This window comes from Hemibagrus wyckioides, linkage group LG24 (assembly GCF_019097595.1).
Source record: "Hemibagrus wyckioides isolate EC202008001 linkage group LG24, SWU_Hwy_1.0, whole genome shotgun sequence".
NCBI classification, from domain to species: Eukaryota; Metazoa; Chordata; class Actinopteri; order Siluriformes; family Bagridae; genus Hemibagrus; species Hemibagrus wyckioides.
In genome coordinates, this window is record NC_080733.1 from 13,294,606 (window position 1) to 13,366,694 (window position 72,089).

Genomic DNA, 72,089 nt, shown 5'->3' on the forward strand with positions numbered 1-72,089 from the left:
TATTTCCATATGACCCAAGTGTAAATTGAATTATGTGCAAAATTATATGCACCCGCTATATAGCAATAGCATAACAGCATCCGCATGCACTAAACACACTCTGAGCCAGATACATATGTATATACAGTATATGGTAGAAAAGTGTGATAATATTAACTTTTATTAATATAACACTTGGCCAAGGACACTTTGAGAAGAAAGAAAACACAGTGACATCAGCGAGTACAACTCCAATCCAAACCGAGTGGAGTGATCATTAAACCTGAAGCCGCTTCTCAGATTAATCTTATTGCTAAATGAGGATGTATCTCCATCTCTGGCTAAGCAGGATTTTCTCGCAAGCTTTATATAGCCCTTCATCTACCTTCCCTTTGCTCTCTCTCCAACTCTCTCATACTGTCATAAACACTCTTTCCTCTTTCACCTCGCTTAATCCCCATTTCCTGTCCATTTTTCAGATTCTCTCTCTTCCATTTGCCATTTTTCTCGTGGTTTATCCTCTCTCTCTCTCTCTCTCTCTCTATCTTTCCATCTTTCCCTCACTCTCTCTCTCTCTCTCTCTCCCCTCAGCAGTCCTTGAATTGAATGCACAAATTACATCCCTCCACCTTTCACTCCACTAAATCTTTCCTTTTTTCCACTTTGCTGAGCCTGAATATTTTATTCCTCCCATCAAATATGCATCCCATTAATTAAGTTAAATTACTCTTGACTGCCAAATATCCTCTGCCGATGACTGTCAACACAAAATGCATGGCTTTGAACTTCTAATGACATGGCCTCACTCGCAGCTGAGTTACAGCCTTCAGAAAAGCGTCCACGGGCAAACGATCAACCCCCTTACTCTCTGCCAAGCTGCAAATTAAGTGCCGGTTTCTTTTTCCTCTGGCTTTTTTAACAAGCTCACAATGGATGACATGCATGCTCTTGACAAGCAAGAACTTCCATTTTAATTATATACCTTTTCCTCATCTTTTAATTGCTGTTGTTAATCAGTCATTAACTTCTGCCGCCCCCCTCCCGAGCACGAATCAACCCGCAGCACATCTCAGCTCCATAAATTCCATCGCTCCACTGCTTGTGCGCGCTCTAACGTGTAATTTCATTTATTTTTAAAACTGTCATTTTTCCAAACAGAGGTATTTGTTATTTGTTCTAAGGGGGGTTGACAGTAAGGGGATTTTAATCATAACTTGCATTAAATTATCCGTCTCCGGATCTGTCAGGGGGATAAATTCAAGACGACACTAAGACGCTGCTATTGAGTAATTGTGTTCTGCGCAACACTAATATTACCGCTGACTGATTCCAAACAATGGTGATTGAGCTATAGGGCTATTTGCTTTTCACCCTCCCTGGATAATTCCAACCTGTCCTAGAAGCCAAAGGATCTCCATACAAGTACAGATACAGCGCTGACAATGGGCCTATTTGTCTCTCCTCCTCCCGAAAGGAAACAGATGTTCTGGAGAAGCTGACTAGGAGCAACATGAGCCAAAGCACTGCTTTGAACAAGCCCATGGCTTAGTGGGAGGGCTGCACTGATATGATATGACAGACAGGGATGGGGCCCGTTGACAACAAAAAGAAAAGGTCTCAGCCCGCACTGTCTCCATGATGGTTCTTTTTACGGGCTCAGAATAACCTAATACTCCACCCATGCACCACAAAAAGAATGAGTCAAAAGAGAAATCTTCAATTTCGCCCACATTATGGGTTAAAACAGGATAAATATGTACCAAAGGCCAAAATATTTATAAGGGATTCTCAATTCCAAAACAAAAGCCCCACAATCGAGCATCACTAGTTAACTAGCTGTGGTGCCACTGGCGTTCCACTGAATTTACATTCATAAATACGTGTGTGCAGAATTGTAATCGAAAACACATGCACAGTGTCCTTTACAACAAACTATGTACGTGTTTCAAATAAATGCTTAATAAAACGTTAATAAAACCGAATTACAGCACATAGAACCTTTTGCACAACTAGACTTTGTTGTGTAGTTGTTATTTTTACATTAATATGTGAATCCATTTAACATCTATTCGTTATTGATTATGAGATATAAGCAAAGGTCACATATTCACAACACAAGGTCACAACAGGACAATTCATCACCCAATTCTTTGGAAAATCACCAGAATTTAAGTACACAGTCTCAATTCTTCAGTTTCCTTTATTTCCGTCGATTGCGACATTGAAAGCACGTTAAATCTTTTGAGAAATGCAATGTTGAAAATAAATATTTACAGTGTGCAGTGTCGCAGCTGTTTTAAAAGTTTCCTCAGTAAAGTAACAGGCGTATTGCTGTATCAAGCAGTTTACTGGTGTTAAATAATATTGTTACTGAGTAAAAGGACGGATAAAACTTCATTAAACTTTCACGAAAGCCAGTAAAAATCACAGGAGCCATATTTCATTTTGGATCCATTGTCATCAGTGGGATGTAACTGAAAAACCTGCACAGGGAGAAACCTCCAGCTGAAACGTCATCATTCTGACACAGTCACCAAGCTCCACTCTATGTATTATATCATTCATTAATTCATTGCAGTACAGTCCTCCAACACAACCTGCGCTTAAACTGGACCGTAAGGTGTAACTGTGTTAATGTGTTAATGTGTTAGTATACAGAAGTAAAGCAGTTTTTCCAAGCCGCCTATAGCACGATATTTTTTTAACACACTTCAAACATGTAATTATAATCAGCCAGTTTGCTGACTTGCTGTGACAACAGTACTTTAGTCATGCTGATATGAAAGCGCTGTGTCGCCTAACTAAGTACACACACACACAGCGATGTTGTGTGTGTGTGTGTGTGTGTGCACTGTGTTATGTTACACAACATGGACCTCTCATATCAGAATTATATATAGACACTAAGATAATTGTAATGAAGTTTCTGAAAATACTTAGTGAATAGAATGGAATATCTACTGGCTATATCTATATTTGGGTCTCAGCGATGACAGTAATTAAGATTACTAGTTTGTAGATAGAGAGACACACAGACAAAAGGATAGATAGATAGATAGATAGATAGATAGATAGATAGATAGATAGATAGATAGATAGATAGATAGATAGATAGATAGATAGATAGATAGATAGATAGATAGATAGATAGATAGATAGATAGTCATTACCAATGCATAAGAACACACTTGACTTACAAAGATGACTGATGAAGATTCCTAACATGCTCATTTATAGACAAAGAAAAAACAGACAGACAGACAGACAGACAGATAGATAGATAGATAGATAGATAGATAGATAGATAGATAGATAGATAGATAGATAGATAGATAGATAGATAGATAGATAGATAGATTCCTAACATGCTCATTTAATAGACAAAGACAAACAGAGAGACAAACAGAAGGACAGATAGATAGACAAACAGAATGATAGATAGATAGATAGATAGATAGATAGATAGATAGATAGATAGATAGATAGATAGATAGATGGATGGATGGATGGATGGATGGATGGATGGATGGATAGATAGATAGATAGATAGATAGATAGATAGATAGATAGATAGATAGATAGATAGATAGATAGATAGATAGATAGATTCCTAACATGCTCATTTAATAGACAAACAGAGAGACAAACAGAAGGATAGATAGATATATATAGAAAAGCCTCAAGTTTGTAGGTATGTCTTAATAAACCCCTTATGTATTAAACATTTTATACCAGATAGATATATAGATGGGCGTATGGATGGACAGACAGACAGACAGACAGACAGATAGACAGATAGATAGATAGATAGATAGATAGATAGATAGATAGATAGATAGATAGATAGATAGATAGATAGATAGATAGATAGAATTGGTGCAGGCACTTACAGTCTACAGCACTCTATATCACCTAAATGCATGTATTAAGTGTAATAAAAGGTTATTCCTGGAGCTATTTTACTTTTAGTAACAGTAGTGAACACTTTCTGTGTGCTGCTCTCTGACTGTACATGAAATTTACATGACATAATGTGTTTTAACCAGTGTTTAGCTCCACATTACTATGCTAAATAGATCTCCTAGCTAACTCTTTCTCATTCACCAGAGTCTCCTTTAAATAACCTGAAATCTACCTTCCACAGCTTTAAATGTGTAAATCAAGGACTTGATATGACGAAAATAAAAATAAAAAATAAAAAAACCGTGCTGTAATTTGTATAAGATTTCAACAGTATTTTTTAACAGATAAATACACTGGAAAAGCAAGCGAGCGTGAGTAGTGTTGTGAAACACAAGTGTGTTGTCTAGACAAAATATAACCTCATCTATTTTGTTAAATGAATTATGCAAAGCGGGATCCCAGCTTCTCGTTGGTTAAAAGTAAATATTTAATATTCATCCTTGCACTCTGAAATTATAGAACACTTGTCTGTGAAAATTGCCCATTTTGGCCAATTTGGTTTGTGCCCCTGAAGACTTTGATTTGGATGTATTGAGCTTTTAAGTCCACGGCGCTTTGTAAGACTCTACTTGTTGTACTCTAACCACAAATAAATGGCTTTCACAATTAGAGGTTTAAATAATGTAGTGGCTCATGCTCGGTCTTATGCAGGATTCGAAAGAGCTTTCTAATGCACATAATGATTAAGTGTAATTCAAATACCAACTGTGTTGTTCAAAATCTGACAGGCAATAATTTGCTCTATTATATTGTGCCATTTAATTGCCCACTACCGACATCCTTTGACATGTCATGAGGCAATGATTTACAATTACTCTAGCAGTGAAGCTCGGCAAATGACAATATAATCATCTACATATCCCCTCTCATCTGCTGCAGCTAGTAAGGCAAGTAAAAATAGTTAGCGTCGTAGTTTTAACAGGATTCTATTTGAGGATTATAAAAAATTACAGCAGAGGATGATGTTTAACAATAGAGTCGAGTTAAGAGGGCTGCTGTGGGATGAGGAGGGAGTCGCGATGATTTTGACTCGCTGTCAGGAAAAAAGCCTCACACACATACACACATGTACACACACACACACATACACAGTAGCTGATAGTGAAGTATTACTGATGTCAGGCTTTAATCTTAATGGGGGGAAAAGCAAAGTGAATAATCTAAAAACAGCCTTGAGTCATGCATCCTTGGACATTAAAAGCATACACTTTTTCAAACTTGATCTAACTTTATCGCATCAACGTGAAACAAGCACAATAGCTGAACTCAAAACGCCCAGCAGACCCATGCAGTATTTATCGTCTGCATGCAGAAGTCAGAAAAAAATGACCGATAAAAAAGAAAGCCATCAACTACATCCAGCAGAGGCGAAGGAGGGGGGAAAAAAACCACTGAATAAAGTTAAAGTATCCTGCCCTAATTTGAGCTGGGAAAGCTAGAAAACAAGTTTGTTCCATATTAAACCAATGTTTCACGGCGTTTAAGGAGCTCATGCATAATTTAGTGGGTACAAAAACGAGCACAACATGGTGGGGGGGTTGGCGGGGGTCCTTAGAGGGAAGCCAAGGCTGCTGAGTGCACTGCCTGCTTTAAAATGATGGAGGAGAAGAGGGGATTCTCATTAAGTGGCTTCACTCCACCCCGAGCAGCAGACACCAGAGAGAAAGCGCCCACAAAATCACCGCCTCATGTTTCCCCATTAAATATGAAGAATTGCGCAATATGTGCAGAGAGGCAGTTTGCCGGGGTCAGCCGTCGCACCATTTCTGCTGTATCTGCAGGTCATGTTATGATGACCGACTTTACCCGCGTTCAATCAAGGGCCCTCTGTTTTAGGAGACAGAGAGGGGAAATTATAACAACACAAGGCAGGGGGACTTTTAATGAGGAAAAATTAGGTTTAGGGAGGCAGCGTAGCGCTCAAGGAAGCAAGCGGCTTCTTTGCATGGTGGGTAAAGTTGTCAAATGTGGCAGGAAGGAGAAGTCTTGACGGCTAGTTCACCTCTTGACAGTTGGTATTGAGTTACAAATCAGCACAAAGCAAGGCGTCAAATAGAAAACACTGCGAAGGGATGAAAGCATGCTAGGAAATTAATCAATGAATTTATGCACAAAGACAAAAAGCAGGGTTTGTGTCGTTGATTATTTCTGAATAAATGCATACTCTGTTCCTTAGCCATTAGTACTGTAAATGATTACACTTTTCATTCATTAAAGAACATACATTTTTTATCCATCTGTAGGTACATTTTATGTTGTAGAATGACAATTCCTGTCTATAATCCGTCTTTCCTTCTTCTGCCTTTCCTTCTTCTGCCTTCCTGTCTATAATCCGTCTTCCACAAAAAAAAAGCATAAAGATCTGCATAAAGATATTACTGCTTACCCAATACAAGTCCCTCTGTGTTACCATTTCCTACATTAAAGGCAACTTTAGCACATAAATATAAACCTTGTAGCCAGTACTCTCCCAGCTGCTGTTAGACTGATCAGAATCAAAAATTCAACCTCACTGTGGTAGAAATGCTCACAAGCTAACATGGACTAATGTTCGGATCCATAAAACCCTTCAGCAGCGCTCGACATGGCTTTCCTTTGATCTCACTTGTCTCCAGATTCGCTGCCTTCTGTCTGACCCCAGTAAAAACGCTGACCTTCACCCTCGTCTTCCATTACGTGAAGGCCTTCTGGGTGTAGGCTTTCAAACAGCACGAGTTAGCCCGGTCATTAAGGAGATGTAGATGGGTGTCAGTGTCCATGCTGCGTTCCCTGTCTTACGAGCAATAGAGGAAATATGGTCAGTCTAACTGGTTCCTGACTGTCATTTGCATTTAATAATCAAATGTCACAGAGTCAAATGGTCTCAGAAAGTGGATGAGGTACTGCAGACAAAGTTTCACTCCAATTCTTTGTTCATTTTGAGCTAGACCTATTCAAATGTGCCATGTCTAGAATTCCGTGAAGGTTAAACGCTTATTAATCACATATGTGAAAAAGCAGAGTTAAAATCTAACATGCAAATCATGTTGTTTTTCAACTGATCACCCTTGATTCGTAACAACTATTCAACCTACAGCATTAATGCACTAGTAAAGCAGACAAATACTGAAAAATGGTGCATCTCACACTTTAATTCAGTCATCGACTAATTGTAAGTGGACATCACAGACAGTCACCCTCACTCTCTCTCCTTCCCCAGACAGTGAGAGTAGTGCGGCTCTAAAAGGTCAAAATGGCCGACATTAATCAGATTGCCAGATCCACGGCCCTCCCCTCCATCATTAGTGCGCTAATCATGGAGGGTTTGGTCGTGAAGAGGTTTATTCCTAATTATTGTCATTAATAAATCAGACGAGTCAGGCCTGTCGGGATGAAAGAGAGGGCGTCCCGGCCCGCCATCCATCAGAGCGCCCGAAAGCGGCGACTTCAGCCATTAGCAGGCCTCAGAGACACACCCAGGCAAGGCCTTGACAGCTCCCACACACATACACACACGCTGTGACTTTATCAACAAGGAGAAGACACCAGAGCGAGAGGGAAAGAATGAAAAAGAGATGAGAGTGAAGGTGGTTGGTTGATTGGTCATTTGACAGTCATATGTTATGTGTGTGTGTGTGTGTGTGTGTGCATAGTGGGAAGGACTTTTCATGCAAAGCATCCCATTTTTCAACCATATTTAGGTCAAAAGGAAAATGCTGTAATTCATTAATATGTACAGACAATATGTATAATTCTTTATTGCCTTATTTATTTGTTTCAAGAATAAACATAACAATGTATGCAAAAAATAACAATTAAAAAGATGATCAACTTCAGGTTATGTGTGCAATCATCTAAGGAATTATGTATGTAGTGGAAATATGGGATGTTTCAGGGCACCACACACACAAACACACACACACACAAACACACACACACACACACACACACAGAGCGACATGTTCAAAGGGATAATTTAGAGTCGTGAATCCACCTACTACTATGTTTTTGGGAGGAGGAATCAAACCTCCTCCTCCTCGACACCAGAACCCAGCTGGTTTGTGTCTCAGAGGAAGCTCTATCTAGAACCCTGTAACAGAGGCTTTCTCTTTTAGAAACAGTTTCAAGTAGAACCATAACAACCCATTAGAAGCCACACATTACGCTTGAGGAACGAGCCTTAATATAAGGGTCATGTGCAAGGTCAAGCATCATCAAGCTTTGATGATGCCTTCATGCAGAAAAAGAAATCTGAGCATAGAACTGGCACAGAAATGTGTTAACCAACTGAAAACTGGTAACTACCAAATGAATGCAGTGCAGAGTGTAAAACCAGTCACAGGTAGAGTGGGAGACAAGCTGCAATCTGGGAGGTTCAGGGTTTTGCTCAGAAAGAAGAAATATACAAGGGAAACTCAAATACATAAATATATTCCTAGAATCTAGAACCATGAATGTTTCATGTTCTGTCTCCTTAATGTTTAATCTGTTTAATTCAAGAGCCCTTGACTATTTAAGAAGGCCCTTGAAAGTGTGTTAATAAGGCCATCACGAGTCTCCAGACACGCTTCAGTGCACCTCGTACCTACTGCACCTACAAGTCCCTGGAGCTGTACTGAAGTGATGAACACCGTTCTTCCAAAAGATATTCATTTAGTCCATGTTTTGATGGTGAAGGAGATCTACAAACTCTCCCACAGGTGCTTATTTAGGGTGAGATCTGGAGTCTCTGAAGGCCAATGTGGGCAGCGTCATCCTGGAATAAACAACACCTATCGGTCAGAAGATAGGACATATACAGTACAGTGTTTATATTTACAGCATTTTAGAGTGAATGCATGTGTGTGGGGTTTATTCACTGTCAGAATGGAAACACATCAAATCCTAATGTGCTAATGAGTGGAGTGGACGTGGATGTGGAGTCGGTTCATTTAAAAGACCAAACACACACACACACACACACACACACAGCTCAGTCAGCATTCCAAATCTGAAGCCAGCGAGCGTCTGTGCATGTGTTTCTCTTGCCACAGGGAGTGAGAGATGGAGAGAGATGTGACATCTCACTGCTATCACATCTCATCAAATTAAGGGAGTCCATTCCACTTAAATGAGTTCTGTGAATCTGAAATTGACCATTAATGCAGTGTCATGTTAAATTAATACTGTCATCCAAATTGCTGGTATGAATCTTTCACATTTGAAACGAGAGCGAGAATGACTTATTCATTCCCTACTCTCTCCTCTGATGTCATCCCCATTAAACATAACCAAGTGAGCTGTCTCCATCTAATTGTATTAGAGCATTAAAGAGGAACTCCACTCCAAAAAAAATAAAATAATAATAATAAAATCCACCATTCGGTTTGCTGATCCATCGGCCCATCTCTGCAGATCTCCTCGCATGAGAGATGTGGATGGTGGAGTGATGTCAGAGGGTTTAGTGAAAATCAGGACGTTGTCATGTTATAGTATGACGTGTGAATGAGAGTCACAGCCTCTGCGTGAAGCATAAAGGATCGCTAATTCGATAACAAACAAATACATCAGAACGGATGCAGGTTATTCAGGCATGTCTACATGTTTTTGATTATTTGAAGTGAAGTCTGTAGATTCGAATTCATTTTAAGATCCAAAATGAGGATTTTTATTTTGATAAGCTGTCATAAGACATCAAAATCAGACCGACATTCCTGTTAAACAACATCGCCTTTAATAGAGAATTTTACACAGCAGTGACAAATTTGCAGTCATTTCCAGTTACATCTCTCTCTCTCTCTCTCTCCCTCTCTCTCTTTTTTAAGAAGAAAAGCTGATCAATTACTCTCAGAAGCACTTTATCTTTGATTAATCTGTGAGCATGTACTGCTAATTAAACTCATCTGGAAGAAAGCCAGTCCCAGTAAAATCCACTAGAGGTCAACTGCTTTCCCGCAGGTGAATCTTAGAGAGTTTTATCTGTGTTTTTTTTGTTTTTTTTAATTCATCTGTTGTTTTAATATGAGTTATTGATAGGAAACTATCTACATTAACCAATTAGCTGTGATTTAGAACCAAATAAGAGTGGTACAGCGCAGGTTTTTAGGCTGAAATATGATTTGGGCTAATTTTGCGTCAAGGGTTTGTTACAACTGTGGGTGAAATGTTGCTCCTTTGTGCCAGCAGCTTAAAATACAAGTGAGTCTTTTATTTATTTATTTTATTTTATTTTATTATTTTTTTCTTAGTACATTTATTGGAAAAAAAATCTTGTTTACCTGTAATATTCTGGGCTTGTAGAGATTTTGGTGCGTGTGACATGCCATCACGGTGAAAGTAAGGATTCAATACAGTGCTTCTGGTGTTTATTGCATGCAGAACATGAAACATAGAAACTGACAAGAACAAGGTCACATCCCTTCAACCCCCTCTGTTCTGACTCAAAGAAGAAGAAAAAAAATAACACAATAGAAAGGAGGAAAAATATGATGTGTGAAAGGCCAGAAATATGTAATGGGACAAATTATGATCATTTATACTTCCATTTTACATCCAATATACAATAATTACATATGGGAATTAAGGAAAAAGTCTAACCAATGAAAGGTAACCAATATTGTGTGATTTTTTTTGTATTTCTTTGTATAACATAATATGAAAATCATTTTGAACTTAGAAAAGAAGAGTCGTGTTTTGTAAATGCTAAGATAAAACAGTAACACAAGCCTTATTCTCTATCTGAAGCATTGTTTTTATCGCAATCATTAAGAGAAAAGCAGTGACTACAATCAGCAGGTGTTTGTCTCCATCTAGTGGCCAAAGTTGTATTGGCGCAAAATGCCTCAGCAAACCTGTTTATGGTTTTAGTGTTAAATTCAAGCTACTTTCAAGCATCCTATACATGGAAGTCTGTTTGTTACAAATATTTATTCATCCTTGCGATATAAAAAGGAAATGAAAGTATCATAATTGAATAATAATGCAAAGACACAGGGAAAAAAATTTACTTGCTGTGTGAATAAAAAATAAAAAATTAAAAAAATAAAAAAATCACCTGCAGATGGTAAAGTGTTACAATTTAGTGTTAAAATATACAAAACATAAAGAATAATTAAAGGAAAGAACAGTTTTCATTCATTAATGCATATAAACACCATATAAGCATCCTTAAGGGAAAATCATATACATTTCATGTGTTTGCATGAGTAATAAGGGAAGGCGGAATATCAGCATGTTATGGTGGAAAATTGTTTGGGCGAATTTAAATAAACGTGGCATTTTGGAAAAAATAATTATACATCACAAAATGTGTGCGTGATCACGCGTGAATTTGAACATGAAAAAGGCTGTGAAATACAACACGTAAATATGTGAGTGAATGAATGAATGAATGAATGAATGAATGAATGAGTGAATGAATAGATAAATGAATTAATTAATAAATAAATAAAGGCAATGCATGTATGAGAATAAAACCACAAACTCTGTGTGTGAAAAGTGAACATAATTGTGTGAGCAAATCAAATCTGTTAAATAAAGCCATACGTATTAGGTGTGAAATTAAAAAAAAATAAAAAATAAAAAAAAAATTTTAAAAAAAAGTTCAATAAATAAATAATGAAAACAGTTGTGTGGAAGAAAAAACATCATGTACATGCCCTACTTTTGAACAAAAAAATACATGAAAGAAAATTCAATTCAATTAAAAAAATATTCCAAAAAAAAAAAGAAGAAAATTAATGTTAGCAAATAACATTAAAAGCATACACCACATTAATAACATATATAAATAAAAATGCATATCCTGCATGTGAAAACAATTTGAAAAATTAACACCTGAAATAAATGATTTGTGAGGATATCACATGTGAAAAGTCCACTATATGTGAAAAATACACTGAGCATTACATGCAAAGTGTGTAAAAAGTCACGTGTGTGCATTTACAATGATTTCTCCGTAAGGGCTACTCTATAAATTCACCTCCTGGACTGATGTTTAGTCTGAAAAACAAGCAAAATCCAGCAGAGGCTATGAGTTTTTCCGTCTCTTTCGCCAGTCGAATCGAATCTGGTTTAAAGCTCAAAGCAACACGTGGTAAACACAGGCCCACTTTCAGGCCTCCACCGCTACGGGCCATGCTGTCTCACAAAACCCATGTGCACTTCATCATGCTAAATTTATGAAGAGAAAGGAGGAGAAAAAAAACCTTTACTGTTCTAGAGAGACGTAACAAATCTTAAGGGCAGAGACAGGCTGTCTGCTCTTATTTACACGGCTGCCGTCACTGAAAGTTAGCGCCACCAGACAAGTTTGTCCGTTCTGATCCGTCCGGCTAGCCGGACCGCACTCACGCTCTTCCCCAGGCTATGAGAAAGGGATTGTGGGATGGACGTGACCTCCCGCATGGAGAGGACAGACCCACCGGTGAGCTGTCAGTCCACCTGTAGGCACCATGCAGCTCACCAGCACACACTGAATTACCAAGACAGGAAATGATTTCATTTATTTATTTCATTATTTGTATGTGTAACTTTACGTGTGAAGTTTTTCAACATGATTTTTTAGCCACTTCAGGTTATTTTTCACACGTTTTTCACAATTTTTCACATGTACTGCTTGCGTTTCTATTTTCTCCCATATTTAATATTATTTCACGATTCGTTTTTTTTTTTTTCAACATCTGATTTTCTCCTATAATTTGTTCATGTGTTTTAATTTTTCGTGTGTTCAGGTCTTTTTATTATTTCTTTAATCTCCTATTTTCTCCCACCCTTTCATTATGTTTTGGTGTTTTTTAAATTTTCACGTGTGAATGAGTTTTTATTTTTTCATGTCATTATTTCTTACATATTTTGTTTCTGTTCAAGCGTTTTTAATTTTCACTTATGCAGGCGTTTTAATCTAGTCACGTGGTATTCTCACATTTTTTACATTCACATATTTTTATTTCTTCCCCTCTGATTTTCTCCCATTATTTATTTGTTCATTTTTTTGCACATTTTATGAAATTTTTTGTCTTAATTCTTCATGTAATTATTTCTTACCAGATGTTCATTTGAGATGTAGTGAACATGTGTTATTTTTCCTAAATAATATTTTTCTATTATTTCTATAATTTTTTATAAATAATTATTATTCTATTATTTTTATCATTTTTATAAATAATTATTTTTATCTAAATTTCTCATATAATTATGTTCACATTACTTTTTTACATCTAGCACATTTATGTTTATACAGTATGTGATTATCTCAACGATTCACGTATCTCCAAACTTTATTTTTCATCATCTGATTTTTGACTTCTTCTTCCACATGTCATTTTCTTTTAGATTATTTATTTTCTCTTAATTATTTATTTTCACATGTTCATTTTTCCATGTCTGATGTGAATCATTTATCTTGCATGTTTAAGTAGGACACGATTTCGTAGTTTTAGTTGTGATTATGCCAGAAATCATTGTGATTTGTACATATTTAGCACCACATTTGATCACATTATTTACATTTACATGCATTTATCAGCAATTTCATGTCCAGAACATGTTAAAATGTATAAACATCACATAGTTTCCGTGTTTGGTATAATCCCATTCGAAAAACACGAATCACGAACAAGTAAGGTTTTGGATTTGTCCATGAAAAAAAAAAAAGCTATGAAGTGTAATAAAAGAAAAGCTCTTGTTTCTTTTCTTCAGCTGCAGCAGCATGCACATGTGAGACAGTTGTAGAAGCCTGTGTGGGTTAGGCAGTGTAAGAGTAATGTCATGTGGAATTGGACATCACAGTGATTTTAAATATTGCAGTGTAGCCTAAAGCTAGTCTCTAGCTATTCCTGGCCTTTCATTCTGCATTGTGTTGCTTTGAGTCTCAGTAGTTTAATCCAAGGCCATGTTTCTCAGAGTTCTCAAGGAACTGAGGCAAGCTTTTTATTTTATATTTACATTTATATGCATAAGCACATTCTCTCTCTCTCTCTCTCTCTCACACACACACACTCACTAATTCACTCTCTATCACTCACTCACTTACCTACCCACTCTCCCTCACTCTCTTACCCTTTCTCTTTCGCTCACTCACTCACTCTTACTCTCTCTGCCTCTCACTCATTCTCTTACAATCACTCAATCTTTTACTCACTCACTCATTCTCTTACCTCACACTCACTTACTCACTCACTCATTGTCTTAGTCACTCACTCTTTCTCTTACACTCACTCTTTCACTCACTCACTAATTCTTTCACTTAATCACTCATTCACTCACTCATTCTTTCTCTTACACTTATTTCACTCAATCACTCACTCATTCTCCTACTCACACTCACTCTCTCACAATCACTCACTCTTTTACTCACTAATTCTTCCACTTAATCACTCATTCACTCACTCATTCTTTCACTCAATCACTCACTCATTCTCTTACTCACACTCGCTCATTCTTTCACTTTATCACTCATTCTCTTACTCACAATCACTCATTCTTTCACTCACTCTCACTCGCTCATCCATTCCCTCAGATTTTTTATTTTCTGTTAGAAGAGGGAAGTAAGAGGTTAAAAGGAACTTTACTCGAAAGAGAGACACATTTACTGTTATTATTCTTTGATACTGAGCATATATCTGTTTCACGGATCAGTCACAAAACCAGATATTGGGATAAACTCCAATAATTACAGCCAGGCTTTAAATAAGTGATGCAGACACGAATATCTAGCTTTTACTGTTGAAGGTATTTTTTTTTATTGTTTGAAGGATGTGACATTCTACAATCCATCAAGATTTAAAGAAAAATGTCATTAGTTATATTTCCCTTTTCTGATCAAAGAGGATTCTGATGAGACCGTTTGCCAGAACCAACCATTTTTACACCTCCAGAGAAATAACACGTTGGTTTACTGATTACATAAGAACCATGTGTACTTGCTACATGTGAGCCCATGTGTCTAATGTCAGGTGTTATTTAACTGAAGCTGCAGCTTGATCCGTCATTTGATCACATGATACAACCTAAACCACTGACTCCTCCTGAGATGAATGCATACAATCAAATTCTCCAGGGATAATATTGTAGACTGCTATTTGTGTTCATCACTGAAAATAAAAGCTGCTTCCAGTTACTTGTTTTTGATACACTTCTGGGGCACTGGGATGTTGGTATTAAACACGATATTCAATTACAAAATATTTTCAATGAAATAAGATGCACAATTTTCATTCCCTTATCAAGCCATCAAGCCAGGTTATGATGATGCACATGAATCCTGTTAACTGAGCTGAGATACTTCATGGAAATAAGCACCCAACATTTTAGTACCTTGGATGTAGTTGGACCTGTAAAAATAAATAAATAAATAAAAATATGTATCTAGACACTGCACAGTATTACTGATCATATACTCTGGTCGAGTAATGAGTGTATGTGAGTGAAAAATACCTGTTCAGTTTCTCGTTTTGGGAATGAGCTCCATCGTCTGAGGAGCCGACAGGAAGCAGCATGACATTGCGTCCTGTAGCTTCCTGGAAGGTCAGAGTCACGGGGATACTTCCTCCCTCACGGGTCAGATCGGGTTCAACGCCGAACACTAGGAAAAAACAGAGAATGAGTCAAATACACTAAAGACAGCTTTATGCAATATAATGCATAATATAATGCAGCCCAAAAGTGGAAAATACTGCACAAACAGTACAAAGACAGAGTCTGAAGTCAGTACTATCATTCAGAGTCTGAAATCAGTACTATCCATCAGTCAGAGTCTGATATCAGCGCTATTTATCAGTCAGAAGCTGATATCAGCGCTATTTATCAGAGTCTGAAATCAGTACTATCCATCAGTCAGAGTCTGATATCAGCGCTATTTATCAGTCAGAGGCTGATATCAGTACTATCCATTAGACAGAGTCTGATAACAGCACTATTTATCAGTCAGAAGCTGATATCAGTTGATATCAGTACTATCCATCAGTCAGAGTCTGATAACAGTACTATACGTCAGTCAGAGTCTGATATCAGTACTATACGTCAGAGTCCGATATCAGTACTATCCATCAGTCAAGTTTGATATCAGTATCTATCCATCAGAGTCTTATATGAGCACTATCCGTCAGTCAGAGTCTGATATCAGTACTATCCATTAGTCAGAGTCTGATATCAGTACTATCCATTAGTCAGAGTCTGATATCAGTGCTATCCTTCTGTGAGAGTCTGATATCAGCACTATCCATCAGTCAAGTCCTATATTAGTACTATCCATTAGTCAGAGTCTGATATCAGTACTATCCGTCAGTCAGAGTCTGATATCAGCACTATCCATCAGTCAGAGTCTGATATCAGCACTATCCATCAGTCAGAGTCTGACATCAGTGCTATCCATCTATAAAATTCTGATATCAGTACTATCCACAGTCAGAGTCTGATATTAGTACTATCAGTAAGAGCTGAGTGGAAAAGTAAGTGATAAAGTGCACTACATGAAAGATGTAGTGGATGTAGATGTGGGTTGTGCTAGTGGCTGCGATAGTGCTTATTAGTGTCATTAGTGTAAATTAGTCTATATTACATATTCTCTATTTCTGTATAAAATACAGAGCATCATCACTGACAGGATGACAAAGTTCCTTACCCGTCTTCATGGCTCTTCTACCAGCCATGTAGTGAGGATGGTTAAAATCAGACACCCAGGCCTTGGCTCCATGGCCCATGTACACCTTTATTTTGTTGGGGCTCTCCAGCTCCGCAAACTTCTTATTGATGTGGGAGGCAACCTACGAATCAAGCATACCATGGTCTGAGATTAATCAGTGTATGAAACACAAGAAGAAGAAAAGAAGAGTCTTTCTTCTTCTCAGCCTGGAAGAGCAAATTGTCAAGGTGTGATTTTGTTACAAAAACTCCTTGAGCAATAGAGCTAAAAAGACAATGGCAAGAAATTTACACAAACGTGCTCCCTGAAGCTGATTATTTTCAATTAACAGAATGTCCTCAAGTGTTTTATTTCTCTTATATACCACTAATTAGCCAAAAACTACAATCTTTCTATTTATCAATGAATGTCACATCATACTTTTTATACACTTAGCAGTATCCGTGAAACAAGTACAAATCGCTCGCTCACATTCATAATGATTGTGTTTTTAGCGTGTCTGTACAGGAAGTACATTCAGTGACGCAGATGTTTATCTATAAAAGCAGCTGCAGGACTACATGTTCTATATACTTCAAATTGTTATGATACCATTCAACCATTGAATGTGAAACAATCTTCACATGCTGAGGATTCATCCAGAATGGTTTGGTAACTCCTGCTAGCTTCTTATATGCGAGATAGATTTTGGAGCTAGTAAGCATGAGTAGTCAACTGATTTAACCAGAACGAGAAGTAAAGGGAGAAGTAAAGGTCAGACAAATTCCTTATTCTAGCTGCCAAACTGAAAACAGTCAAGTGAGCTTCCCGCAATATTCTCTGTTCTGTCTGTAAAAACCCTTTACACAATTTATACAACATATAACTTTCACTTTTGTTAATTATTTGTACTCTTTTTTAAAACTGTATTTATGGTTTATGCATTTACATTTAGCCTTTTTTGGTAACCGACTAGGCTGCTAAAGCACTTGCTGAAACCATTGTAGCACCACTTGTCAAATGTAATAATTGTAGATGTAAAAATTAAGCACCTCCAGCCCCAATTCTACCCAAGTTTGTCCATTAACATTTTCTAAATACAAAGCTATAAACATGAGCTATGGGAATAAAAAGCTTTCACACCTGTTCCTCCACCACTTTGGGGTCCATGTCAGGTACCAGGCGGATGGAGAACTTGCCAATGACTTTGCGTGGAATGACTGTCTTAGCTCCAGCTGCAGAGAAAGCGCCCTCGATGCCATGGAGTGAAAGAGACGGGTACCTCCAGCGGTGCATCAACACTTGCTCCTACACAAGAAAGATAATCCAGAATATTAATCTGAAATTAAATACACCAATGTACTTATCGACAAAAGAACTACTGTCTTGCAAATAATAATAATAAATAAAAAATAAGCACCAAAAAGTAGCACAGTCTAATACTAAACTCAAAATATCAAGATCTTATTAAATGTAAAATTTAATGGCTGCCATTAGCAAATGTATTAGAATATTTACAAATTAGCAGACAATACACTCGCTGGTTGAACCTTTAGTTTACTGCTGGTTGCTGTGGTTTTATTAGTAGCACAAGCTACCTAGGGAATGTCCATGAAAGCAATGATCTGATCACAACCTGGATGTTTTTCCAGAGGAAGTGGTAGATCAGTGGTTAAGACAATGGGTTACTGTTTGAATGGTTGCAAGTTCAAATCCCTAACCCTAAACTGCTTAGACGTATAAAGAAGAAAAATGCAAGTTGCATTTGCCGAAGTATGGAAATAGAACAGCTATTAGCATCAGCACAGTTTCAGGAGGTGAGTAACAAATAAAATGCAGAACCAAAAACGATGAGCAAGGGAAGAAATTACAGCACTCTCAAAATACCACATCATTCTCAAGTTGAACTTGACCCAAATTTCCTGTCACTACATATTGATAATGTTTTTTAACATGTTGTTAACACAAACCACAAAAAAAGAAAACTGTAGACCTTGCACACACTGTATGTGAAAGAGTCAACAAACTACAGAGACAGAGACTGAACCGTGTACCTTAGTGCTGTGCAGCAGACGTTGTGCTCCCACATCTTTGGTGTAATCTTCCAGGTCAAACTCGATCTTCTCATAAAGCTTTTTCTCGTCTTCTGTGAGCTCAGCAACACTGTCATACATCCCCGGCACGAGGATCTTCCCTTTCTTATCCACCAAAGTGCCTGAAACCCAAACACAGCCACAAAAAAAAACTCTTAAACTGTACAACAGCCATGAAAGTATCCAAATACTGCAACACAAAGTGATGAAATTTTAAACGGATGAGGTTATGGCTTCATATTAAATTTCATGGATGCGGTTTGGAGTAAAATATCGTCACATTTTCACCATTTAATGACAAAGATCAAGTTCAGCTTGTTAGTGATTAATGAGAGCAGAGGGATCCTGTTGGACATTATGATACAATTACAGATTAAAATATTTTATTATAGCAATAAGATACATATGTGTAGCGTAAGTGACTTAAAAGCAAAGCAACATTCATTACGAGTCTGTTGGAAAGTGTTGTCTGTTTCATACTTGATGCATGACTGTTTGTGTGCAGAAGCAGCAGCAACTCAAGCAGCACTGGTCACATGCTTACCAGCATATCTTATGCATGCTTGGAAGACGTCAAAGCCAAAACATTCCAGTGTTAAAGACAATGATGAGCATTGTTCCTGTTAGAACATGCCTGCCAGAACACACTGATTAATAATACACAAAATCTAGGTTAATGTGACTCACTGACATGCTGCATAAATCTACAGTTTGGGTTAGAAAGAAATCAGCTCCAGCCTCATACCATACTGTGCATTTTCCATAGTTAAGGTCTGATCATGAGACAAATACCAAATGATATATTCCAGATTGTATTTGTTTTAAACTGTGTGATGAACATGGGTGTATTTTTAGTATCCGTCATTGTGATACCACACAGGATACCGTGATTATAAGATACTCTTCTGAATACTACTTCTGCAATATTAGATATGATGTTAGGAACTGAATTCTCTCTGTCTTTTGCACCCGTTCCTGCATATCGTGACTGCTCAAACTCACCCATGAGAGCAATCAGATCAGTCATGGCTTCATGGACGGAGCCTCCAAACACACCAGAATGCAGATCCTTATCGCAGCATTCCACCTATTTAACAAATACACTGCAATGAGATACGAATCTCTGCAGTCTCCTTCATATGGGTAGAGCCAACCTAAATAAAACTTTTCATATCCATCTGGCAGTCTGAATATAAAACTCGTTAAACAAACCACATAAAACACACTCTTCCTCACCTCTAAAAAGAAGTAGCAGATTCCTCTCAGGCCGTATGTAATGCAGGGCTTGGTCTTGCCCAGCCAATAGTTGTCAGAAATGCAAACATAGTCCACATCCTTAAAGAATGAGTCTTTGCGTGAGAACACCAAATCATCCAAACCCTCAGAGCCAGACTCTTCCATCCCCTCGAAGCAGAACTTGATGTTGATGGGCAGCTCCTGCAGCAAAAAACAACAAAATCTAGTCTTTAATTTTTCTGGGACATTACTGTAACGTTACTTTTAAATTATTTCAATTATTCTAATTTGATTTTTTGTTTATTACACATTTCGCTATTCTGTATTATTTTAATCTTTGTTATTATTATTGTTATTATTAAAAGTTATATTTTTGTACTGTTTTATTTTTATTTCTGAATATTTTTTATATTCTTTTAATTTTTGTAATTGTATTTTATTTTCCACACTTATCTTACAACATTTTTTATTTAGCTTGTTATTTTTCTTCTGTCTGTCACTGCAAATTCAAATTTTATTTTATTTATTAACTATAAACATTATAGTGATTAGTTACACTATAACTATGCAACATGCAGTGAAATGCTTTTTTTAATCTGTCCAGGTCATAAAAATAGATTCAATCACAAAGGTGTTGTGGAGCCTAACAGCTCCTGTTGATCCTCAATTCAGGTTACTGCCTGTGTAAGGTTTCTCTACTTATGGGTTTCCTCGGGGTTCTTGGGTTTCTTAGCAATTCCCACAAAAACATGGCAGCAAGTGGATAGGCTAAGGTAAATTATTACTAGTGTCTGCAGGCTGCTCTGCGATGGTCTACCAGCAGCCCATGCAGGGTGTATTCCTGCTTCTTGCCTAGATTTCTTTGGATATGCGTTGAATTCTCTGTGACCCTGACCAGCATAAAGCGGTCAATGTGTGTGTTTGCCCATCTTTATTATTCTGACAAAGACGTGTATCTGCAAATACTTGTTTATTTACAAATTCTTGCTGTCAAAAGGGCTGGCATCCATCATGCTACTGTGAGTAAATTCCGAATTTCACATCAAATTTCACCTAATTACCTTACACACAGTATCAGCATGATGGGGACATGCGCAAAAGATGAACTTTGGTGGATTAGATCAGAAAATGGGTCAAACACTGACCCCCAGACTGAATACAATTACTGGGCAAAACCATAAAAATGCTGATATTATTTATTAGATACACATCTGACTGCCATAAGAGCCAAGTATGGGGAAAATGTGTTTCTAGTGAAGAGCTTACAAGTGAACACACAAAGCCAGTACTTCTATTATAATAAAGCCAATTACTTCGAACAAAGTTCATGCTGCACACTATGGAGTCTGATAAATGGGTGATCTTTAATATTTGAACTGAATAGCCAGCGACACAGTGAACCTCAGTCCAGGGTAACTGGTTTATTATAGGTTAGAAGATTTTGAAAGACTTCTTTTATTGTCTTTGGTATGGAACAAAGTGCTAAAGGCTCGCCTAGACACTCAAATAAAATGCAGTGCCAACAAGCAGCAACATAAATACACTTGGGCAAGAATAAACAATCTGATATTTTACGTAATTATTTTTTGAGAGGTTTTTAATCTAGAAAAAAAAGTAGATTTTCATTTTAATTCATAATTTAAATGCATCTCATTCAAACTAGTATAAAATAAAAGCACATATTTACACTCCACACTAAGGTATTAAGACATAAAATATTTGTTAATTGTGATATTAAATGTCAGTACCTGTCCTATCTTCTGAAACGCTTCAATGACGTTGAACCAGCCGAGCACAGGGCCCTTGTCATCTGTAGATCCACGGCCATAAAGTTTACCTGCAAGAAATAAAGTACAGAAGAATAAAACTATTAGCAAGTGCAAACATTAATATTTTTAATATAATTTTGTCGACATTTAATGCTTCGCACAAACATTTTTGCTAATTAAAAAAAAACATAAATGGTTAAAAAACTAGTTTATATCTCAGGGCTATTGAATTCTGGATTCTGATTGGTCTAAAGGTGTTGATTCATTTTCTATAAAAATAACTATGACGATTGTTCTGGCTGCATGACATCAGACGTTCATATTAATGACCTTGCTGGAATATATAATTGTTTCACAAGGTGCTGTATGGCAGATGTTCCACATAGACAGATATTTTAAAAATAAAAATAAAAAAAGGCATGTGTAATTGTTGATATATTCATTTTATTTAATTTTTTTGGTGAAAAGGCAAAAAAAGAAAAGAAAAGAAAGAAAGACTATATGACATTCCACAACATTAGATGTTAAAAGGTAACCTGTGTCCTTCTTTTACTGAATAAACTATATAATTCCTGACAAATCACTGTGGTATAAGAGGGATGAAATCTTTGCTGTTATATGGAAACTTCAGTGTAATAAAAGTAGCTTTGCATCACACCACCCTGTTGTTGAGTATTTTCCAGTTACAGCAGGTGCGCTCATGTTTTGTTTCTTACACACATAAAACAAACAGCAAATCTAACAACTGGTCAAACCTCCCCCACAGGGTTTAAACCTATTGAGCAACTTTAGAACCGTCACTGTCACGAGATAGACGTTTCCTCTCTACAGTCACAAGAGCAAAAGGGAAACCACTGTGATGGATTTATTATCCAGTCAGCAGAAGGCAGACCCGTCACAAGACTACAGACTTTCTGATTAGAAGGAAAAATAAAATATCTAGTCAGGGTCAGTTGTTGGATTTTGCATCATCAGCTTTACGTTAGATCAGGGATGTCCGCAAAGGGTTGATGTAAGTGCTGGGTTTCTTATTCCAATCAAGCAGGAGCCGCACCTGATTCCACCTGTTTAATCAGTCCATTCTGTCTTTCAGTAGACTCAGGCGTGGCTTCTACTTGGTTGGAATGAAGACTGGCACCCACACCAGCCCGAAAAAATTTAAAGAAGTTATTTATAGAGTAATTATGCTGAAGTTTACGGTTTATCCATGTTAGCCAATGTGTCAGTCAAGGGAAACTTAAAGTAAAGCGTTACACTAACTTAAATTTTAATGCACACGTTAAAACATTTAGTCTAGACTGAAAATTCAGTTCAGCATACCGTCTCTCTCCACCAAAGTGAAGGGCTCAGAGTCCCATCCATCCTCAAGATGCGCAGGCTGGACATCCAAGTGTCCATAGATGCACACTGTCTTCTTGCCAGGGTCTGAGCCTAGCCTGCCCAGAATTATAGGAGGAAGAGGAATCTCTTCACCACTTGGCAGCTAGACCAAACCCAAACATAGGACCATGAGTGTGATAAAAACAACAGAACCTTAGTTTAAGCAAGATTTACATTTTTTCCAGAAAGTACACAAACACATTCCAAACAACAAAAAAAAATCTATACTGTTTGGGTCACAGATTGCAAAAGTATTGAGTCATTCGTTTAGGGTTGTTTTTCATCTCTGCGGTGTACCATGATCTCTCTGAGGTTTAATAGTTGGCCAAACATGCCAGAAACCCCACCTTCTGTTTTCCAACGTCAACCAACTCCGTCGTGCCTCCCAGCCTCTCTATGTCTTTGGCTGCCATCTCCATCATTTTCTTGATCTCTCCACGCTTCTCAGGCCAGGCTGAGACACTCTGCACAGCAACCCAATCAGCCAGGTGCTGTGGTACACAAAACCAGTTGTAGTTAAAGATGTAGATTTAGCATGTCTCAAATAAATGGGAATTATTTGCCTTAAATATTTGTTTTAACATTACTCGCAGTCTTTAAGAACACTATTGTAGCCTTTGACCTTTATCTATTTTCCCTGCATATAAATATGAGGTTGCACTTGCTAAATCTCTGTACAGTGGTTACTGGATGATGCAATAAATGGGAAAGTGTAATAAGGTCTAACCAGTGCATCTGTGGAATTTTTCATTAGACCATCACTTGATGGTCTAATGAAACCATAATACACATCTGTAGGTAACAGAAAGGGCACTATTTCAGATATTTAAAGTTCATCATCTCAAAAAAGTGTGTTGCTGACTGTATTAAATGAAACAGGAAGGTAACCGGAGCATTTGGTACAAATATATGTTCATTTTACATTCAATCATTGTTAGTAAAGTACTGATGACACCAGCAGAATATCGTGTTGTGGAATGTAATATTGGAAAAATAAAAAAATGGATATGAGAATAATTCACGTTAAAAGCTACAAGAAATACAAAAAGTCTGATTAAAATGGAACAATGAAGCATACATGGAACCATGGATGAATGAGTCCATACAGCTTTATCTAAAAGTAAAAGCTAGAGTAAAAAGGATGGTTTTAAATTGAGCAAACATTGTCGTGCATCCGAATTTTCATCTGTGCTTTGGTTCCGCTGTAGATATTTTACCTCTTCATTTCGTGACCTTAATAACAGGAGTACTAAACTAGATTCAGTTTCTTAACGATAATAGCTGGTGCTTTATGATGCATGACTCTCCATGTATCACTACTATACAGTAATCAGTAGACTTTGGGAACTATTGTAGACTGGCTTATATATATTTATTATTTACCTTAACGTATTCGTCCTGGTGCTCGTCCACATATTTGAAGAGGGCTGGAAGGTAAGACATGGTACTGTAATGCTCTAGTCCTGTTGCCTGAGGTTGAAGTGCCAAGTCTTTCTCCTTTAAAGCACAAAGACTTTGTATTACAGAGACGGACTTTATAACTGCTGATAACTCCACTTCGTTATCAAAGCTGGTTACAAGATAACAAAATCCAGGGACAACGATCAGCCAAAGAGCTGATCTAATTATTATTTACACCAGTAAGACATCACAGCAATCAAAACTTGACCATTGTAACCCACAGTATATATACTGTTACAAAGAATTGATGCTGCAGTTCAATAAAATAGCGCGTGTGATGTTAATCCAAATAGAAAATGAACACGTAGTCATTTTACAAATAAATAATACTTCAATTAACAATCAATTAGATCAAATTATTGCATTTATAAACAGTTGTATTACCTGGATTAATCAAGCCTTCTATGTACTTTACTCTGTAGAAATGAGTGTGCTATTTTTTTAGCGCGTGCATTTCCGCTTTATCCGAGTTCCAAAGCCAGCCAATCATATCTCTCGCCTTTCGGGTTAGGGTTGAAATTGACACTTTCACAGACCAATTAGATTTCGTCTCTAGACCAGAAGTGCCTACGCAATACAATAAATAAAAAAAAAAAAAATATTTTTTTGTGAAGGAAATAATTAAAGATTAATTTTATGTTATGAATTTCTTAATAGTTTTATTAATTAATTATAGTTATAAATGATAAGCAAGCTTTACAAGACTAAAAAAAGAGAGAGAATCAAGGTGCAGAAAATTATTTCTGTAAATTATGCAAAATAAATGATATGAATTTACAGATAATCAGATCTGTCTTGCTGATTTGAATCATTTGGTTTGGTATAATGAAAAGTAATATTTTACTTTGCTGATTTGATAAACATTTGAATAAAAATCTATTCCATTACGTTTTTTTGTCAAAACTTTACTGTTACTATACTGGCACTGTACACACATGCATTCTCATTTCCTGTATTTTCGTGCACTGAAGAGGATTGTTTGGGGGGAAGGGGTGGGGGGATTTCCTGAGATTTGGTCTAAACAGGGAGATGTGGTGTGGTGTATATTAAAAACAAAACCTTAAATAATCTCAGTACTTTCTGCTAAGGCCAGAGTACTTCAGAAATATTCACATATTTATTATTAAATATTCATATATTGTATATTATAACTGTATTATTAACCACTATTTATTTAAAGATTAATTCCAGCAAACAATTTTCCAAGTAACAGCTTACAAAGACATTTAACACAACTTTGAGCTTCTAACTTTCTGGCAACAGTTTGGGAAAGGCTGATAGATAAACCAATCAGGCATAACATTATTACCACCTACCTAATATTGTGTTGGTCCCCCCTTTGCTGTCAAAACAGCCATGACCTCTTGAGGCATGGACTCCACTAGATCTCTGAAGGTGTGTGGTGGTATCTGGCACCAAGATGTTAGCAGCAGATCCTTTAAGTCCTGTAAGTTGTGAATACAGGGAATCTGGGGAATTTGGAGGTCAAGTCAACACATCAAACTCATTGTTGTGCTTATCAAACCATCCCTGAACCATTTTTGCTTTGTGGCACGGCACATTATCCTGCTGAAAGAGGCCACGGCCATCAGGGAATACTGTTTCCATGAAAGGGTGTACATGGTCTGCAACAATGGTTAGGTAGTTGGTACGTGTCAAAGTAACATCCATATGGATGGCAGGACACAAGGTTTCCCAACAGAACATTGCCCAAAGCATGACCCTGCCTCTGCCGGCTTGCCTTCTTCCCATAGTGCACCCTCATGCCATGTGTTCCCAAAGTAACTGACACACACCCGGCCATCCACATGATGTAAAAGAATGTGTGTGAAAAAGTGATTCATCAGACCAGGCTACCTTCTGATGCTCACATGCCCAATGTTGGAGCTTTTGGTGGTGCACAGGGGTCAGCATGGGCACCCTGACTGGGCTGCGGCAACAAACTGTGATGTACTGTGTATTCTGACACCTTTCTATCATAACCAGCCTTATTGATTGGACTACACGGGCCAACCTTTGCTCCCCACGTGTGTCAATGAGCCTTGGCCGCCCATGACCCTGTCGCCGATTTAACACTGTTACTTCCTTGGACCACTTTTGATAGATACTGACCACTGCAGACCAGGAACACCCCACAAGAGCTGCAGTTTTGGAGATGCTCTGATTCAGTCGTCTAGCCATCACAATTTGGCCCTCGTCAAGCTCAAATCGTTACGCTTGCCCATTTGCTTCTAACTGCTTCTAACACATCAACTTTGAGGACAAAACGTTCAGTTGCTCCCTAATATATCCCACCCACTAACAGGTGCCATGATGAGGAGATAATCAGTGTTATTCACTTCACCTGTCAGTGCTCATAATGTTATGCCTGATCAGTGTGTATAAGAGAGAGTGAGTGAGAGTGACAAACAGAAAAACGAGTGCCTCATTTTGAGCGTGTCTTTAAATAGGATAGTCAAAACACCTGCACACCTGTCAGTCATTTCAGATTCACACATTGATTGGATCCTCTGCTGGGGTGAAGAAAAAGACGATGGGCAATAATTTTGCATTCCGTTGTTAAAACGCGAGGTTTCTACTCAAAATATGTGAAGCTGGCAGGCTGGAAACGGACTTTTTGTACTTTTTGTCTCATGTAGTGCCCTTTTATACTGAGTGTTAAAAGAAAACTCCTCCTACTGACAGAAGAGGCGGTGCATCACGCATATAACGGCACGTGCGGATAGAAATGAAACCAACACAGAGGGATTATTATTTTATTTTGTTTTATTTTTTGTACAGATTCCTTGTACAAGAAATTGTTGGTTATTGTAAACTGCAGAAATGACAGAAATAAGTGATTCTGTGAGTGAGAGACGAGCAGAGCTGCTGAGTCTCTCTGTCACTGGACAGTGGACAACACTGGAAGAAATATTAAATGGTTTAGAAAAGGGAGAGCCTGAAATCTCCCAGGTGGATGAGGTGAGTGTATTTTTTGAGTTGTTTTTGCACTGCAAAACGTCTCTGGAGTTATTCAAACTCTGTTTAGGTCAATTGTAATATCGTAAAACTAAAAAATGGACGAATGCTGCATTGATTTTTAATTGATCTAAATGTGATCTTTCCTTCATAGAAACAAATATTGCATGTTTTTCCACATATTAATTATTGATCATAATTAGTCTATTTATTATTATTCATTATTTTATTGTTTATCACATACAATTAAGATGTGTATTGCATTTCACCTGAAACAAAGAAAAATGTATATTTCCCACAGTTTAGCCCTTTATACATACTTGTATGCAATGCAAGATAAAACTAAATGTGATTCCCAAAATAGAGATGGGGTCGTGTGAGCAGAAACAAAGACAGACAGACAGACAGAGTTTTTGTCCATCGCAAAAATTCCACCTCTAAACAGACACTAGACTGAGGAAAGTTCACCAAGCATCTCTGTATATAATATATTGAACGTGTAAAAGAACAAGAATTTTCTCTTTCTTTATTGCTGAAAGGACACAGGCTTAAGCCTTCTGATGGTTGCTGTACGTGAGAACCGTCTCTCTATAGTAGAGAAATTGCTGCAGCTGGAAGTGAATACTGAAGAAAAGACTAGGGTAAGACCACTGAGCTTCTGTTTCTGCATATACTTTAATGTTGCACCCTATAACACATTTGCAAATATTTAGAAAATACTGAAGGCATTTAATGAAAATTGACTAGTAAGGATTTTTAAGGGACAATTTGTTCACATACCCATGTGAAATTGTAAATACCTGACCATTTTTATAGCTTAGTAGTTAATATTCCTGGTCATATTTTGCAGAATTTATCAGTAATTGTCATTAAAAATGGAAAAATCCATTTGCCAGCACCTAAACTGATTTTTGATTTGCACTCACAGATTGAAAATACATAATATTAATGTGTAATGTCATGCCGTGTCTAATGTCCACCTCTTCATACTCTCAAATGTAATCAAGCTAAAACAATGAGCCTACGTTCTGATTTCTTTTTGACACAGCTGATAATGATGTCCTGTAGGTAGGATGCGGTAGAGTGGAAGAGAAGGAAAGGCTGAGGGTGTAGGAGTGCAGAGATGCTCTAGCAAAGCTGTTATGTTGACAGCTAGGTGTGCCAGCAGTTGACGTAGACAAAGGGTGTCCAATCTTATCCACAAAAAACCGATATGGGTGCAGGTTTTCATACCAATGAAGCAGGAGCCACCTGTTTAATCAGTTGATCTTGACTTTCAGTAGACTCAGGTGTAGCTTCTGCTTGGTTGGTTTGAAACGCTGCATCCACACAGGCCCTTTGTGGATAAGATTGGATACCTTTTAATGTGGATGTTTTGTTGGGATGACTGTGCTCATGCGAGAAGGAAGTACCAGTGGCAGAAGCTGTAAAAAGGAGACATGATATATTTGAAATGTGAAGTGTAGTTAATACAGAGTGTACTAGAGTAATACAAGTAAGCACAAGATTATTAATACATACACACAGATTGCATGCTTAAAGGAGCTGTAGATGTCCGTGGGCGCACAAGCACTCATACATACACACAAACATGGCTAAGTAGGTGAAAATAAACTTAGAAAATATACAGATACATCAGTAAACTGGGCAAACATCATGAATAAAAGACAAAAGTAGTACTTAAACAGGATAAAATTATCCAAAATAAGAGAATAGCTCAAGCTGGATCTGCTCAGCAGTCTGAGGAGAGAATGCTGGGGAAAGTCCCTAGGACGTTTTTTATTTATTAAAAGAAAATGAGAAAGCTGAAGGCCTAAAAAGCTAATGGGAAATTCGAAAACAATGGATAATTGGATAAGACAATGGATAAGTTTTCAACAGGAAATTTAGAAAAAAATATGGGAGGAGCACCAGTGGTATAGTAAGGGGATTTTTGGGAATTAGATCAGATCATTCCAGGACGTCTGTTTTCTTTGCAATAAACTCTATTTTGCTTTTCTCATCCACGGGTCCTGTGTGTGTTATTTTTGCTGTTTTGTGTTTAATGATTTGAATTGATTAAGTGACTGTACACCCAGTGTCACAGAAAATGCAGCACAGAACAACAATGAACTTATATTCAATATGAGGAGGAACTTAACTGCTATATATATATATAATATATACCCTTTCTGTTCCAACATGACTTCACACCAGTGAAGTCCATAAAGATGAGTTTGGTGTGGAGGAACTTGACTGGCCTGCACAGGGTTCTGACCTCAAACTGATAGAACACATTTGGGACGAATTGGAGCAAAGACTGCAAGCCAGACCTTTCCGTTCAACATCAGTGCTGACCTTACAAATGCACTTCTAGAGGAAGCTCTTGTGGGGTGTTCCCGGTCTGCAGTGGTCAGTATCTATCAAAAGTGGTGAACTGGAGACAGGGTCATGGGGGGTGGCCAAGTGTCTTACTGATGCATGTGGGGAGTGAAGGCTGGTCCGCTCTATTGCATTTTTGCACAATACATATTGTCAGGCTGCTATACATACACACATATACCTGGTTTTAACAGTTTCTCAAAGTTGCACATCATTCCATTTTATTTCATTTCATTGCACGTTCTTTTTCGGCCCTATGTGTCCTGTCTTGTGGTGTTTTTTTTTTTTTTTTGTACTTACTGTTTTTGCACTGTCTTGTCTTTGCTCTGTTGCATATGTTGCACTTTATGTGGCTAAGACAAACTGTTGTCCTAGCTCTGTATTGTTGTTTGTAATTTATATGTTGTATGTTTATGTAGCACCAGGGTCATGGAGAAGTTTCATTTCACTATGTACTGCATTAGCTATATGTGGCTGAAATGACAATGAAAGCTTCTTGACTTTACTTGACTGGCCCGTTTGATCCGATCCAACAGATGAGCTACTGATGCTCAAATTGCTGAAGAAGTTAATGCTGCTTCTGATAGAAAGGTGTCAATACACTGTGCATTATGGGTCGGGGCTGTTTTGGCAGCAAAAGAGGGACCAACACAATATTAGACAGGTGGTCATAATGTTATGCCTGATTGGTGTATTAAAAAAAACAATTCTAATATCTAAATGCATTTTAAATGTATCTTATTAAAGATAAAGTCTTAATGGTGTTCATTAAGCTATTGAAGCTTTAGGGTTTGTATGTACTTTAAAGTATTTATTATTAAATTATTATTATTATTTGTATTTTTATATCTACTTGAAGACATGGCACTTTTAAAGTTTGGTATTAAAAGGTTATTTTTCATGGCAGTTTCGCGGCATTTAAATAGCAATATTTCCTCTGAAGACGAGCTGTATGAATGCTATTATACACCAGGCAACATGTTCTCCTCTAAGCCAGTGAAAAAAGCTATCTTTAAACAAGGAATTTTTTTGTCTGATTTATTTCAAAGAAGGAAGTTAAGGATGCCTGGTGGAGTGTTTAGAAAACATTTGTAAGTTTTAACTGTCACTGGATTGATTGAAAAACACCAGAGGTGGACAGTAAAGAAGTACATTTACTTGAGTACTGTACTTAAGTACACTTTTTGAGTATCTGTACTTTACGTGAGTATTTTTTCTGGATACTTTTTACTTTAACTTCACTACATTTGAAAGACAAATACTCTACTTCTTACTCCACTACATTTCTGTCCAGGTCATTGAGTAGAAAGTAGTTACATTAATCATAGGATTTTTTTCATTCTTGTAGCGTCACGTGTTGTAAAGTTCAGTGGTTTTCCATAATTTTTTTAACTCAATTGATCAATTGCTGACAAAATGGACAAAGATATGCTTTGTATATTATACACCACCAATGCATTGGTAATGATGTTAGTTAACACACAAAAACGTACGCTGTGTCCAAATCCTCATACGATGTGTCCTAAATAGTATTCAAAAATAGAATTAGTATGCCCCAAATCGTAGTATACTAAAAAAGAGTATTCCAAAAATTCCTGGATGGTCTACTACTTCCGGTAGAAATTCAAAGTGCAGAACAATGCACACTCTAACGGGTAATATTGCCCACAGCGCATTGCCCACAGGAGGAAGGATCCTGGACAATGGTGTAAATGCATATTAAAACGGTGTAAATGAATTGTGGAAATATATATAACTCTTTGTTAAAGCAGTGTTGCTGTTGGGTGGTTGTACAGCTACAGTTGTGTAGCTGGGTTTTAAAGCAGATTAGATTTTTTTTTTTTTTTTCCTGACCAGTCTTCATTTACAGACCATTAGATTGAAATGTGCATGAGTGGATACACAGATGTGTACAGGTACATCTCAAAACTTAGAATATAATGAAAAAGGTCAATATTTTTTGTCACTCAGTTCAGAAAGTTAAACCCATATATTATATAGATTCATTACACATAGAGTGAAATATTTCAAGCCTTTATTTCTTGAAATTGTGATGATTATGGCTTACAGATAAGGAAAACTCCAAAATTCTGTGTCTCAGAGATGTAGAATATTGTGAAAAAGTTCAATATTGGAAAGTCATGGTGTCACACCCTAATCAGCTAATTACCTCAAAAGACCTGCAAAGGTTTCCTGAGCTTTTAAATGTTCTCTCAGTCTGGGTCAGTAGGCTACACATTCATGGGGAAGACTGCTGACTTGACAGTTGTCCAGAAGACAGTCATTGACACCCTCCACAAGGAGGGTAAGCCACAAAAGGTAATTGCTAAAGAAGCTGGTTGTTCACAGAGTGCTGTATCCAAGCATATTCATAGAAAGTTGAGTGGAAGGAAAAAGTGTGGTAGGAGAAAGTGCACCAGCAAAAGGGATAACCGCAGCCTTGAGAGGATTGTCAGGCAAAATCCATTCAAGAATTTGGGGGAGCTTCAGACGAATCCTAGACATGGCCTACAAATGGCATTCCTTGTGTCAAGCCACTCCTGAACCAGAGACAACATCAGAAGCGTCTTACCTGGGCTGTGGAGAAAAAGAACTGGACTGTTGCTCAGTGGTCCAAAGTCATCTTTTCAGATGAAAGTGAGTTTTGCATTTCATTTGGAACTCAAGGTCCCAGAGTCTGGAGTAAGAGTGGAGAGGCACAGAATCCATGTTACTTGAAGTCCAGTATGAAGTTTCCACAGTCAGTGATGATTTGGGCTGCCATGTCATCTGCTGGTGTTGGTCCAATGTGTTTTCTGAAGTCCACAGTCAACGCAGCCATCTACCAGGAAATCTTAGAGCACTTCATGCTTCCTTCTGCTGACAAGCTTTATGGAGATGCTGATTTCATTTTCCAGCAGGACTTGGCACCTGCCCACACTGCTAAAGGTACCATAAGCTGGTTTAATGACCATGGTGTTACTGTGCTTGATTGGCCAGCAAACTTGCCTGACCTGAACCCCATAGAGAATCTATGGGGTATTGTCAAGAGGAAGATGAGAGACACCAGACCCAACAATGCAGATGACCTGAAGGCCGCTATCAAAGCGACCTGGGCTTCTATTTCACCTGAGCAGTGCCACAGGCTGATTGCCTCCATGCCACGCCGCATTGATGCAGTAATTCATGCAAAAGGCCCAACCAAGTATTGAGTGCATAGAAGCGAACATACATACTTTTCAGAAGTCTGACATTTCTCTTTGAAATATCCTTTTTTATTGATCTTATGTAATATTCTAATTTTCTGAGATACAGAATTTTGGGTTTTCCTTATCTGTAAGCCATAATCATCATAATTTCAAGAAATAAGGTTGCTAGGTTGCTACAAAAGGTACTGTAAGTATTGCATACAACAATGCAACAATAATAAAACAATGCGTTGACATTTACTTTTGATACTTAAGTACTTTTAAAAACAAGAATTTCTGTACTTTTATTTAAGTAAAAATCTGTCTTTATAACTTTTACTTGTAATGGAGTAATGTTTGACCAGTAGTATTTGTACTTTCACTCAAGTAAGGAAGTTGTGTACTTTGTCCACCTCTGAAAAACACTTATTCAGAATTAGAATATTTATGAAAAATGCAACAGACAACACACATTTTCTTTCTTGCAAATAGATTGCTAATTTGAGTACTTCATAATAAAGTATGGCTTTGTTGGCAGTTGAAGAGTCATTTACTGTCTGTTGATGAGCTGTTAGAACATCTAGTGAAGTTTGCTCTACCACCTAGACACCAGAACACATGATGATTGCTTGCATGCCTTCCTTGTATCCAGAGAGATGGTGATTTCAATCAAGCAGTGCTTGAAGATGAGCAGAAATGAGGTGCAGAGTGAAGGGTAATATAAGTGCTTTAAGGTAAATGGGTCCTGGTCTAATTATGGCATTGTTTCTGATCAATCTTCTAAAAGGTTAGGTTTGAGAATTCAAAATCACTGTACTATAACATGAAATAAAGTCTAGGGATTTTCTTCATTTGCTTTCTTGCAACATATTCAAATTCTATTTCTATAAAATGTACTAGCAATTAGTGAGAGCAAAGCCCATCAGGCCCATCACTTTGAGTGGGGTCAATCTGCAACCCTGATTAGACGCCACTGGAAGAACAAAATTGTAAGTGAATGCAGATGAAAATTTAACATAAAACAGGGACTGTGTAAAAAGCAGAGTAGTTTCAAAGAAAATGGGCGATTTTCACTTATTGACATGTGGGATAAATCAGGTTTGGGTTTGACTCCCAGCTGCTGAATGCTTTAACTTGATCCTACTGTATTCAGTCTCCAACTCTGCCAGGGCATTTTAAAGATCCAATGATGGCTAAAATAACCCTCTTGGAATTTGAATCTACTGTAATTTACACCCTTTTCTGGTGTTGTGATGAAATGCAGTGCCCATGCCCTGTCTGGGACACTCTAAAGCAGACAAGTATGCCATTTAAGAGAGATTAGAATTTCAAACAGAATGCCATGTGTAGCCATGCCAGCAAGTTCTGTGGCTTTCCTGGCATACTGTAGCCCATGAGATGAGAAAAGCAGAGTGGATTCTTTTTCTGTTAAAATGTAGACATATTACCTTTTCATTTGGCATTATTCCTCAAATTGTAGAGAGAGTGAGCCAGAACTTCTGGCATTATTCTTACAATTGCAGAGAGATAATAATGACTGGGGTCCTGACTGTAAATGACTGTTAGGACATGTATAAATGAAGGGTCTTGCTGTGTATTTATGGGTTTTCAACTAAGAATTAGAGCAGCAATTCCAAAGCACAAGCCCGTTTTGTGGAATGTAATGTAATTGGTGGTGTGCAACTGGTTTTCACACCAGTTTTACCAAACAAACCACTCTAGAGACTCATAGCAGCAGCAAACAAAGAAACACACAGAGGCAGAGGTCAATAGTAGAGTTCCTGTTATTTACAGTGTGTAAGGAAGTAGCAGATGGGAGTAAAGATGAAATGTGTAATTTTTGGACACATTTTCTGAAAAGGGTGGTGGTGGTGGTGGGGGGTCTTCTCTGGAAGTAACAGTGTTGTGATTGGAAAAGGGCTGAGCAGAATGACATGCCCAGGTCAACAAGCAGAAGGGGGAATCAGAAATTCTTTGGAACTGGGCTTGAGTGTAACAATACCTCTAAGTTAGCACCTAGTGTTAAGTGAGCACCAGCAGTGCTTTATTCTTCCACTCTGCTGCAAGGCCGTGTGCTCTGTGGTCCACAACACCAGTGCTGAAAGGGCGTTGCCTATTCAGCACCAAGGCAGCAGTAGTGTGAGGAGCATGCTGAGGTTTCGGCATGTGGAACAGTAGCTGCCTGCCATCGCGCTACATTTACTGTTACTACCATGTTTAATATATTAGATATAACTAAAGGATACAGTGAAGGAACTGTTCTCCAGGATAGCTCACTTATCCTTCGTTGGTAGTTGATTTCACATTTCAGTCCAGCAGTTCATCCATCACATTTTTATGTAGCTACTGTAGACATCTTTTGAGAGAAAATGCATTTAGTTTCTTGCCCTGCTTGGTGAAAATCAAACTGAGGCAGAGGGGTTATGGTAGCAGTCTGTTATGCATCTGCTTTTTAACACAGAATTTCTGCTACATTTTGATTAGTAATAATAGTAATGGTTAATTAGTTCATTATTAATGGGCTGACACCCATTTGCATTGTATGGTATGTAGGGAAAACATTTTAAAATCAATAGGCCAGGGTCTGAGAATTTTTACTGTCTGCTTTTCTTCCTCATTCTCATGATAGACATTTTAAGGCTCCCAAAGCTTTTTCTCTCAAAGTAACCTTTGAGAGAAACAATTAGGGTTGAAATGGCAAATTGTAGGAAGTGCTATGTACTGAACATGAAAATATTTGGAAGTCTGATTAAGTTGGAAAATTACAGGAAATCCCATACACTATAACTTCCGAGATTCAATCAGTTTTGCACCTACATTTTGCCAATCCTGCAAGCACAGCAGAACTACTATAAATGTTTTTTTTTCCCATTGTAAGCCAGTTACCATTGTAAGCAAATGCTAAGGCATAGAAAAGCTTAACAAACAAGCTAATATAAGACAAAACAAAGATGATGAAATGTTTCTCTCCTATTGGGAATTGTCTTTTCTTCGATGAATGTTGAACTGGTTGTAATGAATGTAATGTTGTAATAGTACTGTCTTGAGATCTTCCCTGGAGACCTTGCTTATCCTTCATTGGCAGGTAAAATCACCATTCTGTGTTTTATTCTTAGTGGGTCTAATGTTAAATAAGTAATTATACCTCATGTATAATAGAATAACAAAACATAAGTATCAGACAGTGCGTACATTCCAGACAGTGCTGCTTTTATTAAGTTCTTTATTCCTCATATCTGGGTTTAAGAACTCCCCCGATTATCATGTATGTTGATGATGCTATTTCCCATATATCTAAATATATATTGATATATGGGGTAACAAAGGTACGAGATCACAGCATACTACACTGCCACATCATAAACAATCTAGAAGGTTTTTTTTTGACTGATTTCAATTTATTTCATATGTTTTAGTGGCTATTTTGATGAGCCCAGGTTTTTAGGGTTTCTTAGGAAGTGTTGGTGAAATTGGCCACAGACTATAGGATTGTCCTATTGCCATTACTACTCTGAAGGCTTGGTGGGCAGCTAATAAAATAATAGGATGACCTTATACCATAATATTATTCCTTCACACCATTATGGAATAAACAAAGCCTCCATTTACATCTATTATATAGATAGCCATTTACATATCCTGCATAGAGATATGAAGGTGTGAATGTTGGCCGTTTTGTACCACACCGAATATGTAATGTTTTATGTTATATTTAATTTTTCCATTTCGTGTTGCTGTTTCTGTAAGCCGTGTTTCTTTTAACACTCTCCGTGGTATGTGTAATAAGATAAAGATTCAATTAAAAATATACAGTATCTCTTAAAAGTGAGTACACCCCTCACATTTTTGTAAATATTTTATTATACCTTTTCATGTGACAATACTGAAGAAATGCCACTCTGCTACAATGTAAAAATATGTGCAAAATAACTCAGGGGTGTACTCACTTTTGTTACCAACAGTTTAGACATTAATGGCTGTGTGTTGTTATTTTGAGGGGACAGCAAATTTACACTGTTATATAGGCTGTACACTCACTACTTTAAATTGTAGCAGAGTGGCATTTCTTCAGTGTTGTCACATGAAAAGATATAATAAAATATTTACAAAAATGTGAGGGGTGTACTCACTTTTGTGAGATACTGTATGTCTATCTCAATACGTAATTATCACCTGGGGTTAAACCTGTGGTCTTTTGATACCCTTTTCATTGTTCCTCAAAGAAATCAACCTTAAAAACCTTGGCAGTTCTGTTTCCTGTTTCAAAATAAACTTTTAGGCTTGGTAATTCATATCTGTAACGGAAGGTCTGATATGTCAAAGTCTATTGTGTGTGAAGTTGGACTTCCCAGCCAGGGTCTTCCTACTCTTATGATTAGGGTTTAATATGATTTTGAACACTTGTATTTAAACAAAAGCAAAACATGTATTTAGAAAAAAACAAACACTATTCACATCTACCGAATGGTTATCTGAAATAGAAAATAATATAAATGCAAAGGTCACACTTAAGACCATTTAGATAATGCTCAAGGCTGAATTAAGAGAAAAAAATGAACAGTGGCAAAAAAATCATGATGGAAGAAAGAACAGACACAAACATTATGAGTAAGCAAAAATCTTAAATGATTATATCATGTACCTTTCATCACATAATCATCACAAAAAGTAGAAATAAATAAATAAATTCCAAAGTAGAATCTGGACCATTCTACTGAAAATTTGTTCTTTATCTTTAACTTTTTTCCATCCATCTATAAATTAGAAACAGTTAATCTTTGCAATTTCTTGATACAGTTTACACTTTCTGAATAAATCTCACCAAAGCTGACAAAGACACAGATTATAGATCTCGCTATAACACTGCTGTATGTTTGGCTTGTAAGTGCATATAGAAAGAATCCAAAATCTGAGGCCACATTTAATCTCAGGGCTTTTTTTGGTTGTTTGTTTCATTTAAAAAAGACAAAGTTTTAGAATTCTAAAATATGTAAAATGAAGAAAGTAAATTCAGTAACTTGAGTATTTATTATATTCTGCACCAGTATATTCTGCACTATTTCTAGGTCCCTGTGAAAATGTAAACAAATTTGTGATATTAACCATGTTAACTGCTTTGTATTAAAGGTCAGATTTTATTCATTTCTTAACTCTTCTATTGAAGCATGTGTTCAGATGACACTCTGCTGGATTTAATATAAAATGGATCATAAGTTTTATGGATAAACTTGTGGAGTCCATGTAAGCTATAGTGCACACTATTATTAAAGCACAAAGTGGACCTACCTAATGCTAACATTGCATTAAATTAGAGAAGAATACAAAATAGAAGTATTTTCATTAGTATTTTCATTTTTCAGAGTATTGGTGCCCAGTGTGTACCAATAGCAGTCATAAACATTAGCTATTGTAGTCTTTCTTGCTCTAATTGCTTTAATTATTATTTTAAGGCTTTTTAAACGTAGCTGGTGAAAAGCCTAATCCATTTCCATTGTGTTTTGTTTACTTTGTAAATTTTGTGTTTGTGTTGTATAGGATGGCCAGACTGCACTGCACATTGCTGCTGCCTGTTCCAAAGAAGACATTGTGGAGCTCCTAGCAAGAAACACAGATCCAAACACTCCAGGAGGGGTGAGCTCAAACCATCCTTTATTTGGAAACACTTTCCTGTCATCTGTTTATTTTTTTGTAATTTTTTACTGCCAGCACCATTTCCAGTCACTGGGCAATTCCGTCTGATAAAAATCTAGTAATCATTTTAAATAAGTGACCATTTCAGAGTCATTGTTACATGAATATAGCAGGCATAGGGAAGGAAGGGAGTATCTTAAAAATGTGTCCTGAGTAGAAAATGCTGCAAAATCGCCCCCATAATAGAAACTGTGTGTATTGAAATGTTTTATACTGAATACACAGTCAGTCAAAATGAACTATTTTCTTCAGTAACTGCTTTGTCAGAATCACTTTATTCACCAAATGTACGGGTACACAGGACCAACAAAAGTGCAGACATGAATACTATAAAGTGAATGAAAACTAAAATAAAATAATTTATACAATCTAGAAACCTCGATCACAATGTTGAGTGGCATCGTTTATCTGAGCTGAGTTTCTGAAACAGCTCATTTCCCAGGTGTGTTTGCTCCCTGGAGTTTTTCTGAGTTTGCTTCGTGTCCCTGATGTCACGCTGCTCTCAAATCAACTAGAGTACTAAGAAATTTGGATGTTGCGCTATCAGGCATGGTTGCCGTAATAAAGATAAGCACAGGTTTGTGTAACCAATCCATTTTGTTTAAAAATTGTCAACAAAAACACAGAGGGTGTTAAACTAGTACACCACTAGTGTTGTCCGTCCGCTTATGTTTTGTTTTATTATGTTTAGTTTTGTTTCACGTTTTGTTCTAGTCTTGTCTTACTGCTGTTAATAAAGCAGTGCTTTGTTTAATCCTGTGCATGGGTCTGACTTTCCATGGTGTGCGGGTGCACACGGTTATCACAGAGATCTGGGTTCTTGTGAGGGTCTCGGATGTTACAGCAGCCAGGAAATACCTTGGGCAAAATGAATAGGAAAGCTATGCCATAATGAAAGCATGTAAGGGTTTAGATATGTTCACCTTTTTTATTTTCCTTGGCTCTAGCCCAAGGCTCAGCTGCCGCTGCATTATGCTGCCTCTCGAACTGATGGTTCCCTCAGTGTGGTGCAGACTCTGCTCAGAGTCTCCAAAAAAGATGCGCGTCTTACACCAGACAAGGTAAGTTCCTTATTATAACATATTAAGTACAGCTCTCTTCCTTTGAATTAGATTTATTTAGGATGTCGTAGCTTAGTGGTTAAGGTGTTTGACAACTGATCAGATGGGTATGAGTTTAAATCCCAGGTCCATCAAGCTGCCACTGCTTGACTCCTGAGTAAGGCCATAAGGCTCAGTTGTATAAAATGTATATAAGGGCATCTGCCAAATGCCTTAAATGTAGTGTTTCTCTACTAATAATTAATTCATGTTGCAAGTGAATTAGAAACCCATCAGCTTTTTCTGGTTTAATTTGGACTTGTATCTTTTTGAGCACTTTTTGTGGTCCATGAAAAGTGTGGTATTGGATTGTGCTTTTTTTCCCTTCTCTCTTGTTTTTCTGCATCCAGGATGGCTATATTCCACTGCTGCTGGCTGTCAAAGCTGGGAATATTGGAATTGTTAAGGAGCTTCTTTTAGAGCTTACAGAGTCACAGCTGCAAGCCCAGACACAAGTAAGAGCAGTGGGGATGTCACAGACTCGGGGCCTTTTAGGGCTAAGACATCAGTACTTATAACAAGGGTCGTGTAAAACACAATGGAAAAATTTAACAGATTTGTTTATATTGATCCCTAATGATATTGGTCACAGTACTGGCTTTCAGTAACTACACACAAATAAATAAGTACTTTCAGGCCATAAACAAAAACAATTCAACATCACACAGCAATGTTGGCCAAAAATGTGTAAGGATACCTGACCATCACACCCATATGTGCTTATCCCATTCCAAATTTAATCCACCGTTGCTGTTATGTTACCCCTTTGCAGTCAGCATTTCAGTTCATCCTTAAAATGTTTAGTAGTCAGACCCAGGGCTCTGTGAAAAATTCTTAATGGTACAGCATCCTGTACAATTGTGTGCTTCAAGGAAGAAGCATATGTGGTTGGTGATAATCAGGTGTCTCCATACTTTAGGCTATATAACATGTGAAACTTAACAAAACATGATATGTAGTCATGTATAAAAGCAATGTGATATCAGTCTATTCTAACCTGGGACATTTTAGTAATTCCTGAGCAGAAATCTCAGTGGAAAAAAAAAACTACAGAAAAGCAGTGTGAATTCTGATATTCTTTTCTTCTGAGGTAACACTTCTAAAGTACTTATCAAGCATATTTGCAATTATGGTTTACCTCAGTATAATAGGTTAATGCTTTCAGATGGAATACTCAGTTTACCAGACGGTGTTACGGGATTACTGTGTGGTGTCATAGTTGCATCATTCGTGGCTTTTATTTTACAGCCTCATAGCTGAGTGCTGAAGATACCACAACTGTGTGGGAAGCTAACATACAAGATCATCACATTTCTGTAACTTTAGGTTATGACATATTTATAACAACTGAAGTATTTTATGAAGATGACAGTGGGTTGCATCACTGCCTTATGGCTGAGTTCAGATTACTCTCTGTGTGAAGTTTCACATGTGCCCACATCCATGCAGACATGGAGAGAATGAATACTTTGATTAAGCTGAACACTTAAGTGTACATGAATCCTGTACTATGTCAATGCTTATTACAGAATTTGTATACATTGCATGTAAATGTGAACTAGAAGAGGTTGACAAATCTGTTGGAGTTTATCTGTATTCTAATCTCAGGGAAATGGAGACATGGCTCTGCATATCTGCTGCCGACGGAGGGACATTGAAATGGCCAAATTGCTGGTGGAGTTCAATGCAAACCTTGATTGCCAAAATGTAAGGAGACACTACTTACAGACACAGATATAACTGCACCAGTCTTTTACGCAAAGACATTGCAACAATTACAACCAGTTGAGATTTATATATATATATATATATAAATATATATATATATATATATATATATATATATATAATATATATATATATATATATATATATATATAATATATATATATATATATATATATATATATATAATATATATAATATATAATATATAATTTTTTTTTTTAATATATATATTTATATATTTATTTATAATTCTCAACTGGTTGTAATTGTTACAATGTCTTTGTGTTAAAGATAAAAGATATATATATATATATATATATATATATATATATATATATATATATATATATATATATATATATATATATATATATATATATATATAATTTTATTTATATATATTTTATATATATATATATATAATATAATATAATATACATACACACAGGGTGCAGCAAAATGATCTGACACATTTGTAGGTTTAATAAAAGTAAAATAGATTTTCAATGGATTTTGAGGGAGATGTTCCTCATTTGATCGGTCATTTGATCTCATTGCGCGGTGATATCGGTTTGCTCCGCCCGATCACCTGATTTGAAACCATGCGATTTTTTTCTGTGGGGATATTTGAAATCAAAAGTATGCACTCATCGCCCTCGATCTATTGAACAATTAAAAGATGCCATTCATCAAGAAATTGCTGCCATTCCACATGAAATGACCCGTTGAGTTATGGACAACTTTCGTGAACGCCTTCACGAAATTTTTTTTTTAAATGAAACGAAACAAAATGGCATTATATGTACATTTGGAAAATAAAAACACATTCTTCATTCTTTACCCTATTTCTTTACCCTACAAATGTGTCAGATCGTTTTGCCGCACCCTGTGTATGTATATATATTACAGTCAAAAGTTTGGACACACCTTCTAATTCCATGGTCTTTCCTGATGTTTATTTCTTTCTACATTGTAAAACAATGCTGAAGGTGGCCGAAATACACGATAATGTCGTTTGAACAGTTGATATTGAGATATGTCTGCTACTTATGCTCTGTAAAGCCTTCATAACGGCTCTAATCTGAGGTGCTGTTAATTGGTGATTTCTGAGGCTGGCGACTCTAAATGAACTTCTCCTCTGCAGCAGAGGTAAGTTTTGGTGTTGCTTTACTGGGACGGTCTTCATGTGAGCCAGTTTCATCATGGTGCTTGATGGGTTTTGCAAATGCACTTGACAATACTGTTCTTGCAAGAACTATTCCAGAACACCTGACCTTCGTGTCTTAAAATAACAACTGACTGACTGTGTTTTGTTGTCGTTACATATGGATTACTTAAGTCCATGTGTGTTATTTCATAGCTTTGAAATATCCAGTATTGTTCTTGAATGTAGAAAATAAATCCCTAAACAAAAAACATTAAATTAAAAGGTGTGTCCAAACTTTTGACTGGTAGTGTATAGGTTATTTTTACACGTCTGTTCATAGTAGCTAAAAGACAAATACTTCCATATGAGGGACTGGTGCAATCTGAGAAAATAATTTAAATGATGGATTCAGATGGGACTAAAATTCCAAAGGTACACTGGTAATTACCCGACCTGGTATTAGTGGTAGGGCTTAAGGAAGGAGTGAAAACTGTTGAGAGGTGAGGCAGGAGGTTGGCCAGTTCATATAATTATTTATGTAATGTTATATGTATTTTATTTAGTTAGTTAGTTATGCAATTTGTTCTAGATTTCCAAAAATCTCTGTACGAAATACTGCACATTTTCAGAAAGTGGCTGTGGACGTAATGTAGTGTATTATTTCTAAGCAAAGAAAAAGTACTTCTGAGGTTAAAATACTGACCCAGTTTTCACTGTGTGTATTCATGCTATTTAGACCTGGAATTTCAATTGAGAACATAATATTGAGGGATTTTAGGTGTATGGCTTGGCTCATACTGTAGTAGTACAATGCCAAATGGTTAAATGAGCAGCCTGGATTTGGTTTATTCATACAGGATGAAGGTCAGACTCCTCTTCACATAGCAGCCCAGGAAGGTGATCGGGCAATGGTGAAGTTTTTCTACTATAAGTTAGCAAATCCCAACATCACAGACAAGGTGAGACCAAAAATGCTATATAGTTGACATTTTCATATATATATGCAAGTTGATATGCACTTTGCCAGTGATTAAGTTCCTAGTTGCTATTTACTGTATGATGTATTTCTTTCCCTATCAGATGGATAGATATCCCCTACACGTTGCAGGTGAACAAGGCCACACCAATGTGATTGAAATCTTAAGCGAGAGTTTCAAGTCTGACGTGTTGGAAAGAACCAAAGTAATTCAGTGCCTTACACACTCATTAAGATGTTGTACTGTTTTCTGATTTACTATGATTATAAACAAAGAGTGTTAATTTACCTAGAAAATTCAATGAATTGCATGTAACAAAGGGCTTGTGGAGATACAAATAGGTCTCTTTCCAAAATATTAAATGACAAAATCAATACAGTCCACTTCTAACATCCCAAAAACGTAGCATTGTGGGTGCCTTCTCTGGCAAATCTACGGCCATCAACCCTGTGGTGATAATTAGCGCAACTCGCTACACCTGCATGCACTGTTACTTAAACCTCAGAGTTTCTTCACTCAGCATGCGGACAATGTGCCACAGATCAGGGTGGTAATTTGTATCAGAGTGGTAACCCCTCTGAAAGTTAATTTTCTTGAGCTTAGGACTTGGAGACGTTTTACTGAGGTTCAGGCCAAGTGCTAGGATCCTAACCCTCAATCCTCTAACCCCAAAGCTGCACATCTGCAATTTCCCTCGCTGGATCGTAGAGCTAGAAATGTTAGACAATTAGTTAAAGTTTGATTTACAAACAATAATTTTGTAAGAGTGAGGAACTCATGGAAGCATAGGATCCATGTGTTTTTTTAGATAGCACACATTCCAACACAGCAGGCAAAAATCACAACAGGAAAACTCCAAAATCTAAATATCAGAAAAGGCAGTCAGCCTTAGCTGAAGAAAGAAAGGAGAAAAACACAAAACAAACTACGAGCACCCGCTCTGAGCCTCTAGCATGGGTAGTGAGGTTTACCTGCACAGCACCTACCACTGGCCTCCGTTACACATACACAGTGAAAACAATGGCAATGGAGACAGAACAACGGTTTGGTAAGTAGCAGAGCTAACATGGGGAACAGGGGAAGTGACTCTTGTAGTTGTGACAGTAAGGGGGACATGGTGGCTTTGTGGTTAGCACTCTTGCTTCACACCTCCAGGTTTGGGGTTAGACACGGGGCTTTTCTGTGGATGCTCCAGGCTCCTCCCCCAGTGCAAAGGCATGCATTGCAGGTTGATTGTTGTTTCTAAATTGTCCGTAGTATGTGAATGGCTGTATGTGTGTGTGTCTGTGATTTTGCACTGTGATGAGTTGGCACCACCACCTTGTAGTCTGTGGTTGCCTTTTTATTTCCTTACTTTAGTAAATCAGAGATCTAGCATATAATAGCTAATAATATGGATTGGTTTCCTGATTTATCATGTTGCAGGATGGGAGTACATTACTGCATATTGCTTCTCAGAATGGCCACCCCAAGACAGTGCTGGCATTCATAAATAAAGGAGTACCTTTACACATGCCAAACAAGGTATTCATAGGTATTCAACTTCATAGCTTTATAATGTATGGACTGCTTCAGTACTGATGTTTTATTGTTATAATTGTCAGTACGGTGCAATGTGTTTGCATGAGGCGGCAAAATGTGGTCACGCAGCTGTTGTGGAAGTCCTACTGATGAAGGGGGCACACATAGATGCCACCACTAAAGAGGGCCTGACAGCACTCCACATCGCAGCACAGAACTGCAGGCCTCAGGTGGTGCAGATGTTACTGGGCTTGGGTGCACAGGTGGAACTCAAAGCAGGGAAGGTAATGGGGCCTCTGTTACTAAAACAACTTAAGCAATAAAGGCAGCCATTAATTTTTGTCTTCTTTCTCATTCAGCTGCACATTTACCTTAATAAAGCCTAATAAACTGAGGTTATTTTCGCCTAGCCTTCAGTGGAGTGGACAAATCAGCAGGCAAGCTAGTAGAGAACGAGATCCTCAATAATTAACAAAATATTTCACAATATTGTGAAATATTCACAAAAAAGTTCACATTTGTAAACAATATAGCTGCCACACATCAGTCAGGTGTAATGAGTACAAGCCTTATTTACTAAAATAGAACTTAGTGTACTATAAAATGTAATTTCATTACCTAATTAAGTTGTAATAAAGTTAGAATTATGCAAAAATGGTCTAATTACACTAATTTTGGTTTATGAATTATGAGTTACTCAACAGTAGTCTGAAAATATGAACTCCAAATAAAGGTGTGTCTCTGCTGTTTGTGTAGGACATGGAGACGCCTCTACATATAGCAGCCAGGGTGGAGAGGGGTGAGATGGTTGCAGAGATGCTCCTAAAGAGTGGTGCAGAGGTCAACACAGAGCAGGAGGTCAGAAAAGCAAAACGCATGATTTTTACTCCAACTATTCTATAGTTCATTACAGACCACTTTCATTATAGTTCCTGACACACCCAAGAAAAAGGTGGTTCTAAGAAATGATGTTGAAGGTTTTTGAAGAATGGCTCTGTCACTTCGGTTGGATTAAATAAACTGTGTATCTGCATTCTTTTGTTAGAATGGTGAGACTGCGATGCATATCGCGGCACGTCATGGAAATCTGCAGATAATGAGACTTTTAGTAGAAGAGGGAGCTCATCTTACCTGGAGATCCAAGGTATGCATCTGTAAAGTTTACACACAGTAAAGTTTAATTTGTAATCACAGCAGCTACATGACCTTAACCAGTCTGATGTTTATAGACTGAGAGGCCCTGAAAGGTGATTGTAATAGTTAAAAAATAAAATCATAATTTAAAAAAGTGTTTCTTATTCTTAAAAAGAGAGGTGGTATACCCCTAGGATTGGTACTTGTGCCATTTTTGCTACAAAAAATACTGTACTGTTTTGTGTCTTAAGCACCCTTAAGGACCCTTTTTATACATAACACACCACCTCAAATTGGAAATTAAATATGATCAAAAATTAAGTTTGTACAGAAAAAGCCATGTGGATTTAATAAGTGCATTCCCCAAATGATACTGGGCATTTGTGAAGTTGAACCAAATGTAAGGTACAGATTATAATAACTTCAGGAATGGACAGGTTGGCCAAGAGTGTCTGCAGTGTCTGTGTCCCAAACACATACCTCTTGTGCAATTTAAGTAAGTCACCAACAGAAGGCTTTTAACAAATCCTGTATCTGTTTTTTTTATTTATTTAGGCAGGAGAGACCCCGCTTCATGTGGCAGTACGTCACTGCCATGCTCATATGGTGGAGGAGATATTAAACTCTTTGACCTGCAAAAGGAGTCGAGAGGAGGCAGAACTCTGTGTCTGTAAAGAGAACCAGGTCATAACCAGAATGTGAAATTATGTGTTTGTGTCCCTCTGAAAAAACATTAACAGATTTATAATGCAAAAGCATTGTTATAATTGTGCATGATGCACCCTTACAGAAAGGAGACACTTCCCTGCACCTGGCAGCTGAGATCGAGAAGAACATTGTGCACAAAGATGACGAGGATGTCCTCATTATCAGAACTCTGATGGGGTATAGTGCTAACATTGAAGCAGCTAACAGGCAGGTAAGTGACAAAATGCCAGTCTTTCACATGCATGAAACCTGGTTATGGGCTGAATTGTAAAACATTCTATTTTAATTAAATGTCTAGTCAGTATTTGCTTTGTAAAATGTCAATATGACAGTGTTCTTAGAGCCCTTATAAATAAAAATACTACACAAATACTATACACTGGATTCTGTTATACACTAACTTTTTACAATTGGCAGATAGATCATTTCAAGCAACTATTTCTTGAATAAGGAAAGTATTTTTTTCCAGACAAAATTAGAAGAATTAGTAGAGATGTCCATAAATAGGTTTGATAATTTGAATTGTTTTATGATAATCTGATCAATTTTGGGAAATGTTTTTTGTAATGGGAGAGATGAATACATTTGTATGAATAAACTATACCTGGTGTCTCTAAAAGTTCTGTTTTTGGTCCCATGATCTTCCCCCTATACAGAATAAACTATAAACACCCCATTGGACAAGTAATTCACAAACATTATAATGGCTTTCTCTTGCAAGTATCCTTAACAGCAACACAGCTTTACAGAGCTGGAGAAACTGGAGACCTGTAGAAAAGATATAATCGCTTGGATGAATAGAAGTGTCCTTTCAAATTCTGAGGAAAAAGAAATAATGTTGTTGGATATTAGGACTAAGAATAAGGACAGTATATAAGTAACTTAATAAAGTAATAAGGTACATTTGAGGAAAATTGCTTAGAATCAATAACCAATTCAGCAGGGTTTTCTGGTGTAATTTTTTTCTTCGGTGTGTGGTGGTTTGTGTTCTTCCATAGACGGGAGAAACTCCGATCCATTACTGTGCCCGAGCTGGCAATGTTGAAGTGCTGCAGGAAATGCTCAGTAATGTAACCAGCCAATTCCTACATATAGCCATCAACAAGCAGGACAAGGTACTCACACTCCAGAAAAACAGCCAGCTATCAGGCTAACAGAAGCTAAGCTTTCTGAGTTATATCTAATCAGGTCTACAACATGTCCATGTTTTATGTTGTAGTTTAAGTTCTTTGCCTTTTTTCATTGGGAATAATTCTCCCTTCAAATGCCTGCTGACTGTCTTTCCTATGTCATTCGTGTGTGTGTGTGTGTGTTTGAATGACAGACTGGCAGGTCTGCGTTGCTGTTGGCGGCTCAGCAGGGACACACACCGGTAGTGAAACTGCTGCTTGAGAATAATGCCAGAGTGGATGTGTTTGATGAGGTGAGATGAATAAAGTGACTGTCAGTTTTCTACCAAAACAATGACTGTGGGGTTTCTGTATAATTGCCAGTACTGAATATGTGCAGCAGCCTGGGAAAATATCACATTGGCTGAAACAAACAACCAGAGGTTTTTGTTGTTGTTGCACCACCAGCTGTTGCTCCAGCACTTCAGTTTAGACTCTCCATTTAGTTTTAGGAAATAACCAGACTGTGAAACATTAGACATTTACTTATTAGAATGTAGTTTTTAGAACTATATATTGTAGAACATTTGCCTATGTGATTTTGACAGTATACTCATACCAAGCAGTTTCTCAGGGGTTCTTTGCATGTTTAAGGGTTCTAAGTTGCTAAAGGTTTAGAATTTATTCTCAGAGCAAAACCCCAGTTTTATTATTCTACACAAGGCCAAGGTGTCGGATAAATCCCTTTTTTCCACGGGATTTGAATTTTTTATGTATTTTTGAGGAAATTTGAGCCAAATTAGAAAAAAATCTTTATGTAAGCGCAACATGTTTTGCTAATGTCAATACCAAAAAGGTGAATGGCTTATTTACTGAAAATTATACACTACCCTATTACCCTGCATCTTTACTCCTACTACAGTAGAGTCTGATTGCCTTTCTGAGTTGATGTTACCAGTGACAGATTGTGTGCATACAGGAAGGAAAGTCTGCTCTCCACCTGGCTGCTGAACAGGGGCACAAAGAAATTGCTGACATCCTGCTCTCCAATAATGCCTTTGTGCATGCAAAAACCAAACTGGCCCTGACTCCACTTCACCTGAGTGCCCAGATTGGTTCAGTCCATCTCGTCGAACTGCTGATAAAGACTTACAAGGCCTCCACTGATGCCCTCTCTTTGGTCAGAGCTCACTTTTTTGCACTTATCAGCTCTACATGCAGCATAAATCCTGAGAAATGTAAACGTGAAATACCCATTGCACTTTCCAGAAGCTTGCAACATTATTCCCACTTCATATTAGTACATGGCCAACCTGTTATTAATTTATAGTTTGCTCTTCAGATGTTTGGATGTTCATACATTTATCAGATTGAATGCTTATTTAATGATCCATTTGCTATTCCAGAGTAAACAGACTCCTCTGCACTTGGCTGCCATCAGTGGACAATTAGACGTCTGTAACAGTTTGTTAAACCTTGGAGCTGACATTACTGCCACAGATATTGTGAGTATATACTCAGTATTGTCTGTATGTCAGCCTGTTTCAGCCTTCTGGAACATTTCAATACAAGTACGTGGGTAAATACAGTGAATTAATATTTTAGTACATTTTTGATGGATGGATGGATGGATTTTTTATTCATTAGTTAATGGGAACTAGTTTAACCTACCCAAGGTCATTTTACCAACTGAAGAAACTTCCTTTTTGCTTTTTGTTACTGTGGTTATTAGATTCAGGTGTAGCGTGAAATTTATCAACTGCACTGATAGCGTGTGTGTGTTCTCTCAGGATGAACAAACTCCTCTTCACCTGGCTGCAGAGCATGACCATTCTGAAGTAGTGAAGCTGTTTTTGAAGCAGAGGCCAGAATTAGCCACACAGCCCAATAAACAGGGGGGCACATGCATTAGCATCGCCGCAGCTAAGGGCAGCTTGAGCGTCATCCAAGAACTGCTCATGTTCTACCAAGGAAGTCTCCCCAAACTGCACAAAAAGGTCAGTAGGCACAAGGGTCAGTGGTAATTTTCACAAAAAACAAGTTATTCCAGATTTTGTGACAATTAAACCAGAGGGATTACATACTCTGTGAAGCTTCACACTTTATCTTCAATATATTAATAAGATAGCTGTTTTAGTTTTTGTCTGTTGTTATCCAGTTAATTACATCTATTTCTTATAGCTCCTTATTTTCCCTGTGGATTTGAACACCCTTGGTTTCCCTCTGTCTTAGCAGAACATACAATATACAGAATACTCTCTATACTTTGCCATATATGTCCTATTTGTGTAATTCCTAAGTCCTAGTGAAGGGGTTTTAAACTGGTAGACAACAGACTTATCACAATAATTCAACTTCTAGAAAGCTGCATGATTGCTCCAGTCTTCATCACAAAACAGCTTCTGTAGCAGATCTTGTAGCAGATCAGGGGCGACGGTAGCTCAAGTGGTTAAGGCTCTGGGTCGTTGACTGGGAGATCAGGATTCAAGCCCCAGCAGCCACCGTTGGGCCCTTAAGCAAGGCCCCTTACCTACCCTGCTCCAGGGGCGCTGCATCATGGCTGACCTTGCACTCTGACCTCAACAACTAAGGATGGGATATGCGAAGAAAGAATTTCACTGTACAGTAATTTATGTGACAAATGAAGACAATTTAACTTATCTTCTGTTGTGGCTTTTTTGAGGCCAGTCACATGTATTTATGTATGCAAATGACGATGTTTATTTTGTATTTTTGGAAGGAGTATCAATTCTTTGTAACAGTCATAAAGTGTACAGGACAGAGGGCTTTACGGATTCTCTGTTGCATTTTTGTTCTTTTAACTTCAAGAGATGCTGATGAGGGACTGCTTCTGGCTCCCATAACATAAACCACTATATAAACTATAAAATACATAACACTATCCCTGTTGTTGATTATTCATCTATAACAGTACATCCTGAGGTGTTTCATTCTTTACGTAATATGTCTAAAAATTAATTTTTAATTCATCTATATTATAATGTAAATCTAAGTGTATGTCTCCATAGGTTAACGGCTCATCTCCTCTGCACTTGGCTACTACTGGGGGTTATGACGAGGTTGTTTTCGCTCTTATGGAGGCTGGGGCTTCAGCTACAGAGGAAGACTTAGTGAGTCTGCTACTTTCAGTACCTCAACACAGTATATTAACACAGTCCAGATGCCCAAGCAGCACTTCAGCACAATGAAAACACACATATAACACACCTAAATAAATGCTACAGTGCCTTACACAGTGCTGCACTTACCCTGCTGCTTATAAAACTGCAATATATTGGTATTTGACTACAGGAGGGAATGACTGCTATCCATCTTGCTGCTCGGCATGGACACCTAAAAATCCTGGAGGACCTGAAAGGAAGTGTACCTCTGATGATCAACAGCTCCAAGGTGCCTTCCGAACATCTCTGTATTTGTGTGTGTGTGTGTAGGTTTGGTGAGTGATTTTGGATGGGTAATGAGGAATGAATGTCTTTATGGAGTAGTACTGTAGAAGTACAGCAAAGATGTTTCATTTTGATACATTACACATACCTTGAAAACTAAAAACTCTGAAGGTGTTGAAGGGAGAGGAAATTGCATACTTTTTATTGTGTGTGTTCATGCATGTTTGTAGACAGGAGAAACAGCCCTGCATGTGGCAGCCTCCTCTGGACAAGTGGACATTGTGAGGGAAATTCTGACTGAAGTGCCAGCCACAGTCTGCAGTCAGCGACCCAACACAGATGTCACAAGGAAAGGCAAAGAAATTGAGGTATCCCCAGTCTGCACCAACATCACACACACACACAGTCTTGTTGGTTTAAAAAATAGTCCACAGCTTCCAAAATTTTTACAAGAGATGTCATACAAGAGATTTCATAACTGTATACATTTACAGCTGTATACATTTAAGCCACTCTATTTCTTGCTTATTCTGGATGCTAGTACATAGAAAGAAAAAAACTGTTCATATTCTGTTTTTCTTCCTTTTATGTACGTGTGTGTAGTTTGGTTACACACCTCTGCACTTAGCAGCTAAGTCAGGACATGAGAATATGGTGCGCTTGTTGCTGAACTCACCTCAAGTCCAGACTGAGGCTAGGACAAGCATAAAGGTAAAACTTTTTGCACACTTGTAGAGTGTTGTGGAGAGAGCAAAATATATATTATATCTTACAATGCCTAACCATGTCACCTTCTTTTTTATGAGACTCAAAAGCATGATATAAATGGGTTTTTTCTAAAGCAGCAAAAAAATTTGATCTAAATGTTAGAGCTTTTTTTTTTTTTTACTGTGAATGTTTGACACAACAGTGTGTGCAAGTGTTCATATGCTATATTTGCAAAATAATTATTAAAATATTCATGCATTTATAGATAATCTATAAAAAATAAACTGTAGACAAATGACGGGAAAGTGTAAAATAGCTTTTATTATATAATTCCCTCAGGAATAATTTAAATAAAATTACTAGCATTTGTAAAATCGTTACTGTGTAATTGTGTATTGCAGTCTACACCAACCAGGCATAACATTATGACCACCTGCCTAATATTGTGTTGGTCCCACTTTTGCTGCTAAAACAGCCCTGACCTGTCATGCACTGTGTATTCTGACACCTTTCTATCAGAACCAGCATTAACTACTTCAGCAGTTTGAGTAACAGTAGCTCGTCTGTTGGATCGGCTCACACGGGCCAGCCTCAGCTCCCCACATGCATCAGTGAGCCTTGGCCGTCCATGACCCTGTCACCGGTTCACCACTGTTCCTTCCTTGGACAACTTTTGATAGATACTGACCACTGAGCTCCAGTGAACCACTGAACACCCCACAAGAGCTGCAGTTTTGGAGATGCTCTGATCCAGTCGTCTAGCCATCACAATTTGGTCCTTGTCAAACTCGCTCAAATCCTTACGCTTGTCCATTTTTCCTGTTTCTAACACATCAACTTTGAGGACATGTTCACTTGCTGCCTAATATATCCCACCCACTAACAGGTGCCATGATGAGGAGATAATCAGTGATATTCACTTCACCTGTCATAATTATAATTGTAATCATAATTATTCCCGGTTGGTGTAAATGTGCCTGATTAAACATTTAATGGGTAAAAAGCACTTACTAATTAGTTGTATGCAAATGTATTTTTCATTTCATGTGAAATCTTTAACACCCACTATGAAGTTTACTTTATGAACACTGACTTGCATTCCCCCCCGTATGTGTGTTCCAGTATTCTACCCCACTGCATCTGGCAGCTGAGAGTGGTCACACAGCTGTGGTCGGGCTGCTGCTTAACAAATCCAGTTCTCTACTGAATGAGACGGATAAGCAGGGACGCACTTGCCTTCACCTGGCATCTGACGGTGGACACATAGCAACAGTGAAGGTCCTGCTGTGCCAAGGTGCCGACATTAACCACAAGGACAAGGTAAGTCAGTACCATATACATACACCACTCACAAAAAGTTAAGGATATTTGGCTTTTGGGTGAAATTTATGGAAAATGTAAAACGTTCACGCTACAGTGATCTCAAACAATTTATTTAAACAAAAGCCAACAACAGTGGCGGGTATACCACAACAAATAACAGTACCTCGCCATTCAGAGGGAAGTGGCCACTGAGCTTAGAGTGTCACAGATTGTCATCAGCAGGTTGTGACAGATACAGAGAGACTGGAAGAGTCACAGAAAGGCATAGAAGTGGATGTCCTTTGGCCACATCCCATGTTGATGACCGCTAAATTGTGAACAGTGCCCTGCGGAACCGGATGATGAATGCCACTCAACTCCAGGCACATTTAAGGGAGGTGAGAGGCACCCAAGTGTCACGTCAGACCAACTGTTTACATCAGTGTGATCTGCAGGCTAGAAGACCTGCAAGGGTACCTGACCACACCACCAGGCACAGGCGTCATCGTCTTGCATGGGCCAGGGAGCATTTACGCTGGACAAGGGACCAGTGGGCCTCAGTGCTGTTCTCTGATGAAAGTCGATTCACGTTGAGCAGAAATGATGGCCTCCAACGTTGTTGGAGACATCAACGAGAGCGCTATGCATCAGCCACTGTTGTCACCAGACGAGCCTTTGGTGGTGGTGGTGTTAGTCATGGCAGGTGTGTCTACTCAATACAGAACTGCCCTGAATCTTGTGAATGGTACAGTGACAAACCAATACTACTCGAATAACATCATTAATCCAGTCAGTGTGTCCCTGCATGAACAACACAGGCCTAATTTAATCTTCATGGACGACAATGCTCCAGCTCATCGAGGTCGCATCATTAGGGAACGGCTGCTGGAGGCTGGGGTACCACAAATGGAGTGGCCTGCACTTTCTCCAGACCTGAATCCCATAGAAAACCTATGGGATAAGCTGAGTCGCCGTGTAGAGGCTCGTAACCCTGCAAACCAGAACCTCAATGACCTGAGGGCCGCCCTTCAAGAAAAGTGGAATGCCATGCCTCAGCAGACAATAAGTCAACTCATGAACAGCATGAGACGTCGTTGTCAAGCTGTAATTGATGGTCAAGGGCACATGACAAGTTATTGAGACATTGACATTTTTTGTTGTGGTATACCCACCACTGTTGGCTTTTGTTTCAATAAATTGTTTGAGATGAGGAAATCACCATTGCATGCTTCTACTTAAATGCTCTACTTTCATATCACTGTAGTGTGAACGTTTTACATTTTCCATAAATTTCACCCAAAAGCCAAATATCCTTAACTTTTTGTGAGTAGTGTATATACAGATAAGGTTTGGTGACAAAGCAGCATGTATCTTACCTGTCCCACTGTCCTAGGATGGCCTGACCGCCCTGCATTATGCAGCTAAAGCTGGTTGGCTGGAGGTGGTGAAATTCATGGTGGAGCGCGGTGCACTGGTGCAGGCTGAGTGTGCCAAGGGCCGTACAGCAGTACAGTATGCCGCAGAGCTGAACCACCTGACCATCCTCAGCTTCCTGCTCCGGCAACCAGGCAACAACACATTAAAGCTGCTGGAGGACAAGGAGGTTGTTTACACACCCTTTTAGGTCTTTGTAGTCTTTATTTTAGAGGGTAATCTATGCCACTGATAGTTCAATTACTGAGATTTAGTCTAAGGTTCAGAGGTTTCTGTAGACTTTCATCCTTATTTATATTTGACCATAATAGAGTATTTTTCAGTATTCAGTTAGGTTTTCATTTCTTAATCATTAGCATTTCACATAGCAGTAATACACAGTATATACACAAGTTTTCATCTCTTAATACAATTATTTACTTTAAAGCATTTAGGGGTGGTTTATGGACAAATTCAGACCATTAATGTTTTATGTAAACCTACGTTGTATGTGAATCTACTGTTTTATGATTTGCTAGTGAATATCTGAATGTTGCCCAAAGAAGGCAGTGTGCATGTAGTGTAAAACTTTACCTAGCATGAACCAAAGAAACCACTGCCAGTAGCTAATGTCTTTCACATCCTTCGCCTTTTATTCCCAGTGAATTTATTTACATTTGGTTTGCCCTGAAAGTATCACTCTTGTATCACTAGGAATAGAACATAATTGGTAAATGCTATGGCTTTTACTAATACCTTAGATATTGCCAGCTCTTCGTGTAATCTTACCCAACTATATATTTAGTTTTTGTAACACTTGTAGCAGTGTTTTGAGGACTCTTAAACTCATAACACCAGGAGTGAAACGAAAACAAAAGGTTTTTTGGATAAGTTATTATTAGGACAGTCTTCGGGGTGAGGGTTCTTCAGCATGCAGGTGGTAACAGCAGCAGCTAGTCAGTTTCTTGGAGAGTGAACCCAGAAACGGTAGTCACAGCGTGCTGGGGCTGAGAAAAGGAGAGCGATTGCTGAGGGAATCCAAGATGATGGAGAGATGAGGACTCCCAAAATGGCAGACAGGAGAGAGAAGTATACTGATGGCTAGGGTAATAGAGAGGCAGGCAGAATACAGGCAGATAGAATCCAGGTCTACTGATACAGGCAGGGATCAGAACCAGGTATCAGACAGAACAGGCTTTCAGGTCAAAAACAGGACCCAAGTCTTAATCAAGAAACAATTCCAGAGTCTCATCAGGTATTCATAACTGGCAGAGATCAGGCAGAAGAGAGGTCAGACACTCACAGGATAACCATTCAGGTTGCTAGAAAATGTTGGCTCTCAGGCACAAAGCACAATCTGGCTAAGAAATAGGCCTAGAATAGCTGCTTATATAGGACAGAGAGAGGAGCACAGGTGAATGTCATCAGGTAATTAGAGTGGCAGAATGAGCAGACAGGAGAGGGAGTGGGAGAGAGAGAGGAACTGGAGTAGCAGGATCCAGGTGAGGCAGCGGGAGAGAGAGAGGAACTGGAGTAGCAGGATCCAGGTGAGGCAGCAGAGCAGAGATAATAAGTGTTCCCCTAACTGTAGGCTGATTGGAGAAAGAAAACACATGGAATTTTTTTCGGTAGTTTCTGAGGACTCATGTTTGAAACATGCAGGTCTACTGTATTTGATGTTTCATGTTGTGTTTTTACTGCCTTGCAGTTTGTCTTTGATTTGATGGTATGCGGGAAACTAAATGCTAACATTACCTTGGAAGAGCTGGTGCTATATTCAGGAGCTCCTCTGGCTACAGCTGTGCGTCTATCCCGGGCTTTAAGCTTGGCCTCACTAAGGAAGAAAGTGCACACTCATGACCTGAAGGAGGCTGCAGATCACTGTGAGAGTATGGCCTCCACCCTCTTAAATCTGGCATCCACTGCTAAAGGTCTGAATGCTGGAATGGTGCTCAAGGCAGTTGACCACCAGGGGGCCAGCATGCTGGACTGTCTGATAGAAGGGAAGCAAAAACATGTGGTGTCAATTCCTGCAGTGCAGATGTACCTGACAGAGATTTGGTATGACAATCAGCAGAGGAAGTCATGGCAGATCTTGCTGCTGTTCTTCTGTATGCTGATTTGTCCTTTTCTCTGGCTGGCCCTCTCACTTCCAAAGAAAAACAGGTACTTCATTTTGTTTGTCCTCAATATATGAATATTTACTGTCAACTGTAACTGACACATTTTGAGTAAATTCTATAATATTTCCTAGTACCTTCGTAAGAGGGCATAGATACCTGTAAGAAAGCCTTTGCAATTAAAGTCTAAATGTTTTTCTCTAACAGTACATTCAACAGAATTCCTATTGTGAAGTTCATGAGTTATCTGGTGTCCCACATCTTTCTCCTGACCTTCATCATCCTCACCATTGTCTACCCATATATGAAATCATCCGATATGGATCAGTTAATTCCAGGATGGTATGAGTGGCTTTTGCTGATTTGGCTGTGTGGGATGCTGGTATCTGAGCTCAGACAGAGAGCTAAGCGCTCAGGTTTTGCTTGGAACAGGGTCCTTCTCTTGTTCTTCTCTGCAGCTGCTTTCTTCAGTCATCTGTTAGCTGGTATGTTGTTGCCTCAGGATCCCTCACACTGCCTGTTCACCTGCAACATCCTACTGTCAGTTGCAGTGACACTGGGGATTATTCAGCTATTAGAGTTCCTAATGTTCCACCACTTGTTTGGGCCATGGGCCATCATTATCAAAAATCTGATGAAGGATCTGTGCCGCTTCACTGTCATCCTTCTGCTCTTCCTAATGGCTTTCTCGCTGAGTTTTTCAGCTGTCTCCCAACCTGTGTCTTCAAAAACACAAAATGATTCACTGAACTTTGTCAGTAAAAATGCCAGTGAGACACAGACAAACCCCCTGAATATCTCTGTTTTGCTCTTTTTCACTCTCTTTGGCTTAATTGATAGAAAGGAATTAACAAATTTAAAGCCGACACAAAGTGGCTTGATTAACCTGGTCTTTGGAATCTATCTGGTAGTAACAGTGATCGTGCTGCTCAACCTGCTCATTGCAATGATGAGCAACACCTACCAACGCATCCAGGATCAGTCGGACACTGAATGGAAGTTTGGTCGTGCTATCCTCATCAGAGACATAAGCTGCAAGTCTGAGTCTCCACCTCCATTCAATCTGTTTACTGACCTCTTCTTCTTTGTCAAGTCCTGTTGCAAACGTGGAGGTATGAGTCACCTTCGCATACACATAACAGTTAAACTCCTGATTGGCTGACATTTTTTAAAGTAGTTTATCAGAGGTGATCTGTTGGTATTGCAATGGCCCTAGTATTTGATGTTAAATGGGGTGCTTGTATGTACTACTTTGGGAAATACACAGGAAAGCTATGCTCATTGAAGAGGCAGGATCAAGTAAGGATTGTAGAGGAAGCAGAAGATTTGCCAGAAATCCATTCTCGGACCAGAGGAAACCAAAGAACACAGACCTTCTCTGAGGGTAAGTAGCCACATTTACATTTATAAAACTGTCCAGTTGAGGGCATAGCTCAAAGGCTCAGTAGTGGTAGCTTGGTCCCACAACCTCACAACCTTCCTAGCAGTAGTCCAACACCTTAACAACTGAGCTACCACCATTTTGTACAATTGAGTAGCTTACCATCTGTATGGATTTTCATGTTTTCCCTGTGTCCATGTGGGCTTCTTTCAGGTTCTCCAGTTTCTTCTCACCTCCCAAAAATATGCCATTAGGTGAATCGACTATGCTAAATTGCCCCTAGTTGAACGTGAGGTTGTGTGTGCATGGTGTCCTACAATAGTCCAGCACCCTACGACCAGTGTTCCTGTTTGTTGTGAAAATCAGTGTTTCAAACTTTCTTTAATTCATTTCATACTATGTTTTTAGAATACAGTTCATACCTGAAGAGAGCCACAATAGTATGACATGACTCCATATCATTGTTTGTCTTCATTCCCAAATGTAACTGAAAGTAAATGTAGGATTTCTTTGGTTTGGGATGGGTGCAACTATAAAGTAAAATGTTTTTACTGGTCTATCATTACCCTTTGTGTTTTGTGCAGATCCCCTCTCTTGGATGCCCCAAACAGGAGAAACCAAACGTATAGAGAGTGTGACTGACTGGACAAAGGTGGTACAACATTTTCTAGCGCTACGTAAAGAAAATGACAACGCACCACCCAAAACAGACAGCTCCCTTGAGTAATCAGTAATCAATCAACTTTGCTCAGACTTTTATCCTTAACCAGTATTTTTACATTCACTAAACACAAACCACTGCCACACATTCGCACTGCTAATGATTCAATTAAATGTTTCTAAAAGTATTCTATATTTGTTTTTGTTCTTATCATGAATCTGTAGACACTGACATTGTATTACTGACTGAGGTTATTAAATACACTGGATGAAAAAACTGAATGATACATTTATACATCAAAAAATGTATATTTTACCAATTTTTGGTTCAAGTTTCTCAATTTATTCTTCAGGATTGTTAAATATAAAAACAAACAAATACCTTTCTTTATCAGTTTAAATTCTATTTCAATCTATTCTTATTTCTGTAAGAATATCATACTTGTCATATAATGCCTTTTCAAATGCTGTTTCAAACTCTATGGACAATAAACCACAGTATATTAAAATCTATCACACTTTTAAAAAGCAGCCCTGGGGTGTCTGTAATCTTCAATCTTCCTGTCCTGTTCCTCTGTCATGTATTTTAACCCTGCTTATACGAGATGGAGTGAGACTAAACAGGTGTCTGCAAGTGTCCTAAATCTTGCCTTAACATATAAGATTTCCTACAGTCTTATCCATGCTCTCAGGCCCCTCCACAGGACATGCTTTTTTGATGAAAGCTGAATGAAAACACAATGTTCTCAGCTCCTTCAGTGATTAATGGGACAAATGCTAAAACATTTCATAAGTTCAGGCACTCTGTGGAATATAACTCTGGACAGGGAGGTGAGGAGCTGGTGTAAACACTGATTATAAGACTGCATTTTTCACTTTTATGAGAAATAATCTTCCTTTTTTTAATTGCAAAGTAAGTGTGATATAACCATCTTTTCTTTTGTATATTAAATGTATGTTTAAATAAAGTAATTCTTCCATGTGTTTCGTTTGTATTTTTTAATTTTGCAACTATGACTTCAGGCATTTGTTTGCCTCTGTTTTAAAAATGTTGGCATTTATCACCATAAAATCTCTCTCTCTCCCCCCCCCCCCCCCCCCCAATTTCTTCTGCAGTTATTGTCTTTGTTTGCTTTGCACTAACCAGCAATTTTCCCAAATATAAAGAAATTAAATTTAATCAGCATAAGACAAATTTGATCACTGTCTGACCCTCAGTCTGTATACATACCTACAGATTGTTCATTCATTATGAGCACCTTGTCATGCCATGCAGTCTCACCAACACCCCATTTGCTAGCTGTCATGTCTTAACTGACCTGTTTGTTCCCTGTCTGTTTTGTTGCATGAGAGCAATGTTAACCAGGCTTCTAGAACATAAGGCACATATCAAGGTGACAGGATTTATTTATAGGCCATATAGGCTACATCCTGACTCCAGAGGATGTACACAACGAAGACAACCTATGCAGTAATGGAATGGAAATGCTTCATCTGTAAAAGAGTTTTTCAGCACCTTCATGAGTATGTCAGTGTTCAGATAAGACTTGAAATACTGCAGCACCATGGCTTCATGTTTTACTCTAATTCTCATGGGTGTGTCATACAGATTCCTCTGGTTAATGTAATATCAATTTAATATCAGTTTAATTTAACAGGACAATTCTGGCTATTCTGATAGTTTGATTCACTATAATCCACATACTACAGTAAACATAATAATTTCTGCCAAGACTGCAAGCCCTCCAAGGCTTACTTGCTTTTCTATTATTTTCTGTTTATTTTAACATCAACTTTTTTGGCATCTGTGGCACTTGTGGTCAAAACAAGGAAGGTCCTTGCTTCTTATTCTATTATTATCCTGTTATTCTTATTCCTATCCTTATCCTAAATTGTCTTCTAGAAACTTTTCTGATGGTTGATGGTCTAGGTGAATATCAATGAGCCTAACCTCTCAGACCCATCACCTACACATCCATTCACCTGCTTCTTTTTCACTGTCTCCTGAGATAGCAATAGATAGAGCCAAGAATCTTTACTTAGTAACGCATGTTGAGAAAATCTAGTTGGAGTTACTGAAGTATGTGTTCTGCCTTTTCCTTCAGAGCTACAATGAAGAAAAGCAGAACAAATGCGGAAAGATTTTATCCTGTGAGCAGTTTTTTCAGTTTGTTACCCTTCATCTCAAGTTTTCTTTCTTCTCATGAATCCAAAGCTGGTTGTTCCTGCAGTTGACAGGCAGATTCATTTACCAGCTTCAGCTGCCACCACTATATTTACTCACCACATTTCATATTTCCTGTCATTGCAATATACTAAAGTACAGGTCCTACCTTCTTCAACCATTATAGTCAATTGTCCAGCCTGAGCAGTGTGGACTATATTTGAATGGAGTGTGTGTGTGTGTGTGTGTGTGGTCCCAAGGCCAGTCAATGGCCTGTCAAGACTGGATCCTTGGTTAAAATTGGATTGTTATCACTAGCAACCAGAAAGTTTTTCCCATGTGTATCCTAGACAGTTAAATTCTGGGACTGATTTATCAATAATTAAAAGACCTATTTTAATTCTAACAAACTGGACCTTTAATTCTATCCCCTTGTTGGCTAAATTTATTTACAATTATATACACATCAACTGGCATTGGCGGGATGCATACACCACATCAGTTGCTTTCAGGCCGGAAGCAGTTTGAAGCAATTTTGTGATGGTAATTGTAAGGTATCTCTTAAAATTTGTATTTTAGATGCACCATTTTGTCTCACTCCCCTCCACCACTGTTGCTCATGATAGCCATTCTTTATTTTAATTGATTCACACATTCACATAAAATGTTTGCATAGGATTATACATGAACACATCTACACAATCTTATTTAATTAATTAAAAATACATTAACGAATATTTCCAAGGTTTTCTCACAATTTGACCACATAGAAACATGACCTCCTTGCTTCTCTCAAATTAAGACCAAACAGCTTCATAGTGCTAGCAGATTTTTGTAGGATGACTGAGTATCCTTGTACTTGCACCTGAAGCCCTTTGCTGTGTGCAGGAAAGTGAATGTTATAATACAATTTTTTTTTATAGGGAGCTTAAAAGGCCAGAGCTGAAATATACAGGCACTCTGGGCTCTATCACAGTGACACATGTTTAGAACGTGAGGGCCGAAAGGTCCAATCCAACATGAGTCAACTTTACAGTCATAGCAACAACACTGGATGTGGTAGAATTACTGTGTGTTTGACAAATCCTGTCAGTTTTATACAAGGGGTTTGTTTACTTTCGGTGGTGCAAACTGAGCCTACAGCACCCAACATATGGGGTGTCATAGTGAAAAGCCCTTAAAGTTTTCATAAGGATGAGTGAAGATGAAGACAAGCAGGATGCTAGACCACCCTGATCCTGTTTGGGCCAATCAGTCTCTTGCTCTCCATGTGTGTCGCGCCAGAGTGGTGAAACATGACCTTTCAAAACAACAGCCCAGCGCTTAAGCCCTGTAACAAAAAACAGGGAAGAGAGAATTATTTTGGATCATGTCTTCACCTCACTGTCCACAACACTGCATCTGGGAGGTTGAAAGCAGAGATTCATAGAAGCAGCAAGTTTAAAATGAATACATCTCATGGAACCTTTGCTATGGGTAATGTTGGTATAAATAAAATTTTTCCTAATAGAGGTCTGAGAAAGGTCATATACAGATTAAGTGGTTAATTCTGTGAATTCTGAAGAATACACTTAGGAGCTTTTTAAAGACCTCTATGAAGAATGCAAAATTTATGCTGTGTGTTCTATACACTGAAGCTCTGAACCTCTAAATGTGTAAGTGTGTAAAAACCCATGCCAACTCGATAACATCCACAAAACGTCTTGATTTACAAAGTTTATTTATTAATTCTAAATTCATATTGTACGTTTTTTTTCTTTTGTAAAAGAATTATTTGGTCTATAATTGTGTCATTTCATCTGATATGTAAGAAGTTTTTCATTAAAATCTCAGGCTGGAACTGGTGCGCTCATCTAGTGACAGCTACAGATAAGGTAGTGGCAATGGCAAGACTGAACTCTTAAATGGCATAGACATTGCCTTTTAAAGGAGGTTTTCACTAGCTATATGAGTGCCACTATTATACTGAGAGCCTGGATTATGTGGATTGATGACGTAAGTAGAACTTAATCATTTTCTTTAGTATCAAAGTTTATTCAGAGTGTAATCTGTCATGGAGAACACATTATCACATCGTATATTATAGAAGTTAAATAGCAATTCATTATTTCTAGTGACACCATATCAGTTAGGCAACATTTATCATTATTTTCAATTTAGTAATGAAGAACATCCATCAACCCATCCATCCATCAGTCCGTTTTCTGTAATGCTTATTCTGCAGAGGTTGTGGACAACCTGGAGCCTATGTCAAGGGGCACAAATGCAGACATATTCACAGCCCCATTCACACACGATGGAAAATTTTGAGATGCCAATAATACTGGAGATGCTAATGATAACTCTGAGGCAGTGATAGCTCAAGAGGTTAAGGCTCTGGGTCGTTGGACGGAAGATGCTCAATGGGTGCTGCATCATGGCTGACCTTGCACTCTGACCTCAACCTCTGAGGATGGGAAAATGCGAAGAAAGATTTTCACTGTGCAGTAATGTATATGTGACAAATAAAGACAACTTAACCTAATAATACAACACATCTTTGGATTGGGTACAAAAACCAGAATACACAGAGGAAACTCCCAAAGCTTGGGGAGAACTTGCACAAAGGCAAAGGAGGGAATCAAACCCCCAGCCCAGGAGTATGAAGCAAATGTGCCCCATTAATAAACAACATATCCTACTTTATATACAGTATGTACATAACTTTCATAGCTATAAAGCAAATCAACTCCTGTTATCGCTTCTGTTATAAAGGTTTTGCTCTTCTTGCCAGTTTCTTCTTATAGGAAAGAATAAGCTTGTCATGTTAATGTGAAGCCAGAAAGCATAAAGTTCTCCATCCCGACAGCAGAAAACTTACTGACTGTTCCAAAGCTTGTATACTGGAGACTTCTTCCATATATGCACAATAAACTTCTTCCAATAAAATAATTATTTATTATTTGTAGTGTCTGCCATACAAGTTCCTGTGTAAGATCTTGCTATAGCAATGATAACATATTACAGTGAGAGCATAAAATTACACTCGCCACTACTGTCAGAGTCACTGTTGTAGAACGTTAATCAACAACTTCTGACCAATCAGAATCAAGCCAAGATGTTGTGTTGTATGGTAATTTTGATATTAAATAACCCATGTATAAATCCTATGAAGCCATCAGTTTATGTGGGACATTTTTTCTAACTGTAACATGCAAGATCATGTTCATATTTGAAACCAGAGATTAAACTTTTATTTATAAATTGGATTAAAATGGATTTAGAAATGGATTTAAAAAGTGTCATTACTTGAAAACAGTACATTGTTTGATCATTCTTGTTTAGATGGAAATTTCTGTGTTATATCCCTAAAAGGCATTATTATACACTTTACTGTGGAAAGCAGTTTGATCCCCTGATAAACAGGCTGTGATGTCAGAGCAGGAGAAAATTTGGGAAACTTTCTTCACAGTCAGTGCTCAGGGGAAAGAGAGAGAGCGGGAGGAAAAAAAGAGACAGAGAGAGCAAGACCCCAAACTCTGCACACTTTCTGACATGGTGAAAGACTCAATAAGGAACATCAGGGCTTAGATTCTTGGATCAGACCAAAATCTAATGGATGAACAGCATCGACGGACCAGCAGTGAAAAACAAAGAGAGCTGATTTACGAGGGATGTGACTTAAGATAGAAGGTGACTTTTAAGGGACGGTGGGAAGTCGTCGTGTCTGGACCAGTTTGGATTTTTCTTCTCCTCCTCCAGCACATGGTCTGTGTGCATGGTGTCCACTACATCTGGGATACTATGACTTATTATAAGAGAACCTCAGTGTCTGATCAGCTTGATTAAAAATAATAATAATAAAAGTATAAAAAATAAAATCCACTTTGGAGACCCACTGGACCAAGAGCCAAAAGGTAAGACTCTGTTCATGAAGTCTTCATCATTTATACCTCTTATTTTAGAGCATAAAATATACATTATTGATTGTGTATAATGGATTAAGTGTGCTGAATATCAACATACATATTGTCTAATCTTTCCCTGTGAGAGTGTTTGAGCTATGGAAGAATACAGTAGAAAATATCAAGGAATGTTGCAAAACTAAATAAAAATACACGCTAAGGCTAATTTTAAACACGCTCTCCCTAGAGGACAATAAATTCAAGATGGATGAATTTTCTACTGCTCTGTTTTAAGATTGACATTTCAGTCAGATGTAAAAGCAGCTAATTGGAGCATGAAGTCCCTTGGGGGGAAAATAATCAAAACCCTTTTCATGTTCAAAATGCTTGCAAACGTTAATTCAGATTATCCTTTTCTTATCAAACTCATTTTTACTGTTGATCTTTCCTCTGCAAATGCATGATTCTGCAAAGCTCTAAGTCTTCTTTTCATCCACAGAATCATAATGTAAGCTACTGTCAAGGAAACTAGGGCTAAGATAAACTTGTCAAGAATAAACATACAGCTACTATTTTGTTTATTGCCTCAGAACCCTTATGTTTGAGAGACTTAAATACAAAAAAATAACTTGAAAGGAGGAATATCATTCTTATCTAGAGCACCAGAATGGTAATGCTATATTTCCCAGATGAATGTATCACAGTAATGTCACACAGGACAAACTCAAAAAAGCAAGCAATCACACATTTTGTCTACATATCTCATTTTTTTTACAGCCAGTCATGGAGACCCTCCTCAGAGAGTTTTTCAACATTACTCCTGATCCTCCGGTCAACATCTCTCACCGCCACTGGGGGGTGCCATACTTGAAGAGATTAGCGCATCTGGACGAGTCTCTCTATGAGGACTTCTACAGTCTGTGGATCACCCTTATGGTGGTCAACAGCATCATGTTCTTGGTGGGGCTGGTGCTGAACAGTTTGGCTCTCTACGTTTTCTGTGTGGGGACAAAGTCTCGTACTGCTCCCCTCATCTACACCATTAACTTAGCCGTAGCTGATCTCCTGGTAGCGCTGTCTCTGCCGGCGAGGATTGCTCTGTATTACAGTGGGGGTGGCTGTGTGGCCTGTTCATATGTGCATACCTTTAGCTATTTTGTTAACATGTACTGCAGCATCTTGTTCCTCACCAGCATCTGTGTGGATCGTTATATGGCAGTGGTTTGGGCTGCAGGCACAGCAGACCGCTGCAGAAGTCCTGCTGTGGCTAAAGGTGTTAGTGCAGGAGTGTGGTTCTTCGCTGTGGTGGTCACCTATTCATTCCAGACCACAGCTTTGGAATTTGGTGGATCGTCTTGCTGCCACCTGCCTGTGCTGTTTGCTGTTACTTTGCTGGAGTTTGTTATCCCTCTGCTGGTCATCATAACTTTTACAGCACGAGTTGCCTGCGCTCTCGCCAACGACCGACTCATGGCACAAAGCCGAGGTCGGAGGGCAAGAGCTGTGCGTCTGTTATTGGCTGTGCTTGTCGTCTTTGTCATCTGCTTCACGCCCTTCCATGTGCGCGAGGCCCTTGTGTACTTCCGCCTAGGAGGTGGCAGAGAACAGCATGTGGTTGCCTATCACACCACTGTGACCCTCAGTAGCCTAAACAGCTGTCTAGACCCTGTGGTCTACTGCTTTGTACCCGATAACTTCCGCTCTGCCCTGCGCCGTGCATACAGGAGGAGAGAGCCTCAGCATTCCAGTGCAGCAGAAGTGACCACCCCTCGCAGAAACTCCAAAGGGTCCGGTACCACCATGGCTGTTGTTTACAGCATAGCCAGTCTTACATTTAGTCCCTGCACCCTGCACCCTGCCTCCGGCTAAGCTGCCTGCATGACAGAGAAAAAGAGAAGAAGAGTAAGAACAGGAAACACAGAACAGGCCAAAAAAAAATTCTTAATAATATATACTAAAAGTGTCTTAGAAGTTGGATCATCTCTCACTCTACTGGACAAGAACTAAGGCTTAAAACCCATCTTGCCATTTCCTGGGAAGATTTATCATTACACAGGACTGTAACCCTGTACAGCTGTGTGTATATTTCAGTCAAAAAAAACTGTCCATGACCATCAAGGAATATTCCATGTCCCTGAGTGACTTTTTCCTGATAACGCACACACATTTGTTTGATATTGGGGTAATATGTGCAAGTTCCACCTCAACAAGCAACTGGTTTTGCCTTTTATACTCATTGTTAATGCATGTTGATTTAGTGTCCTTTCTTGCTTAGCCAAGTCAGAATATTTATTCATTGTTCTAATTCTGTACTATCTGGCTCAACAATCTCTGGAAAACTGCATGCTTTGCCAAATATATTATGGAAGAATAAACCTGAATGGTTACAGTATAGAAATAAAAACACATTTCCCACAGATCACTGCAAGGAGGCAGAATACAGAGATGCTAACATCATTGGTTTAGCCATAGCATTTTGACGCTGTGAATTTGTGGTTTCTAGTCTGCAAAAGAATAGAGTAGAATATGTTTTTTTTTTGTCATTTATTATGTTAGTATGAAGCTATTGACATGATCCACCAACATAAACTTAGGGTTTTGTTGTAAAATTCATTTTTTCCAATCTACCTGCTTTTTTCTGGTTAGCAATGATGGAAACTTTAATACTGATGATCATGAGTGGTATATCTTACTGTAAGGAGATAAAAAACATAGGCATCTGTGGTCGAGCATAGTTGGCCCTGCTCTCTGTGTGGGATGGATAGCTTTTCTCACCTGTTAATCAGAACAAAGCTGGACACTTGTGGAGATCAGTAAACCCATGTATACACATACGTAAACATACGTACACACATAAAATATTCAGTTCATGTATCTTGAAGGAAGTATATTTTAAGGAAATGGATCTAATATTTCTTATTGTGAGTTTATTACACAGGATGTCCCAAAAGTCTCCATGCACAGGGGAAGTTATCATGTTTTCACAAAAACTTTATTCCTACATGATTGCCATTTCTTTGTAAACACACACAGAGTTGTCTCTCCCAACTGTGGCTCCCAGTTTGGCGATGTGTGACATGCCTGCCATGTTTCCTGTTAAAGACAATCGCAACCTTGAAACATCTCCCTGATTCTGATTTTGATATGTTCTTTCTGATACCTAAGGAAATCCTTAAGGTTATCTGCAAAAAAAAAATTAATAATTATATGTCTAATTAAGCATGAAAATTTTTAAAGACATTTTGCTAAACACATTTTGCTGAAAATTCGTTCACCCTGTGAAACAAATGTGATTATTAATCAAATTTATGGACATTTGTACTGATTTTAAAAAAGGAAATGAACTTACAGGCAGATACATTTGCAAGATTTTTAAAAGAATTATTTTAAAAGTATTATTTCTATCAATTGAGCTAAATGTATTCAAGTCAACATTACTTGTATTGAAACAAACCCAAGCTTCAAGATATTTTCACTTACTAAGATATCATTTTAATGCATGATACACTTGCCCTTGCAATAACCTTCAGGTGTTTAAACTCATCTATATTTGCTCTGGAATAGTTTGCTCTATGGATTTTTCAGTCAAATAATATATGTCCATCTAATCTCATCTTGTTTCTATTAGAAGATGTACTTGACATCTCTTAGTGAATGTTTAAGGCAAAGACCTACAGTATGTCTTACACGGAATTCATTCCTTAATCGCTTCTTTTCTGCCTCACTTGATTTAATGGACCAGGCAGTTCGTGTGTTTATGTCTGTAAAGGGCGAAGAGGGAAAAATCAAACCTCTCAACATTCTTGAATGGGTGGCTTTTAGTCGAAGCCATTTCCTGACCTAGCCTCAGCATCCCTGGCACAAAAACACTTAAATCCCCTCAATGTAATTTGTTTTAAATTATTGTCCCATTATAGCTTAGCGAGAACAGCCTGCCACCCACAGAACTGTTTAGATTCTCTTATTCTGCAGATTCAATAGAAAAGCCATTAAACTTTGCTCTAACATTAATGGAGTTCTTAGAGAGCTCCAATGGCACACATTAGACCTCACAGCAGTAATTCAATCAAAATAATACTGACTTACACTTTCATTTTCTCTGTAATTGAGATTCAAATGCATTACAGTTATAAACAAAACAATTTTCATATATGCAATAACAATTTAGTTTTGCAAATCAGAGCAAATCTGCTGTAAGTATAATGTTATACTTGTTACAGTGCTGTCATTTAATTTCTTGTCCACCAGAGGGCACTGCTAGATAACCTCTGGGGCAAAACAACCCGTAATCTTAAAATGACAATTTAAGAGTTACATTAAGGGATAAAAGAAAGAGGCAGTCTGAGAGGCTGCATTGACCATAATACTGTAAAAAAAAAAAAAAAGGTGCCAGTTTAATTCCTTGGATACAAACTCACAAGCAAACAAATAAAATAATACATATTAATTACTTGAGCATTGCATTTTGAAAAATATAAACAAACTATGCCATATTTAATGAAAAAATGTGGTTGGTCTGTGGTGGGTTTTTAGGACTGTTAAAGGACACACACACATAGCATAAACATATAAAACTCTCACCGAATGCCAGAACTTCAAACCCAGAGGCTGTAAAAACTTATTTTTGTTCCTAGTCTGCAGTGGTCAGTATCTATCAAAAGTGGTCGCTTACCTGGGGAACACTTGGCACCAGGATGCACTATGGGAAGAAGGCAAGCCGGCAGAGGCAGGGTCATGCTTTGGGCAATGTTCTACTGGGAAACCTTGTGTCCTGCCCTCCATGTGGATGTTACTTTGACACGTACCACCTACCTAAGCAATGTTACAGACCATGTACACCCTTTCATGGAAACAGTATTCCCTGATGGCTGTGGCCTCTTTCAGCAGGATAATGCACCGTGCCACAAAGCAAAAATGGTTCAGGAATGGTTTGATGAACACAACAACGAGTTTGAGGTGTTGACTTGGCCTCCAAATTCCCCAGATCTCAATACAATCAAGCATTTGTGGGATGTGCCGTTCAAACAAGTCCGATCCATGGAGGCCTCACCTCGCAACTGACATGACTTAAAGGATCTGCTACTAACATCTTGGTGCCAGATACCACAGCACAGCTTCAGGGATCTAGTGGAGTCCATGCCTCATCGGGTCAGGGCTGTTTGGGCAGCAAAAGGGGGACCAACACAATATTAAGCAGGTGGTCATAATGTTATGGCTGATCAGTGTATAAAGTAATAAAAATGGAAATTGTATGATTTAACTGATAACTACTCTGAATATGAAATACTAAAACTACTCTTACAGAAACGTGCATACAAGTAACAAACTAAATGAGAACAAGGTGGGGGGGGGTGAACTTTCATTGCCATGGGTTTGGCTCCACTTGTCTTCTCAGAGTGAAGCATCACTGCAATTCAATACAAAGTCCTTCTGGCTGATTACCATTATCATACAATGAAACACTTCAATCCTAATGGTTGTGGTCACTTCCAGAATGACTCCACCCCCATCCACAGGACACAAGGGTCACTGAATGGTTTGATAAAGATGAAATTGATGTAAATTATATGCTATGGCCTTCACAGTCACGAGATCTCAGCTCTGTTAAAAACCTACGGTAGATATTGGAGTGATGTTAAAGTGATGATGCTCCTCACCCTCATCATCACAACACCAGCTGTAGGAAAATTGTTCAGAGGAACAGTGCTCATCCTGTTCCAATATTAATGGTGCAGTAAGGCTGTACTGGCTGCTTGTTGTGGCCCAACACTTAGCCACTTTATGTTGTTTTCTCATGGAAAATTTTACCTGTCTGTGTTTATAGAAGTCTGTGTACAGAGACATGATGTTTCACTGCCCTGTAGTTGATCCTGGCACGTGTCCGTGTGCTTCAGCTGATTTGTGATCCAATCTGTTACTGGATATACAGCTTGCCTTGACTGCTCTCTCCCCAACTTCAGACACAGTTTAAGTTATACAAACAGTTTCCTCCTGTCGCGTCAGAGCCATTTAACTGAGGAGGCTGTGTGTAAAGACTCTCTCTTCTGAGGACACATTCTCTCGCTCTCCGCATCTGCATACATCAACTTTTACGACTCCAAAATTATGGGAATACTTGTACGTGCACAAACATTAGTACACACACTCTCACACACACACACACATACACATATTCACTTCTGCCCTCAAACACAGTCAGACATACATCATGATAGTTAGTACTTAGTAGTACTAGTAATGGTAGTAGTAGTAGCAGTAGCAGGAATAGTAGTAGTCGTAGTAGTAGTAATAGTAACAACAGTACTAGTAGTAGTAGTAGCAAGAGTAGTAGTAGCAGGAATAGTAGTAGTCGTAGTAGTAGTAGTAGTAGTAGCAGGAATAGTAGTAGTCATAGTAGTAGTAATAGCAACAGCAGTAGTAGTAGTAGTAGGAGTAGTAGCAGTAGCAGTAGTAGTAGTAGTAATAGTAACAACAGTAGTAGTAGTAGTAGTAATAGTAACAACAGTAGTAGTAGTAGTAGCAAGAGTAGTAGTAGCAGGAATAGTAGAAGTCGTAGTAGTAGTAGTAGGAGTAGCGGGATGGTGGTGGTCATGGTGGTGAGTAATGGCAGCAGCGGTGGTGGTGGTGGTGGGATTGGTGGCGGTGGCGGTGGTGGTGGTGGTAATGGTAACAGCGGTGGTGGTGGTGGTGGTAATGGTAACAGCGGTGGTGGTGGTGGTGGCAAGGTGGTGGTGGCGGGATGGTGGAGTCGTGGTGGTGGTGGTGGGGTGGTGGCAGGGTGGTGGTGGTGGTGGTGGTGGTGGTGGGGATTGACGGTGGTGGTGGTGGCGGTGGCGGTGGCGGGATTGGTGGTGGTGGTGGCGGTGGTGGTGGGGTTGGTGGTGGTAACGGTGGTGGTGGTGGCGGTGGCGGTAATGGTGGTGGTCGTGGTGGTGGTAATGGTAACAACAGCGGTGCTGGTGGTGGTGGTGGCAAGGTGGTGGTGGCA

At 38.3% G+C, this 72,089-nt stretch overlaps 3 protein-coding genes across 4 annotated transcripts; 2 read left to right on the top strand and 1 right to left on the bottom strand.

Annotated features, from left to right (window-relative positions):
- Positions 1-14,613: 14,613 nt before the first annotated feature.
- cndp2 (carnosine dipeptidase 2) lies at positions 14,614-24,960 on the bottom strand. The gene is made up of 12 exons (XM_058378135.1): positions 24,846-24,960; positions 24,384-24,497; positions 23,348-23,491; positions 22,941-23,103; positions 21,600-21,688; positions 19,852-20,052; positions 19,618-19,702; positions 18,577-18,737; positions 17,666-17,830; positions 16,523-16,664; positions 15,337-15,484; positions 14,614-15,233 (listed from the first exon to the last, which is right to left on the bottom strand). The coding sequence occupies exons 2-12, from the start codon at positions 24,441-24,443 to the stop codon at positions 15,167-15,169; spliced, it is 1,425 nt and encodes a 474-aa protein (XP_058234118.1). The 5' UTR covers positions 24,444-24,497; positions 24,846-24,960; the 3' UTR covers positions 14,614-15,166.
- Positions 24,961-27,174: 2,214 nt separating this feature from the next.
- Positions 27,175-60,027, top strand: trpn1 (transient receptor potential cation channel, subfamily N, member 1). Of its 2 annotated transcripts, XM_058378437.1 has the most exons (29): positions 27,175-27,422; positions 27,959-28,060; positions 38,483-38,578; positions 39,586-39,699; positions 40,089-40,193; positions 41,347-41,445; positions 43,471-43,572; positions 43,694-43,795; positions 45,016-45,114; positions 45,195-45,395; positions 45,868-45,969; positions 46,157-46,255; positions 46,801-46,929; positions 47,036-47,164; positions 47,952-48,068; positions 48,278-48,376; positions 49,042-49,242; positions 49,469-49,567; positions 49,853-50,059; positions 51,092-51,193; positions 51,375-51,473; positions 51,700-51,837; positions 52,073-52,180; positions 53,300-53,497; positions 54,873-55,082; positions 56,601-57,058; positions 57,220-58,124; positions 58,280-58,396; positions 58,978-60,027. In XM_058378437.1, the coding sequence occupies exons 1-29, from the start codon at positions 27,285-27,287 to the stop codon at positions 59,118-59,120; spliced, it is 4,818 nt and encodes a 1,605-aa protein (XP_058234420.1). In that variant the 5' UTR covers positions 27,175-27,284; the 3' UTR covers positions 59,121-60,027. The 2 variants fall into 2 exon arrangements, with proteins under 2 accessions (XP_058234420.1, XP_058234421.1); XM_058378438.1 differs by lacking the exons at positions 45,016-45,114; positions 45,195-45,395.
- Positions 60,028-64,682: 4,655 nt separating this feature from the next.
- On the top strand, positions 64,683-68,940 carry LOC131344848 (G-protein coupled receptor 20). The gene is made up of 2 exons (XM_058377348.1): positions 64,683-65,113; positions 65,879-68,940. Exon 2 carries the CDS (start codon positions 65,885-65,887, stop codon positions 66,968-66,970), a length of 1,086 nt encoding a protein of 361 aa, XP_058233331.1. The 5' UTR covers positions 64,683-65,113; positions 65,879-65,884; the 3' UTR covers positions 66,971-68,940.
- The last annotated feature ends 3,149 nt before the right edge of the window (positions 68,941-72,089 follow it).

Excerpts from the sequence above, each read along its gene's own strand:
- LOC131344848 (XM_058377348.1), top strand. The coding sequence starts at position 65,885 with ATGGAGACCCTCCTCAGAGAGTTTTTCAACATTACTCCTGATCCTCCG.
- cndp2 (XM_058378135.1), bottom strand. The coding sequence starts at position 24,443 with ATGTCTTACCTTCCAGCCCTCTTCAAATATGTGGACGAGCACCAGGAC. Across the intron at positions 23,104-23,347 it reads TTGACGTTGGAAAACAGAAG|CTGCCAAGTGGTGAAGAGAT; the intron begins GTGGGGTTTCTG and ends GGTTTGGTCTAG. Across the intron at positions 19,703-19,851 it reads TCTGCTACTTCTTTTTAGAG|GTGGAATGCTGCGATAAGGA; the intron begins GTGAGGAAGAGT and ends TTTGTTAAATAG.
- trpn1 (XM_058378437.1), top strand. The coding sequence starts at position 27,285 with ATGACAGAAATAAGTGATTCTGTGAGTGAGAGACGAGCAGAGCTGCTG. Across the intron at positions 28,061-38,482 it reads ATACTGAAGAAAAGACTAGG|GATGGCCAGACTGCACTGCA; the intron begins GTAAGACCACTG and ends TGTGTTGTATAG. Across the intron at positions 39,700-40,088 it reads CGCGTCTTACACCAGACAAG|GATGGCTATATTCCACTGCT; the intron begins GTAAGTTCCTTA and ends TTCTGCATCCAG.